Consider the following 70,171-nt stretch of genomic DNA (forward strand, 5'->3'; position numbering starts at 1 on the left):
GAGGATGAGATGGCTGGATGGCATCACCAACTCGATGGACGTGAGTCTGAGTGAACTCCGAGAATTGGTGATGGACAGGGAGGCCTGGCGCGCTGCGATTCATGGGGTCGCAAAGAGTCAGACACAACTGAGCAACTGAACTGAACTGATTCTTTTTCAGATTCTTTTACCATATAGATTATTATACAATATTGAGTAGAAAGTTCCTGTGCTATACAGTAGGTCCTTACTGATTATCTGTTTTATACATAGTAGTGTGTATATATTAATCCCAAACTCCTAATTCAGTCCTCCTGCCCCAACCACATTTCCATTTGGTAATCATAAGTTTGTTTTTGAACTTTGTGGCTTTGTTTGTGTTTTGTGAAGTTTCACTTAGCTTCACTTGAAATGCGTGAGTGCTCAGTTACTTCAGTCGTGTCCAACTCTTTGTGACCCCATGGACTGTAGACCTCCAGGCACCTTTGTCCATGGAATTCCCCTGGCAAGAATACTGGAGTAGGTTGCCATGCCCTCCTCCAGGGGATCTTCCTGACCCAGGGATCAAACCCACATCTCTTACATCTCCTGCACTGGCAGGTGGGTTCTTTACCACTAGTATCACCATAGTTTTACTTACATTAGTTTCACTTATAATACTTTCACTTCACTTGTATCATTTTTTAGGTTCCACATATAAGTGATATCATATATTTTTCTTTCTCTGATTACTTCACTTAGTATGATAATCTCTAGTTCCATCCATATTACAGTAAATTGGAATTATTTCATTCTTTTTTATGGCTAATTTACCATATGATTACAGTCTTACTCATGGACATACGTCCAGAGAAAAACCATAATTCTAAAAGATATATGCACCCCAATGTTCATTACAGCAGTACTTACAATAGCCAAGACATGAAATCAACTTAAATGTCCATTAACAGAGGAATGGATAAAGAAAATGTGGTGCATGAATAATTTCTTAACCAAGAGTTAGTATTTACACATTTTAAAAGTTAACATTTTTAAGACATTAAAAAGCCAGTTGGGGAGAAGGTAAAAATAGAAGGATCCAGAAGATAAAAAGGCCCCCAAGGGAAACAGAAATGGGAGGCATGACATAGAAACCCAAACCCCAAAGAATAAAGTCCACTAACAGTTTTGATTCAAAAGTTGAAGAGAAATCCCTTAATCCCCATTCAAAAATAAGCTTGGTCCCCTCTGGAAAGAAAAGGAAATATATACCCATCTGAATGCAGAGTTTCAAAGAATAGTAAGAAGAGATAAGAAAGCCTTCCTAAGTGATCAATGCAAAGAAATAAAGGAAAACAATAGAATGGGAAAGACTAGAGATCTCTTCAAGAAAATTATAGAGATACCAAGGGAACATTTCATGCAAAGATGGGCACAATAAAGGACAGAAATGGTATGGACCTAACAGAAGCAGAAGATAATAAGAAGAGGTGGCAAGAATACACAGAAGAACTGTACAAAAACAATCTTCATAACCCTGATAACCATGATGGTGTGATCTCTCACCTAGAGCTAGACATCCTGGAATGTGAAGTCAAGTGGGCCTTAGGAAGCATCACAACGAACAAAGCTGGTGGAGGTGATGGAATTCCAGCTGAGCTGTTTCAAATCCTAAAAGATGATGCTGTTAAAGAGATACACTCAATAGGCCAGCAAATTTGGAAAACTCAACAGTGGCCACAGGACTGGAAAAGGTCAGTTTTCATCCCAATCCCAAAGAAAGGCAATGCCAAAAAATGTTCAAACTACCACACAATTGCACTCATCTCACACGCTAACAAAATAATGCTCAAAATTCTCCAACCTAGGCTTCAACAGTACATGACCCAGGAACTTCCAGATGTTCAAGCTGGATTTAGAAAAGGCAGAGGAACCAGAGATCTAATTGCCAACATCTGTTGGATTATAGAAAAAGCAAGAGAATTCCTGAAAAACATCATTTTTCTGCTTCATTGACTACAGTAAAACCTTTGACTGTGTGGATCACAACAAACTGTGGAAAAATTCTTAAAGAGGTGGGAATTCCAGACCACCTTACCTGCCTCCTGAGAAGCCTGCCTGCAGGTCAAGAAGAAAGAGAACTGGACATGGAACAATGGACTGGTTCAAAATTAGGAAAGGAGTATGTCAAGGCTGTATATTGTCACCTTGCTTATTTATATGCAGAGTACATCATGCAAAATGCTGGACTGGATGAAACACAAGCCAGAGTCAAGATTGCAGGGAGAAATATCAATAACCTCAGATAGGCAGATGACACCACCCTTATGGCAGAAAGCAAAGAGCAACTAAAGAACCTCTTGATGAAAGTGAAAGAGGAGAGTGGAAAAGCTGGCTTAAAATTCAACATTCAAGAAATGAAGATCATGGAATCTGATCCCATCACTTCACAGTAAATAGACAGGGAAACAATGGAAACAGTGAGAGACTTTATTTTCTTGGGCTCCAATATCACTGTAGATGGTGACTGCAGCCATGAAATTAAAAGATGCTTGCTCCTTGGAAGAAAAGGTATGACAAACCTAGACAGCATATTAAAAATCAGAGATATTACTTTGCCAACAAAGGTCCTTCTAGTCAAAGCTATGGTTTTTCCACTAGTCATGTATGGACATAAGAGTTGGACCATAAAGAAAGCTGAGAGCCAAAGAACTGATGCTTTTGAAATGTGGTGTTGGAGAAGACTCTTGAAAGTTCCTTGGACTGCAAGATCAAACCAGTCAATCCTAGAGGAAATCAGTCCTATATATTCATTGGAAGGACTGATGCTAAGGCTGAAGCTCCAATACTTTGGCCACCTGAGGCAAAGAACTGACTCACTGGAAAAGAGCCTGATGCTGGGAAAGATTGAAGGCAGGAGATGAGGACAACAGAGGATGAGATGGTTGGATGGCATCACCAACTCGATAAACATAAGTTTGAGCAAGTTCTGGGAGTTGGTGATGGACAGGGAAGCCTGGTGTTCTGCAGTCCTTGGGGTCACAAAGAGTTGGATATGACTGAGCAACTGAACTGATACTGATTTATGCAGCATAAATTTATTGATTACTTTCCAGGAGCTTTCACTGGTGAACCTAACTATATAAGTTCCCTATCCTCCTGGAGTTTCCTTCATGATGGAAGGAGTGAAAGGACATAGATTCAGGCACCTGAGCAGCCTAGGGAGGGGCTTGAACCTCCAGACCACCCTGCATGGGAACTTCCATGAGGTTCAGTTTGGGCTGGGAAGGGACACTAGGGCATTTCCTAGTGAGAATGTATCCTTAGTGGAGTGTGCCTCCACTTTGTCACCCACTCCATTATCCCAAAGTGCCCATACTCCAGACAACAGGTCACAAGTGGCAAGAATACAAATAAGACAATTAGCATCTTCCTCCTTAACAAGGAGCCATGGGATTAAAATGCCCAAGAGCCCTCAAACTCTAAATACCCTGCTGTGACCCTGTTCACATACCCCAGCTGGGGTGGGAATACACGATTCCCTCCTGTACAACACAGACATCAGACTCCCCTCAGAAGTCACAGATGGCGGGTCTCCTCACGTCTCTCCTGGTGTCTTAGCATTGACCTCAGAATCCTGTGGGATCCAGTGGAGACGGAGTCCGCCAAGACCATTCTCTTGGTAATACCCTCTTGGTAAGTCAGCCAAGGATGGAGAACAGGAGTGAACTTGAGGGGTTGGGGAAGAGGAATTGCATCTCTTCCTGAAAGGAGAGAGACTGTGAAGGGAGAGGGAGAATGAGAAAAAGAAGAGGAACTGAGAGCAATTCTATAGTCCGTGAGAAGGCAAAAGGTACAGAGGACAAACTCACTATAGCTAGTCATATGGAGAAAAAGCATTTTTGGTCTGTGGATGGAAGTCACCATAAAACAGTTTTCTCCAAAGCTGAGGTTCTTCAAGTACAGTCCTGGACCAGTAACAGCTGTGTCCCCTGAGAACTTCCTAGAACTATTGTTTCTCAAGCCCCATCCCAGACACTCCAAGGCATGAGGTTTTAACCAGCTCCCTCGGTGGCACTGATGTACACTCAAGGCTGAGAACCACTGTCCTAGTGCAAGCAAGGACTTCCTGTCAACAACCAAAGACGGTTGGAAATGTGTAGCCAGGAAGGGACTCACAGGAGTACAGGAAGCCCAGAGAAACCTGAGCATCACCCTATAAAAACCTCAAACCCAAGTCTAAAAACCCTTGAAAATTAATTAAATCTCTGCTGGAGATCTCTCAAGGTTATCCAGGAAGAGCTTGTGTCACTCACTTTTCTAAAGCTCCCTTTCACCACCTGTTCACCTTCCATGGTCCTGCTCCTCATAGTAGGGATTAGCATCTCTTCCTTGTTCTTAAAATACCATGGGGTCACCTATCACCTTTCTTATCCTGATTGAACTATGTACTGTGTAGTCCGATTTACTTCAGCAAACCTTAAATCTTTCTATAAACCAATGTTCTTGGAAGGCAGGTAAATAAGAATCTAAAACACTTTAATAGCAGAGGATGACTTAGAACATGTTGGCAGAGTTTAACTGTGAAACACCACTGCTCATAGGGTGTGAGTGGCCATACTCAGAAGCAATGGAGTTGGAGAGAGTGAAAATAAATCTCAGTTCAACTAGGAGCCCAACCACATGCAGGCTGAGTGCCCAGAACATCTCTCTCAGCCCCTGTCTTTTTTTTTTTTTAATGCACCACCTGGCACGTGGGTTCAGACCAGGACCTGAACCCATGACCTCTGCAGTGGAAACATGGAAGTGTAGATTCTTAACCACTACTCTGCCAGGGAAGGGCCAGCCCCAGTCTTTCTATTACCAGTTGTGGTCAACACCATATACCTCTCAGAGTCATTGTGAAATCTACACATGAAGAAACTCTGGGGACTTCCCTGGTGGTCCAGTGGTTAAGACTCTGCATCCCCAATGCAGGGGATGCAGGTTCGATCCCTTGTCAGGGACCTAAGAATTCACATGCCATGCAGCTCAGCCAAAAAATAAAAGAAAATTTTTTAAAAAATTAAGTGTTGCTCCTTAGACATCTCAACACTTTTGTTGTCATTAAATGCCTCATATGTGCTTGTCAGAAATTTGGTTTTAAGACCAGAGGACTTAACCAGGTAAAAAATGAGGGCAGCATCCCACTGCTGGGCATACACACTGAGGAAACCAGAATTGAAAGAGACACGTGTACCCCAGTGTTCATCACAGCACTGTTTACAATAGCCAGGACATGGAAGCAACCTAGATGTCCATCGGCAGATGAATGGACAAGAAAGCTGTGGTACATACACACAATGAAATATTACTCAGCTATTAAAAAGGATGCATTTGAATCAGTTCTAATGAGGTGGATGAAACTGGAGCCTATTATACAGAGTGAAGTAAGTCAGAAAGAAAAACACCAATACAGTATACTAACGCATATATATGGAATTTAGAAAGATGGTAACGATGACCCTATATATGAGACAGCAAAACAAACACAGTTGTAAAGAACAGAATTTTGGACTCTGTGGAGATGGCGAGGGTGGGATGATTTGAAAGAATAGCATTGAAACATGTATATTACCATATGTGAAATAGATCGCCAGTCCAGGTTCAACGCATGAGACAGGGTGCTCAGGGATGGTGCACTGGGATGACCCTGAGGGATGGGATGGGGAGGGAGGTGGGAGGGGGGTTCAGGTTGGGGAACACATGTACACAGCTGATTCATGTGAATGTATGGCAAAAACCACTACAATATTGTAAAGTAATTAGCCTCCAATTAAAATAAATAATTTTTTTAAAAAGAAATGAGGGCAGCAAAGGAAAATCCTCTCATTGCTGGAAAGAGATGATATTAACATTTTACAAGGACCTGGTGAATCATGACACATTGGTTTTTTTTTCTATGTTGTCTATGTATCATAAGAGACACATATAGTGCCTAGCACCTAATATGTTCTCTATAAGTCTTCATTAATTTAAAGGAAGGATAAACACATTCACTGGAAAATGGAGACTTAAAGAGGCAAATGCAACCAAGCTTTGGTGGTCTTGTATGAATCTGCTTTCTCTGAACTTTCTATATGAACCTGATTGTCGTTGTTTTTCAATCGCCCAGCCACATCCGACTCTTTGCGACCCCATGGACTGCAGCACGCCAGGCCTCTCTGTCCCTCACCATCTCCTGAAGTTTGCCCAAGTTCATGTTCATGAACCTGTTAATTCCCAATAAATAATGGGAACTTTCTAAATAGATGGGGAAACAAAACTAGGATCAAACTCATTGTCAGCTTAAAATGTGTGAATGAGAATACTATCAGGCATGACTACGTGTTGGCGTTTCTTTAAAACTTGCTCTCTCCCATTCATTCCTTTGGTCCATATTTTCATATCAGTTCATGTCAGAATGTTATTTTACAAACTTGCTTTCCTGTCATCATATTAACTCCAGGAATACGTATGTAGGACATTCTGCTTTTTGTCAACTGACACTTGATCACACCTTTCTTATTGTCATGGAAACGGCTTATCTTTGAATAGTCCAGGCTGTGTCTGGGAGTTTTTACTTTGAATAAACTTTCTGAATATCTGTTTGACATGATACAACATTGTATATTTTACTGAGGGTGCAAAACTGTTACAAGAAGCAGTGATGGTTTGTCTAGATCATACGAAAATACAGAATTTCTTGTCCTGTGAAGGTACTGTTAAGACCAAATGTACTTCCAAAATGCCAGTAGCTTTCTGTTTTTAAATATGTATTTTGTTTATTTGGCTGTGCCGGGTCTTAGTTGCCGCACACAGGCACGTGAACTCAACCCTTAAGTTGAGGCCTGCAGACTCCTAAGTTACAGCATTTGGGATCTAGTTCCCTGGTCAGTGATCTAATTGGGGCCTCCTGCACTGAGAGCATGACGTCTTAGCCACTGGACTACCAGGGAAGTCCCCAAAATGTCATTAGCTTTAAAGCTCCAGATATTCTTTTGTTAGTGTGAAAGTTCTCTATAAAACTTCTACTTTACCAGCATTCTGGGTTCATTCAAAGTCACTGTTTCCCCTGAAAATACATGACTACTGTCCCAGTGCACTGAATGCTTGAGGCCAGGGGCCTACTCACTAGCTTGTTGAAACATTTCTGCTCAGTTGAGTCATTTTAAATAATGCCAAACCTGATCATGCTGATTGCAGTTGCTGCTACAAATGTATTGTTTAAATAATACTGTAAAAATTAACAAACTATAACAGAAAGGAGGAAGGAAGGACGGAATGGAGGGAGAGAGGGAAGGAAAGGGAAGGGAGGGAAGGAATGGGAAATATGGTTTCATGAAATCCAAATTGTATGCTTTGTAAAGACTTAATAACAAAAAGGAATCATTTTTAAAAACTGCTGTCAAAATAGATGTGAGCAAGGTAATGGAAGACAATTTGGATGTAGACGTGTAAAATTCTGAAAGGATTCTGTACCCAGATTGTTTTGCAAGGATCCTTAACTCCTTGTTCCACATTCATGGAAAAAAACAGAACACAGATTTCAGCCTATGTATATGGCTAAGGCAAGGCAGCTGATACAGATCTACCACCAATTTCCTCATACTAGAAAAGAACTTGGTCTTCATCAAAAAGTCCAATGAATAAATTTACATACTGGACTCAAGTTAAAATGTGAAAGGTATGTTTGTCCACTTTATGTTTCCATTCTTTTGCTGGAGTTTCCAACACTCGTCCTCATCATGACAAATGAGAAGGGGTCTACCTAGTCATCAACTGGGAGCAGATCATAAAGTGCCCCTAATGAACTTAGGGTTCATTGGATGCTTCAGAAAAGTGCTATTCATCCTTATATCTCTAGTCATGAACCCAAAAGAGATGCTAAAATTATGTCTTATTGATGGAAGAGGAAAGGGAGGAAAGGAGGAAAGGAAAGAGAAAAAGATGAGGGGAAAAGAAGAGAAAGAAGATGATCAGGTTTGGACTTTATTTCTCTCAATTTGATTTTCTATGAAGCTTGGCTCTATGAAGAGAAATGAGTGTGTTTATGAACAATACCTAAGTTGTCCCAAAGCAACTCAGTCAGACATTTGAGACTATCCATTCTCAGACATGGATAGTTTTCCTTGGGGAAACAGAAATCCACAGAAGGGAGCTGTAAGAATCCCCCGGGTTTTCACAAAACACACAGGTTTGCAGGGAGCTGAGACAGAACTCTATCTCTGACTCCAAGTTTTATGTCTCTCACCTTCCTCCTTTTCTCCTTCATGGTAGACAAAAGCTGTCCATGGAACCAGAAAACCGAACAGCAGTCTCAAAATTCCTCCTCCTGGGACTCTCAGAAAAGCCAGAGCATCAGAGCTTCCTCTTTGGGCTCTTCCTGCCCATGTACCTGGTCACTGTCTTTGGAAACCTGCTCATCATCCTGGCCATCATCACAGACTCACACCTCCACATGCCCATGTACTTCTTCCTCTGTAACCTGTCCCTGGTGGACATCTTCTTCTCTTCCACCACCGTCCCCAAGATGCTGGTGAACCTCTGGACTCAGAGCAAAGCCATCCCCTTTGCAGGCTGCCTTGCCCAGATGTATGCCTTCCACCTGTTTGGGACCATGGACAGCTTCCTCCTGGCTGTGATGGCCATTGACCGATTCATGGCCATTGTCCACCCTCTGCGCTACTTGGCCATCATGAGTCCCCGTGTGTGTGGGCTGCTGGTGGTGGGGTCATGGCTGATCACCAACCTCCAGTCCATTGTCCACACCAGCCTCATGGCTCAGTTGACCTTCTGCGCTGGCTCTGAAATCCCCCACTTCTTCTGTGACTTCATGCCCCTGCTGAAGCTCTCCTGCTCAGACACACACACCAATGAGCTGGTGATCCTTGCTTTCGGCATCATCATGGGCATCAGCCCTCTCACATGCATCCTCCTCTCTTATATCTGCATTTTCTGGGCAGTCTTCAAGATCCCTTCTGCTCAGGGCAAATGGAAAGCCTTCTCCACTTGCGGCTCACACCTCACCGTGGTGACTCTATTCTATGGCACCATCTTCGCCGTGTACCTGCAGCCAGTATCTCCCACCTCCTCGCAGAAGGACAAGGCGGCTGCCTTGATGTGTGGGGTGGTCATCCCCACACTGAACCCCTTTATCTACAGCCTAAGGAACAAGAACATGAAGGCAGCCCTGAGGAAACTATTCAGAAAAGCAGCTACCTCTCAGTCCTAGGACAGAAAAGTTGTTCAGCGCCTACCATGTTCCAGGACCACAGCTCAGTGCCTAGGACACGAGGATATGCTCTGTTTCTGCCCTCAAAACATTCAGCCTGGTGGCTTATACAGACATGTCAATAAATCATCACAGAGCAACATGGTGATTGTGTCAACAGAGATGAATGAAGTGCTACAGGAAGGGAAAGATGTGTATTTTCCCCATGATCTCTTTCCCCTTAAGATCAGAGCAGAGGAGACTTTGAAGTAGCCTTAAACTCTCTGAGGTACTGAGCTTATAGGATTTCTCCTTTTTGAAGGAAAGATTAGCTGTGCTCAATTTTAATACTGATAAAGACAATACGTATTAGCCATCACCATGCTTTCTAATGACTTGGGGAAGGACTTTGAGATGAGCTGATTCACTATTGGATTCAGCAGCCACAATTCTCAGTCTTACATAGAGTCTAGTGGTTTGACTTTGCAGGAGGACCACTGTCATCAACAGGCCTCCCATGTCCCCCAGATTGGGACGTAGGAGATGATGCATTTGGATCACGGTGATTGTGATTCAGCAGGCTGACCGGCCCCTGGTGCTACAGGTGCTATCAACAACAAGCAGATGGGCAGCCTGGGTTACACAGAGAGTTAGAATTAGGGGGTGAATTGTGTACAACAAAAAACATATGTCAAAATCATATGGGTACTTCATACCCAGTACTTCTTTCTCATTGGTGGTGTTCAGTCACTAAATCATATCTGACTCTTTGTGACCCCAGGGACTGCAGCACACCAGGCTTGCCTGTCCTTCTCTATCTCCCAGAGTTTGCTCAAATTCATGTCCATTGTGTTGGTCATGCCATCCATCCAACCATCTCATCCTCTGTTGTTCCCTTCTCCTCCTGCCTTCAGTCTTTCCCAGCATCAGGTTCTGTTCCAGTGAGTTGGGTCTTCACATCAGTTGGCCAAAGTATTGGAGTTTCAGCTTGAGCATCAGCCCTTCCAATGAATATTCCTTCCAACGGCTTGATTTCCTTTAGGACTGATGGGTTTGATCTCCTTGCTGTCCAAGGGACTCTCAAGAGTCTTCTCCTGCACCACAATTTGACAGCATCAATTCTTTAGCACTCAGCCTTCTTTACAGTCCAACTGTCACATCCGTACATCACTCCTGGGAAAACCATAGCTTTGACTATACAGACCTTTGTTGGCAAAGTGATGTCTGCTTTTTAATATGCTGTCTAGGTTTGTCACAACTTTTCTTCCAAGGAACAACTGTCTTTTAATTTTGTGGCTGCAGTCACCGTCTACAGTTATTATGGAGCCCAAGAAAATAAAATCTGCCACTGGGTGTTTACTAAGGTCATCAAGTTAAAATGAGGTCATTGGGGGAGGGGGTCCTAATGGCCTCGTGACTGACTATCTTATAAAAAGGTAGAATATGGACACAGACATTCCCCCAAGGGAGAAGGCCACATGAAGATGAAGGCGGAGATCAGGGTGATGCTTCCACAAGCCAAGGAATGCCAGAGATTGTTAGCAAACAAACAGAAGCTAAGAGAGAGGCATGGACAGATTCTCCCTCATACTCCCAGAAGGAAGTGTGTGTGTGTGTGTGTGTGTGTGGAGATGGAGATCCTGGGAAGTTACACAGAAGTCATTTAGAGGGGTTATCCATTAAGGGGACATGTTAAGAACTGGATAAATGGGGACCTGAATTAATGGACTTCATTTCATTTTGTCCTTGCATGGCTACTTTCTTAAACAAGAGTTAGTATTAACATATTTTAAAAGTTAACATTTTTAAGAAATCAAAAAGCCAGTCAAGGGAAAGGTAAAACTAAAGGGATTCCAGGAAATAGAGAGGCTACCTAGTGGAACAGAAATGGGAGTTGTGACCTGGACGCTGCAACACCAAAGATTCAAATCCACCAACAATTTTTTTGATGCAGACAATTTTTAAAGTCTTGACTGAATTGGCTACAATATTGCTTCTGTTTCATGTTTTGGTTTTGGGGGCAAAGCCATGTGGGATCGTAGCTCCCTGAACAAGGATTGAACCCTCACCCTCTTCATTACAAGGCAAAATCTTAACCAGTGGACCACCGTGGCAGTCCCCGGACAACATTTTGATTCAAGAGTAGAAGGGAAGACTTCCCTGGTGGTCCAGAGGTTGAGATTTCCATCTCCCAGTGCACAGGGCATGGGTCCATCTTGGTCGGAGAACCAAGATCCTGCATGCTGCATGGTATGGCAAAAAAAAAGAGTAGAAGAGAGATTCCCTAATCCTACTCAAGATGTGCTATGTAGGGAGTGGGTGTGCTGTGTTTAGTGGCTCAGTTGTATCCGACTCTTTGCAACCCCCTGGACTGACCCGCACCAGGCTCTTCTGTCCTTGGGGATTCTCCAGGTAAGAATAATGGAGTGGGTTGCCATGCCTTCCTCCAGGCAATCTTCCCAACCTAGGTATCAAACCCAGGTCTCCCACACTGCAGGCGGATTCTTTACCATCTGAGCCACCAGTGAAGGCCAAGAATAATGGAGTGGGTAGCCTATCCCGTCTCCAGGGGATCTTCCCAACCCAGGAATCGAACTGGGGTCTCCTGCACTGCGGACAGATTCTTTACCAGCTGAGCTACCAGGGAAGCCCTTGGTAGAGACTACACCAGGTTAAAGAAGACTGATCACTTCCCATGACCGACAAGAAGACATGGTAATAAGGACTGAAGCCCCTGTGCCAAGCATAGCACCTGACTTACAGTCAAGACGTGTTTGATACCTTTATTTATCCGACATATGTTAACTGATTATTTATTAATTTCTAAGAGCTTTCATTGGTGAACTTAACAATATAAATTCCCTGTCTTTGTGGACTTTCCATCAAGGTCAGATGAGTGAAAAGACATGGACTCAGGCATCTGAGCACCCTGAGGAGGGGTATGAACCTCCAGACCACCCTGCACGGGAACTATCATAGGGCCACAACGACTGAGCCTACACACTCGCATCCACGTGCTCTGGAGACCACTCATCACAGCCAGAGAAACTCCCATGCTGCAACGAAGACCTAGCACAGCTGAAAAAATATTGTCTTTTCCTAGCAATGAGAGGAGTTTCCTTTCGTTAACTCATTTCTTACCTAGATAGGTCCCCAGTTCTCAAAGCCTGGGAACACATTGCCGACAGAAACACAGGCATTTAATGACAATATCTGTAAAGCATTGAGCCTTTTCAGGTACTACCATTTCTTTATGTGTGGGTTTCGCAACAACTCAGAGAGAGAAAGAGAGATGGAGCTCATGAGGGCCACCAAGCCTGGAAGTGTTTGGTCTCTCATTTGAGCTGAGACTTCTTTTCACTCTCTCACACTCCACTGCTTCTGAGAATGGCCACTCACACACTATGAGCAGTGGTGTTTCAAAGCTAAACTCTGTGCTGTCAACAAGTACTAGGTTAAACTCTTTAATTACGAGTATTTTAAATTCATATCTCTCTGCTTTCCAAGACAATGGGTCTTTGGAAACGTTTTAAGGGTTACTGAAGTGTGTGGGTTGGAGAAGGTAATGGCAACCCACTCCAGTACTCTTGCCTGGAAAATCCCTTGGACGGAGAAGCCTGGTAGACTGCAGTCCATGGGGTCGCAAAGAGTCGGACACGACTGAGCCACTTCACTTTCATTTTTCACTTTCATGCATTGGAGAAGGAAATGGCAACCCACTCCAGTGTTCTTGCCTGGAGAATCCCAGGGACGGGGGAGCCTGGTGGGCTGCTGTCTATGGGGTCATGCAGAGTTGGACACGACTGAAGTGACTTAGCAGCAGCAGCAGAAGAAATGTGTGGGTAATCATAGGGCTTCCCTGGTGGCTCAGTGGTAAAGAATTTGCCTGACAGTGCAGGAGACGTGGGTTTGATCCCTGGGTCAGGAAGATGCCCTGGAGAAGGAAATGACAGCCCACTCCTGTAATTCTTGCCTGGGAAATCCCATGGACAGAGGAGCCTAGTGGGCTACAGTCCATGGGGTCGCAAAAGAGTCGGATACAACTTAGCGACTAAACACCACCACCACAATGGGTAAACCTAGTATATAGGTCAGTCTGTACAAGGAAGGTGATACGTGACCCCAAGGTGTTTCAAGAACAAAGAAAATATGCTAATACCTGCTGTTAGGAATAGGACCACTGGAGGCAAAGAGGCGGTGAAAGAGGGCTTTAGGAAGGCTAGCAGCACAGGGTCTTCCTTGTTAAACTGGACAGGTCTCCAACAGAGACGCAGTTACTTTACAAGGGTTTGAGTTTTTGTAGGGTGATGCTCAGGTCTGTCTAGGGCTTCCCAGGTGGCACTAGTGGTAAAGAACTGGCCTGCCAATGCAGGAGACTAAGAGACACGAGTTTGATCCCTGGATCAGGAAGATCCCCTGGAAGAAGGCATGGCAACCCACTCCAGTATTCTTGCCTGGAGAATCCCATGGACAGAGGAGCCTGGAGGGCTATGGTCCATGGAGTTGCAAAGAGTCGGACACGACTGAAGCAACTTAGTATGCAGGTTTCTCTCGGTTGCATATACTACTGTGAGTCCCTTCCTGGCCACACCTTTGCAACTGTCGACAGGAAGTCTTTGGTTGCTCTAGGGCAGTGGTTCTCAGCCTGGACTATACATCACTGCCACCTAAGGGACTGGCGGCTCAGTCTGGGCTGAGAGGGGACACTCTGGAGAGTGGGGTCTTAGTTCTCTGACCAGCCATGTAACTCATTTCTCCTGCACTGAAAGATGGATTCTTAACCACCAGAGATGTCTCTCAAAAAGATAATATTAGCATTTTACAAGGACCTGGTGAATCATGTCATATTGATTTTTTTTCTATATTGTCTGTGTATCATAAGAAACAAGCTTAGTGCCTAGACCCTAACACATTCTCCATAAATCTTCATTAGCTTAAAGGAAGGATAAACACTACCCACCGGGAAATGGAGACTTGGAGAGGCAAATGCAACCAGCCTTTGGTGGTCTTGTATGAATGCAGTGAAGATCTGCTTTCTCTGGACTTTTGATATGAACCTGCTAGTAATAACAGGGACTTTCTAAATAGATGGGGAAGCAAAACTAGGATCAAACTCATTCTCAACTTAAAATGAGTGAATGGGAATCATATCAAGCTTGCCTACTACATGTCTGCATTTCTTTAAAGCTTGCTCTCTCCTGTTCTCTCCTTTCATCCAAATTTTCCTATCAGTTCACGTCAGAAAGTTATTTTACAAACTCACTTTTCTTGTCATCATATTAAAATCAGGAATAAGCATGTAGCACATTCTGCTTTCTGTCAGTTAGACATCTAATCACACTTTTCTCATTGTCATGGAAACAGCTTACCTTTGAATAGTACAAGTTGGGAGTTTTTATTTTGAATAAACTTTTTGAACATCTGATTGATGAGATACAACAGTGTATATTTTAATGCAAACCTGTTTTTAATGGGCAGTGACAGTTGCTCTAGAATATAAAAAAAATATAAAATTTCTTGTCCTGCAAAGCAACTGCTGAGAGCAAATATACTTCCAAAATACCATTAGTTTTAAGGCTCCAGATAGTGTTTTGTAACTGTGAAAGCTCCCTTTAAAACTTCCACTTTACCAACTTTCTGGGTTCACCCAAAGTCTCTTTTTCTGCTGAAAATCAACTGACTGTTGCCACCATATGCTGAATGCTTGAGGCCTGGAGGCTAAGCACTAGCTTGCTGAAACATTTCTGCTCAGATGAGCTGACTCATTTTAAATAATCCTAAACCTGATTATAGTGGCTGCTGCGAGTGTATTGTGTAACTAATATGATGTGATTCCACAAACTACAAGAGAAAAGAGGAAGGAAGGAAGGGAAGGAGGCAAGGAGGGAGGGAGGAAATGGGAAATGGGGTTTACAAAAATCAAATTGAATGCTTTGTCAAGTCTTAATAATAAAAAAGAATCACTAAAATATATTGCTGTCAAATTAGTTGTGAGCAAGGTAATTGAGAGCAATTTCCATATAACATTGTAAAATATACTGAGATCTGAAAGGATTCTGCACCTAGATGGGTTAGCAAGGATCATTTCTGGTTCAATCCTCATGAAACCAACTGGAGCATAGACTTCAGCCTACATATATGGCTAAGGCAAGACTGCTAACACGTATCTACCATCAATGTAAGCATAATTAGAGAAAAGTTCTCGGTCCTCATCAGGAAGCCCAGTGAATAAATTTATCTGCTGGATTCAAATTAAAATGTGAAAAGTATGTTTATGCACATTTATGTTCCCACCCTTTCATGAGAGTTTTCAACACTGATCGCAAAAAAAAAAAAAAAAGAAAAGAAAGAGGGAGTCTACCTAGTGATCACACGGTTGTTCTGTTTCTCTGCTGCTGCTGGTGCTAAGTCGCTTCAGTCGTGTCCGACTCAGTGCGACCCCATAGACGGCAGCCCACCAGGCTCCCCCGTCCCTGGGATTCTCCAGGCAAGAACACTGGAGTGGGTTGCCATTTCCTTCTCCAGTGCATGGAAGTGAAAAGTGAAAGTGAAGTCGCTCGGTCATGTCTGACTCCTAGCGACCCCATGGATTGCAGCCTACCAGGCTCCTCCATCCATGGGATTTCCCAGGCAAGAGTACTGGAGTGGGGTGCCATTGCCTTCTCCGGTTCTGTCTCTCAGTCGTGTCCAACTCTTTGTGACCCCAAGGACTGCAGCACACCAGGCTTCCCTGTCCTTCACCATTTCCCGGAGCTTGCTCAAACTCATGTCCATCAAGTCAGTGATGCCATCTGACCATCTCATCCTCTGTTATACTCTTCTCCTCCTACCTTCAGTCTTTCTCAGCATCAGGGTCTCTTCCAATGAGTTAGCTCTTTGCATCAGGTGGCCAAAGTATTGGAGCTTCAACTTCAGCATCAGTCCTTCCAATGAATATTCAGGGTTGATTTCCTTTAGGATTTAGTGATCACACAGTAGTATTAATAGATCACAAAATGCCCCTAACAAACTTGAGTTTCACTGGAAGAGCAGAAGAGTATTATTCATCTTATACCAAAAGTCATGAACCCAAAATTGATGCTAAGATTATGTCTTATTGATGGAAAAATGAAAGGGAGGGAGGAAAGGAAAGAAAGATGAGGGGGAAGGAAGAGAAAGGAGAACAGAAGATAATCATATTTGGATTTGATTTCTCCCAATTTTGTTTTCTATGAAACTTTGCTTCACTGAAGAAAAACAATGGTGTTTGTGAACAATATACCCTTGAGAAAATTGTCTCAAAACAATATACCTTGAGGCAGGTTGTCTCAAAACAACTTAGTTAGATCTTTGAGACTGTCTCAAACATGGATGGCTTTGTTTGGGAAAACAAAATTCCATGGAAGGGAGCTATGAGAATTCCATGCATTTTCACAGAATGTACAGGTCTGTAGGGAGCTGAGACTAGAATTCCACCCCTGACTCCCAGCTTTAATTGCTTCCCTCTGCCCTTGTTTCTTTCCTAGCAGACAAAAGCTGTCCATGAAGTGAGAAAACCGAACAGCAGTCTCAGAATTCCTCCTCCTGGGACTCTCAGAAAAGCCAGAGCATCAGATCTTCCTCTTTGGGCTCTTCCTGCCCATGTACCTGGTCACCATCTTTGGAAACCTGCTCATCATCCTGGCCATCTTCACAAACTCACACCTCCACACGCCCATGTACTTCTTCCTCGGTAACCTGTCCTTCATCGACATCTTCTTGTCTTCCACCACCATCCCCAAGATGCTGGTTAACCTCTGGACTCAGAGCAAAGCCATCCCCTTTGCAGGCTGTCTTGCCCAGATGTATGCCTTCCACCTGTTTGGGACCACGGACAGCTTCCTCCGGCCATGACGGCCATTGACTGGTTTGTGGCCATTGTCCACCCTCTGCGCTACTTGGCCATCATGAGTCCCCGTGTGTGTGGGTTGCTAGTGGTGGGGTCATGGCTGATCACTAACCTCCAGTCCATTGTCCACACCAGCCTCATGGCTCAGTTAACCTTCTGTGCTGCCTCTGAAATTCCCCACTTCTTCTGTGACCTCATGCCCCTGCTGAAGCTCTCCTGCTCAGACATACACACCAACGAGCTGGTGATCTTTGCTTTTGGCATCATCATGGGCATCAGCCCTCTCACATGCATCCTCCTCTCTTATATCTGCATTTTCTGGGCAGTCTTCAAGATCCCTTCTGCTCAGGGCAAATGGAAAGCCTTCTCCACTTGCAGCTCACACCTCACCGTGGTGACTCTATTCTATGGCACTATCTTTGCCGTGTACCTGCAGCCAGCATCTCCCACCTCCTCTCAGAAGGACAAGGTGGCTGCCTTGATGTGTGGGGTGGTCATCCCCATGCTGAACCCCTTTATCTACAGCCTAAGGAACAAGAACATGAAGGCAGCCCTGAGGAAACTAGTCAGCAAAGTAGTCCCATCTCAGTCTTAGGGCAGAATAGTTTCTTAGCATCTACCATGTTCCTTGGGCTTCCCTGGTGGCTCAGAAGGTCTGCCTGCAATGCAGGAGACCCAGGTTTGATCTTTGAGTCAAATGATTCCCTAGAGAAGGGAGTGGCTACCCACTCTAGTATTCTTGCCTGGAGAATTCCATGGACAGAGGAGCCTTGTGGGCTACAGTCCATGGGGTTGCAAAGAATCGGACACGACTGAGCCACTAACACTTTCACTTTCACTATATTCCAGGATCACTCTTCAGTGCCTGAGATGCAGGAATACATGCCATCTCTGCTCTCAAGGCATTCAGAATCTGGTAGGGGATGGAGATGCATCAGTAAACCGTCACAGAGCAACACGGTGATTGTGTCATAAGAGATGATAAAGTGAGTGATACAGAAGGGGAAAGATATGGGTTTTTCTCCATGATTTATCTTACCCCTCAAGGTCAGCATAGAGGGGACTTTGAAGTAGCCTTAAACTCTCTGAGGTATTGAGCTTATAGGATTGCTACATAGATAATCCTTATTGAAGGAAAGATTAGCTACATTCAATTTTAATATTGATAAAGACAATGTACATTAGCCAGATATATCGCCATGTTTCCTAATGACTTGGGGGAGGAATCTGAGAGCATGTGTTGGGATTAGCTCACTAGGTGTTCATTCAGAAGTGACAAGTCTCTGTCCCAGAGGGGGCCTAGTGGTCCATAAGGTAGCCCCCTCAGTCCTAGGGCAGAATAGCTGTTCAGCACCTACCAACGTTCGGTGACCACTTTTCAGTGCATGGGACACAGGAATATATCCATTGCTGCTCTCAAAACATTCAGAATCTGGTGGGAATAGAGATATGTCAATAAATCATCACAGATCAACTTGGCAAATGCATCATAAAAGAGAAATAAAGTGCTATGGGAAGGGAAAGTGAAAGAAAGTAAAGTGAAAGTGTTAGTCTCTCAGTCATGTCTGACTCTCTGTGACCCCATGGACTGTAGCCTGTCAGGCTCCTCAGTCCATGGGATTCTCCAGGCAAGAATACTGGAATGGGTTACCATCCCCTTCTCCAGGGGATCTTCCCAATCCAGGGATCGAACCCGGGTCTCATGCAATGCAGCCAGATTCTTCACCATCCTATTTTTGCCATGGTTTATCTTCTTCCATGAAGACCAGAGTAGCATAGAAGACTCTGAAGTAGCCTGAAAGTCTCTGAGGTTTATAGGATTGCTGCGTGGATAATCCTAGTGGGATGAAAGACCAGCTCCTCTCAGTTTAATATTGATAAAACAGTGTGTATTAGCCTCGTGTATTATATCACTGTGCTTCATAAGTGACTTGGGGGAGGACTTTGAGAGCATCTGTTGAGATGAGCTGACTTGCTGTCCAACTCAGCAACCACCATTCTCAGTCTCACAGGGAACCTAGTGGCTTGACTTTGCACGATGATCACAGTCTTAAACAGGCCTCTCGTGTCCCCCAGATTGGGACATAGGAGATGCTGCCCTTTGGATCGTAGGGATTGTGATTCAGCAACCTGATACTGGATCCTGGAATCTGGCTTCTTAGCAGGCTGTCCAGGTGGTCCTCAAGCAGGCAGTGCACAGATCACAGTGGGACGACTCTGGCCCTGGGGGAGCTTCAGAGTCCATATGTTTCCTGCCATTCCATCACCTGACTCCAAACCCTATATGATTCTCTAGGTGCTGTCAGCAACAAGTGGATGCAGTGAGCTGGGATGCAGAGAAAGGTCGAGTTAGGGGTTGAGTTGTGTCCTCCAAAAAGATATGTTGCAGTCTAATATCTCAGTCTAACCCCCAGCACCTCAGAAGGTGACCTGTCCAGAAAATAGGGTCTTTTCCAAGATAACTAGTTCTAATGAGGTCATTAGGGTCCTACTCCACTGCAACTGGCATCCCTATAAAAAGATAGAAATTGGACACAGACATGTGAGAGGGGAGAAGTCCACGTGAAGATGGAGATGATGCTTCTACGAGCCAAGGAATGCCAGAGATTTCAGGAAACCACCGGAAGCTAAGAGAGAGGCATGGAACAGACTTTTCATCACCATCTCCAGAAGAAATAAACCCTGCTGACAACTTTGATGTTGGACTTCTGGCCTTCAGAACTTTTAGAGGATACACTTCAGTTGTTTAAGCCACACAGTATGTGATACTTTGTTATGAAGCCCTAGCAAACTGGTACAGTTAGTTGAGGAAGGGCTGGCATCATGCAAAGACCATGCCCAGATATATCCTCTCAAGTGCTGACTACCCTGTGTTCTGGTTAAAGATCTACCCTGTGTTCTGGTTAAGGGAGTCTGTGCTACAATTGGAGAAAACCTGAAGGATTCAGATTGCATGAATTCAATTTCTTGGTCTCAGTGTGATGACAGTGAGGATACCAATAGCTGAGATTTATTATGTGCCCTGCACGGGGATCATCCCTTTAAATACACTATCTCATTAAATTTCAAACAAAAAGCCTACAAGAGCAGTCCCCAGCATTTTTGGCACCAGGGACTAGTTTCATGGAAGACAATTTTTCCATGGACCAGGGTGTTGGCGGGATGGTTTCAGGATGATTCAAGTCCATTACATCCATTGTGCACTTTACTTCTATTATTATTACATCAGCTCCACCTCACATCATCAGGCATTAGATCCTGGTGGTTGGGGACCCCTACCTTTCCTACAAGGTAGGAAATATAACTCCTTATTTTACAGATGAGGAAACTAGACTTGAAAAGTACAGCTTCTAATAAGCAGTAGTGAAGGTTCAAACAGAGGACCCATTCTACAGCCCCCGGTCTCAACAACACACAATATTGTCTAGAATTCGGTGCCCAAAGCACGGATTTACTAACTGCAGTCGGTGGGCCAAATTCAGCCAACAGCCTGTTTTTGTGTGCCCTGCAAGCTAAGAGTGGTTTTTACATTTTTAAATGGTTGGAAATTTTTTAAAAGAAGACTACCTCATGACACATTAAAATTATGTAAAATTTTAATTTTAGAGCTCATAAATAAAGTTTTATGGGAACAGAATTGGACCATAAAGAAGGCTTAGGGCTGAAGAATTGATGCTTTTGAACTGTGGTGCTAAAGACTCTTGAGAGCCTCTTGGACTGCAAGGTCAAACCAATCAAACGCAAAAGAAATCAACCCTGAATATTCATTGGAAGGACTGATGCTGAAGTTGAAGCTCCAATACTTTGGCCACCTGATGCAAAGAGCCGACTCGTTGGAAGAGACCCTGATGCTGGGAAAGATTGAGGGCAAAAGGAGAAGGGGGCGACAGAGGATGAGATAATTGGATGGCATCACTGACTCAATGGACATGAGTTTGAGAAAACTCCGGGAGATAGTGAAGGACAAGAAAGCCTGGCGTGCTGCAGTCCGTGGGGTGACAAAGAGCTGGACTTTTGTGACTTCTTAGTGACTGAACAAGGAGAAGGCAATGGCACCCCACTCCAGTACTCTTGCCTGGAAAATCCCATGGATGGAGGAGCCTGGAAGGCTGCAGTCCATGGGATCGCTGAGGGTCGGACACGACTGAGCGACTTCACTTTCCCTTTTCACTTTCATGCATTGGAGAAGGAAATAGCAACCCACTCCAGTGTTCTTGCCTGGAGAATCCCAGGGACAAAGGAGCCTGGTGGGCTGCCGTCTATGGGGTTGCACAGAGTCAGACACGACTGAAGTGACTTAGCAGTAGCAGTGACTGAACAAGCGACTTAATAACTGAACAACAACAACAAGCAACACTCATTAATTAATTCATCATCTGTGACTGTTTTTGGGCTTCCCAGGTGTCACAGTGGTAAAGAATCTGCCTGCTAATGTAGGAGATGCAAGAGACACGGATTCAATCCCTGGGTCAGGAAGATCCCCTGGAAAAGGAAATGGCAACCCACTTCAGTATTCTTGCCTGGAAAATTCCATGGGCAGAGGAGGCTCAGTTCAGTTCAGTCGCTCAGTCATGTCTGACTCCTTGCGACCCCATGAACCGCAGCACGCCAGGCCTCCCTGTCCATCACCAACTCCCAGAGTCCACCCAAACCCATGTCCATTGAATCAGTGATGCCATCTCACCATCGCATCCTCTGTCATCCCCTTCTCCTGCCCTCAATCTTTCCCAGCATCAGGATCTTTTCAAATGAGTCAGCTCTTTGCATCAGGTGGCCAAAGTATTGGAGTTTCAGCTTCAACATCAGTCCCTCCAATGAACACCCAGGACTGATCTCCTTTAGGATGGACTGGTTGGATCTCCTTGCAGAGGAGGCTGGTGGGCTACAATTCATGGGGTCACAAAGGGTCTAACATGACTGAGCACACACACATACACAACTCTTTTCAAGCTACAATGTATCCTGTGCAAAATCTAAAACATTTACTATCTGGCCCTTTACAGGGGGATTTTCTGATTTCTTTTTAAATTAATTTTTATCAGAGTAGACTTGCTTTACAATGTTTCTTTAGTTTCTGCTGTACAGTAAAGTGAACCAGCCGTACATACACATTTATCCCCTCTTTTTTAGATTTCCTTCCCATTTAACTGACCTCTTTTCTATAGAAAAAGGAAAGCCTGATACTCAGTGGTCCATGAATCAGAGTCATCATTATTATGATAAGCTTGACAGAAATGAAGACTCAGACACCATATCAGACCACTTAAGTCATCATTTTAACCATCTCAGGGGAGTTATATGAGCCTTAAAATTTGAGGATCACTGGAATAGATGGGGGTAGAGAATGGCTGTGGAGATCTGGGCCCTAAATATGTCTTCAGGGACATGAGAGATCCAAATCTGGGGCATTTTTTCCACAGGCATCTTCCATTTTTCCCTGCCCTGGACAGGGTCAGAAGAGGTTCTACCCAAAAGCTTTAAAAGCATTACAACTACAGTTTGAATAAGTGGCCAGCAGGTGGCAATAGTGGAACGTCACAAAATGGATTAAAAACTGCTTTTATTTTTTTTCTTTTTTTTTTTGTCCTTGTCTTTTTTTTTTTTTAATTTATTTTAATTGGAGGCTAATTACTTTACAATATTGTATTGGTTTTGCCATACATCAACATGAATCCGCCATGGGTGTACACATGTTCCCCATCCTGAAACCCCCTCCCACCTCCCTCCCCATACCATCCCTCTGGATCAACCCAGTGCATCAGCCCCAAGCATCCTGTATCATGCATCAAACCTGGACTGGCGATTCATTTCTTATATGATATTATACATGTTTCAATGCCATTCTCCCAAATCATCCTGCCCTCTCCCTCTCCCACAGAGTCCAAAAAGACTGTTCTATACATCTGTGTCTCTTTTGCTGTCTCACATACAGGGTTATCATTACCATCTTTCTAAATTCCATATATATGCATTAGTATACAATGGCACCCCACTCCAGTACTCTTGCCTGGAGAATCCCATGGACGGAGGAGCCTGGAAGGCTGCAGTCCATGGGGTCGCTGAGGGTCAGACTCGACTGAGCGACTTCACTTTCACTTTTCACTTTCATGCATTGGAGAAGGAAATGGCAACCCACTCCAGTGTTCTTGCCTGGAGAATCCCAGGGACAGGGGAGCCTGGTGGGCTGCCGTCTATGGGGTCACACAGAGTTGGACACGACTGAAGTGACTTAGCATGTAGCATACTGTAAAAACTGCTTTTAGCAAACACAGATCCTGGCTCCTCTGGGAGGGAACAGCATGTGCAGCCTCCCTGTGGTGGGACAGAGCCTGGGTTGCTCAGGGAAATCATGGAGACCGGTGTGTCCTTAGCCCACAGTGAGGACAGATGAAACGTGCAGGGGGCTGTGGTCAGACCTCACCAGGGGGGATTGTACTCAGGATGAGGGGACCATCGGGGGATAAGCAAGAATACAGGAGGGCAGGTGCTTCAGAACAGACCGGTTGCCAAGTCCTACCATGCATTAGTGATGAGTAAGCTTTTTCTGTAAAGGGCCAAAGGGTAAATGAATATCAGCTTTATGGACCATAAGGCCTCTGTCACAATGACTCAGCTCTGATGCTACAATGAGGAAGGCAATACCTCCAGAAAAGGTATTTCTATCATTTTACATGTCACAAAACATAGTACTTTTTAAAGGTGTGGTACGTATATGAACCCTTGGGCTGCAAGGAGATCCAACCAGTCCATCCTAAAGGAAATCAGTCCTGGGTGTTCATTGGAAGGACGGATGTTGAAGCTGAAACTCCAATACTTTGGCCACCTGATGCGAAGAGCTGACTCATTTGAAAAGACCCTGGTGTTGGGAAAGATTGAAGGCAGGAGGAGGAGGGGACGACAGAGGATGCAATGGTGAGATGGCATCACTGACTCAATGGACCTGAGTTTGAGCAAGCTCTGGGAGTTAGTGATGGACAGGGAGGCCTGTCCTGGCATGCTGCAGTTCTTGGGGTTGCAAAGAGTCAGACACGACTGAGCAACTGAACTGAACTGAACATATATGAAAGTATGAAAGTGAAAGTTGCTCAGTCGTGTCTGACTGCAACCCCATGGACAGCAGCCTTCCAGGCTCTTCTGTCCATGGAATTCTCCAGGCAAGAATGCTGGAGTGATTTGCCATGCCCTTCTCCAGGGGATGATCCTCCTGATCCAGGGATTGAACCCATGTCTGTCACATTGCAGGCAGATTCTTTACCATCTGAGCCACCAGGGAAGCCCAAGAACCACATAATATGACTGAACCATTAAAAAGGGTGAAATCATATGGCAGAAACCAACACAATATTTTAAAGCAATTTTTCCTCCAATTTAAAAATAAATTTGAAATAAAGAATGCAATAATGGCACTTGTAGCAACATGGATGGACCTAGAGGTTGAGTGAATAAGTCAGACAAAGGAGAAATATTGTATGACATCCCTTATATGTAGAATCTAAAACGAAATGATACAAATGAACTTACAAAACAGAAAGAGACTCAGACTTAGAGAACGAACTTAACGTTTGCCAGGGGGGATGGGTGGGGGTAAGGAATAGTTAGGGAGTTTGGTATGGACACACTTGCTCTATTTAAGGACACGCTGTTATATTTAAAATGGATAAGCAATAAGGACCTACTAGATAGCACATGGAACTCTGCTCAGCATTATGTAGCAGCCTGGATGGGAGGGGAGTTTGGAAGAGAATGGATACATGCATATGTATGGTTGAGCCCCTTCCCCGTTCACCTGAAACCATTACAACACTGTTTGTTCATCAGCTATCCCCCAATACAAAATAAAACATTTTAAAAATAAGTAAATAAACATACCTCAACATAATAAAAGCTATATATGACAAACCCACAGCAAACATTATCCTCAATGGTGAAAAATTGAAAGCATTTCCTCTAAAGTCAGGAACAAGACAAGGGTGCCCACTTTCACCATTACTATTCAACATAGTTTTGGAAGTTTTGGCCACAGCAATCAGAGCAGAAAAAGAAATAAAACGAATCCAAATTGGAAAAGAAGAAGTAAAACTCTCACTATTTGCAGATGACATGATCCTCTACATAGAAAACCCTAAAGACTCCACCAGAAAATTACTAGAACTAATCAATGACTATAGTAAAGTTGCAGGATATAAAATCAACACACAGAAATCCCTTGCATTCCTATACACTAATAATGAGAAAACAGAAAGAGAAATTAAGGAAACAATTCCATTCACCATTGCAACGGAAAGAATAAAATACTTAGGAATATATCTACCTAAAGAAACTAAAGACCTATATATAGAAAACTATAAAACACTGGTGAAAGAAATCAAAGAGGACACTAACAGATGGAGAAATATACCATGTTCATGGATTGGAAGAATCAATATAGTGAAAATGAGTATACTACCCAAAGCAATTTATAGATTCAATGCAATCCCTATCAAGCTACCAACAGTATTCTTCACAGAGCTAGAACAAATAATTTCACAATTTGTATGGAAATACAAAAAACCTCGAATAGCCAAAGTGATCTTGAGAAAGAAGAATGGAACTGGAGGAATCAACCTACCTGACTTCAGGCTCTACTACAAAGCCACAGTTATCAAGACAGTATGGTACTGGCACAAAGACAGAAATATAGATCAATGGAACAAAATAGAAAGCCCAGAGATAAATCCACACACATATGGACACCTTATCTTTGACAAAGGAGACAAGAATATACAATGGATTAAAGACAATCTCTTTAACAAATGGTGCTGGGAAATCTGGTCAACCACTTGTAAAAGAATGAAACTAGAACACTTTCTAGCACCATACACAAAAATAAACTCAAAATGGATTAAAGATCTAAACGTAAGACCAGAAACTATAAAACTCCTAGAGGAGAACATAGGCAAAACACTCTCTGACATACATCACAGCAGGATCCTCTATGACCCACCTCCCAGAATATTGGAAATAAAAGCAAAAATAAACAAATGGGACCTAATTAACCTTAAAAGCTTCTGCACATCAAAGGAAATATTAGCAAGGTGAAAAGACAGCCTTTAGAATGGGAGAGAATAATAGCAAATGAAGCAACGGACAAACAACTAATCTCAAAAATATACAAGGAACTCCTTCAGCTCAATTCCAGAAAAATAAATGACCCAATCAAAGAATGGGCCAAAGAACTAAATAGACATTTCTCCAAAGAAGACATACAGATGGCTAACAAACACATGAAAAGATGCTCAACATCACTCATTATCAGAGAAATGTAAATCAAAACCACTATGAGGTACCATTTCACACCAGTCAGAATGGCTGCGATCCAAAAGTCTACAAGCAATAAATGCTGGAGAGGGTGTGGAGAAAAGGGAACCCTCTTACACTGTTGGTGGGAATGCAAACTAGTACAGCCACTATGGAGAACAGTGTGGAGATTCCTTAAAAAACTGGAAATAGAACTGCCTTATGATCCAGCAATCCCACTGCTGGGCATACACACTGAGGAAACCAGAAGGGAAAGAGACACGTGTACCCCAATGTTCATCGCAGCACTGTTTATAATAGCCAGGACATGGAAGCAACCTAGATGTCCATCAGCAGATGAATGGATAAGAAAGCTGTGGTACATATACACAATGAAATATTACTCAGCCATTAAAAAGAATACATTTGAATCAGTTCTAATGAGGTGGGTGAAACTGGAGCCTATTATACAGAGTGAAGTAAGCCAGAAAGAAAAACACCGATACAGTATACTAACGCATATATATGGAATTTAGAAAGATGGTAACAATAACCCTGTGTACGAGACAGCAAAAGAGACACTGATGTATAGAACAGTCTTATGGACTCTGTGGGAGAGGGAAAGGGTGGGAAGATTTGGGAGAATGGCATTGAAACATGTAAAATATCATGTATGAAACGAGTTGCCAGTCCAGGTTCGATGCATGATACTGGATGCTTGGGGCTGGTGCACTGGGACGACCCAGAGGGAGGGTATGGGGAGGGAGGAGGGTTCAGGGTGGGGCACACATGTATACCTGTGGCGGATTCATTTTGATGTTTGGCAAAACTAATACAATTATGTAAAGTTTAAAAATAAAATAAAATTTTTTAAAAAAGAAAAAAAATAAGTAAATAAAATGGATAACTAACAAGGACCTACTCTATAGCACAGGGAATTCTGCTCAGTGTTATGTGGCAGCCTGGATGAGAGGGGAACTTGGGGGAGAATGGATACAAGTATATGTATAGCTGAGTCATTTTGCTGTCCACCTGTATCACAACATTGTTAATCAGCTACACTCCAATCCAAAATAGAGAAAAAGTTTTATTAAAAATAGTACTTTTTTCCCATTGCCTTGAAAAATGTATTGAACTCATCAAATTAATGCAGAAAGAATCTCAACTAATATTAACCTTCTGTGTATTCTGCTCCCCCAAATTATAGTGATAAAATGTAGCATGGAGTGGAGCTTTCGTTTGCTTGTTTTAAAGAAAGTAAAATAATATTGCAGAAATGCATCTGCTGTTTGGGTTTTAGTGGCTGGCACTCCTCCTCAACCCTGCCCCTTCAACATAGTTGCCTCTCTTAGTACGGCTGGCTACCTTGCAACCGTGCTGCCCGGTGCTTAACCAGTAGGGCCACCTGGGAAGCTCTACCTGCAACAGATGTTCCCAAATATAGTAACTACCAAAATATCTCAAAATACCAAAATATCTCAACTACATCTCAGGGAGGAGAGGAGGAGGGGATGAGAAGGGGATGATAGAGGATTAGATGGTTGGATGGCATCACCAACTCAATGGACATGAGTTGAGTACGCTCCAGGAGTTGGTGATGGACACGGAAGCCTGGCATGCTGCAGTCCATGGGGTCGCAAAGAGTCGGACACGACTGAGAGACTGAACTGACATCTCAAAAAGAGGAAATCAGGAAGAAGTTTCCACCTTCTGTATCAACTGTCTAATCCCTAATTTGCAACCCAGAAAATCCTGTCTAAAATCTAGTGTGGGCTTCCTAAAATTACAAATCACTGGACATATTAATCTTATGGTCACATCACTAACTCTTCCCTCACAAACACTAGGTTTGAAGGTCTTAATTACCAAACAAAATTATCAACAGTAGCATGAAATTTGGTCCATGAACTGCAGCCTTTTATTTTCGATCATGGGGCTCAGCAGCTGCTCAAAATTCACTTGTTGAGTACATTAAGGAATGAATGAACTGATGGATGGATGGATGAGAGGATCGATGGATGAATAACGTGGGCCAGTTGATGTTGTTCATTTGCTTAGTCATGTCCAACTCTTTGCGACCCAGTGGATATAGCAGGGGGTGCCTCTATCCTCCACTATCTCCCAGAGTTTGCTCAGACTTCTGTCCATTGAGTTGGTCATGCCATCTAACCATCTCATCCTTTGCTGTCCCCTTCTTTTGCCTTCAGTCTTTCCCTGCTGCTGCTACTGCTAAGTCGCTTCAGTCGTGTCTGACTCTGTGCGACCCCATAGACGGCAGCCCACTAGGCTCCTCTGTCCCTGGGATTCTCCAGGCAAGAATACTGGAGTGGGTTGCCATTTCCTTCTCCAGTGCATGAAAGTGAAAAGGGAAAGTGAAGTCGCTCAGTCGTGTCCGACTCTTAGCGACCCCATGGACTGCAGCCTACCAGGCTCCTCTGTCCATGGGATTTGCCAGGCAAGAGTACTGGAGTGGGGTGCCATTGCCTTCTCCTAGAAACACAGCAGTGTTAAGCAATCACACTCCAATTAAGGAAAAAAAAAGTCATTAAGGCCCAGAGGATAAGCCAACCTTGAGGAACTGGTTTCTACGTTTCACCTGGGACCTCCTAGCACGTTCCCCAGGGTTATTAACAAAACCAGATGTCACCACAAGCTGAGCTGCCTTTAGCTCCTTTTGTTGTTTCATCACGTGAAGACCCCAGAAACAGCACCACACCTTGGCTGGTACTGAAAACCATCTGCTGCGCTGTGGACTTTCCCAGCACCAGGGAAAGATTCCCTGGCCAGTATGAGAGTACAATAACATTTCTTTCTCTCCATATGGGATTTTACTGGGTATTCAGATCAGTTTGAGAGATTCAGACATGGAGGATCATACAGGGGAACTGACTGTCCCAAGGTCACATGCTGAATCGGATGGGGTGGGAAGGAATTCCAATCCAACCTGTGTGACCCTAAAACCTGATCCCTCTCGCATCATGATGTTGGATGGCCTCCCAGGTGGGTGACTTTCCCACCCACCTCCCAGGTGGATGACTTGGAACAGCTCAAGTCTTGCCCCATGTGTGGTTCTCAAGGGGCAAAAGTCCTCACCAGATCTGCTGCTGGGAGTGGCTAGAAGGCCACTCCAGCAAGACATAATAAAGGACTCAGTAAGACTTGAGCCCAAGATCCTGGGAGCCCAAGGTCCTGGAAGCCCAAGGAAGTTCCTACTTCCAAATGTATATTTATCAGGGGTCTGGGAATCGTTTCCCTCTTTATGAATCTGTGTAGTGGGAGGTCCCCCCAAGACCACCCTCAGGTTCAGTGATTCACTAGAAGGACTCACAGAACTCAGCAAAGTTGCTATATTCATGGTTTATTGCAGAGAAAGGATACAAATTAAAATCATCAGGTGGGATGAACTGGAAGATTGGGATTGACATATATACGTTGTTGATACTATATATAAAACATATAACTAACGAGAACCTACTATATAGCCCAGGGAACCCCACTCAGTCCTCTGTGGTGACCTAAATGGGAAGGAAATCCAAAAGAGGGTGGGGGTGTGTATGTGTATATAAATATATATATATAAATATATATATATATGAGATTCACTTTGCTATTCAGTAGAAATTAACACAACATTGCAAAGCAACCATACTCCAATAAAAATTAATTTTAAAAAATTAAATAAAAATAATATCAGCAAAGGTAAAAGGCACATGGGGCAGGGTCCAAAAGAGACCAGGCTCTAGCTTCTAGTTGTCCACTCCCTGTGGTGTCATGTAGACAGTGCTTAATTCTCCTAGGAATCATGGGTAAACAACACACGTGGTGTACTGCCAACCAGGGTAGCTCCTTTTGAGTGGTCGTGCCCAGGTCTTCATAGGGGGTTGACCAGTGTACTCCTCTGTTCAGGTTGCCTCCTCCACCTCTGGGACAACTAGCACCTATGAAGCCCTGGTGGCCACACTAGCACCCCCAGGCCTTAAAAGTTGGGCACTAGGGCAGCTCTTGGTTTGACTGCAGGTGGCCAATTGTCAAATATGTCCTGGGGCCTGTGCAGACACCGCATCATCAAGAGAGCCCAGCAGACCTGCAACTAATAATAAAAGGAAGGTAGGCTGAGTGCCAAAGGATTGATGCTTTGAACTGTGGTGTTGGAGAAGACTCTTGAGAGTCTTTTGGATTGCAAGATCAAACCAGTCAATCCTAAAGGAAATCAATCCTGAATATTCAATCCAATCAATCCAATATTCATTGGAAGGACTGATGCTGAAGCTGAAGCTCCAATACTTTGGCCACCTGATGCAAAGAGCTGACTCATTAGAAAAGACCTTTATGCTGGGAAAGATTGAAGGCAGAAGGAGAAGGGGACGACAGAGGACAAGATGGTTGAATGGCATCACTGACTCAATGGACATGAGTTTGAGCAAGCTCCAGGAGATGGTGAAGGACTGGGAAGCCTGGCATGCTACAATCCATGGGGGTGGGGCAGAAGGGCAGGGGGGCAGCAGGTCACAAAGAGTCAGACATGACTGAGTGACTGAACAACAACCACATGGGCAGGGCTTCCTTGGTGACTCAGTGGTAAAGATTCCACCTGCCAATGCAGGAGACATGGGTTCAGTCCTTGAGTTAGGAAGATTCTCTGAGAAGGAAATAGCAACCCATTCCTATAATATTCTTGCCTGGAAAACCCCATGGACAGAGGAGCCTGGCAGGCTACAGTCTATGGGGTTGCAAAGAGTCAGACACAAGAGTCAGACACAGCTTAGTAACTAAACAAAAACAACTTCATGGGCAACAGGGGGCCCCTCTGCACCTCAGCTTCAGCTCTACAGCTGTCCAGCAGGGCTTTTTCATGGGTCATTGGGAGGCTCTGGCCAACATATGCTGCCCTCTCTGATTGCCTTCCAGGCAATACCACATCCTGCCTCAGGAAGCGGCCTCGTGGGAACTCAACCACCCTCTGTCCCCTCTAGTTCCTCAGTGCTGCCCCAGGGGACATCTCTGGGCAGCCACTTCTTCCTTGGTACCTCTGAGGACTGGCTCCCAGCCAGAGAGACCTGTTCAGGCTGTAGAACTTGCCTTGTCATCCTGGAAGATGTGAGATGCCAGTGAGTCTCCAGTGTGAGAACAACTGCAATGACAACAGGAGGTGGCAGAAACTCCCTGTAATCAGCTTCATCATTCATTTCCCAGGAAGTGAGGACCCCCAGAGAGGTAGCAGACAGGGGACTTAACCCACAGACGCATGCCTCATCCCCAACACCTCCTACTCCCATAACAGGGGGAGTTATTCTTCCCTTTGAACGGATGAGGAAATTGAGGCCTAGAGAGAATATCTTCATTTGGCATCTCCCAGAAGCTGATCCTGTTATAAGGATTCCCGGACAAGTATTTTATTTGGAAAGAGATCTAGGAGGACTTCCCTGATGGTACGGTGGTTAAGAATCTGCCTGCCAGTGCAGGGGACACAGGTTCAACCCCTGGTCCAGGGAGATTTCACAAGAAGCAGGGCAAGTAAGTCCACCAGCCACAACTACTGAAGCCCACATGCCCTAGAGTCTGTGCTCCACAACTAGAGAAGCCATGCAATGAGAAGCCCACGCACCACAACTAGAGAGTAACCCCTGCTCAGTGCAACTAGAGAAAGCCTGCGCACAGCAATGAAGACCTAGCACCACCATAAATAAATAAACAGTTTTTCTAAGTGACCTAGAAAATGCTCAAGGGTTTCCAAGGCAGTGCTAGTGGTAAAGAACCCACCTGCCAATACTGGAGACACAAGAGATACAGGTTCTATCCCTGAGTCAGGAAGATCCCCTGGAGGAGGAAATGGCAACCCACTCCAGTATTCTTGCCTGGAGAATCCCATAGACTGAGGAGACTGGTGGGCTACAGTCCACAGGCTCACAAAGAGCTGGACACAGCTGAAGTGACTTGACACACACACACACAGAAAATGCTGAAAGTGAGGTGGAGAAGTGAGACAGGGAAGGGAAGAGAATCAGTAAAGAGTGCATTGATCTGCAAGTTTCCACTGTGGGTTGTTGGGACTCAATCCCACGAGGACCTCTGAGAGTCAGTGCAGAACACACACTTCAGTCAATCCACCTGAAGGGTGAGGAAGGTAGAATATATATTCATCAACTTCCATTGTCTGCCACAGAGGTGTAGAGCTCCACTCAAACCTGACCTGCCCCCTCTGCCTGCATTTCAACAAATCCCTGTATCTGCTGAGGGCTGATTTATCCATCAGGCATCATAAACATAGTACATCAGCCAATGATGTGAATATCTGGAGGAAATAAAATACACAAACGTGCACACACACCAAAATCTGAGCAGCAACTAGCAAAATTCAGATGAATTATTGTACAAAATTCACACAGTATGAAGCTTATCACTCATAATCATTTCATAATATACAGTTTGTAGATCATTTGTTTTCACTTATCAACAATTTCCGAGCACTGAGAAAGAATCATAGCCAACTGTGAATTAAATGAGTGGCTGCTGCTGCTAAGTCACTTCATTCGTGTTCGACTCTGTGCAGCCCCATAGACAGCAGCCCACCAAGCTCCCCTGTCCCTGGGATTCTCCAGGCAAGAACACTGGAGTGGGTATTAAATGTAACCAAATAATGTAACCAAATAAATGCAACAGGAAACATATAGAAGCTCTGTCAAAAGGGTTTACCAAAAATAATAATAACAAATATTGATGTGACCTGTGAGTGTCCTTTGATCATTTGATGTGATATAGGTGGTAAGAGACACAGGTTTGATCCCTGAGTCAGGAAGATCCCCTGGAAGAGGGCCTGGAAACCCACTCCAGAATTCTTGCCCACGGACAGAGAAGCTGGGTGGGCTAAACTCCATAGGGTCACACAGAGTCGGACATGACTGAAGCAACCTATTATACACACACAGTGGAACCAAGGGCTGCTCTTACCCCTACATCAGCCTCCAGCTCTTCTGAGTTACAGTACCCCAAGGGACCGTAGTCCTGCAATCCCTCCCCTCAGCTTGTGAAGAGGTATTGCCTTGACCCCCAACCCCTGTCTCCACTGTCAGCAGTTGCCTCAAATCTGATGGTGTGGACCCCACCCCTCTCAACCTCACTTCTCCCAAATACATAGAACCAAGAAACTAACAGAGCCTAAGAGACCTGTGGGACACCATCAAGTATATCAATATATGCCTAACAGGAATCCCAGAAGGAGAGAGGCGACAGGGGCAGAAAGAATAGTTGAAGAAATAATGTCCCCAAAGCTTTCCAACACTGATGAAAGACATGAATATACACATCCAAGAATCTCAATGAACTCCAAGTAGGATAAACACAGAGATCTATACCAAAATATATTATCACCAAACACACACAACGTCCTCTGTCCAAGTCTCTACCACCTGCCACCTGATCTCCCACCTGCACATTCAGCAGTAAATAAGACAGACAAGTGTTACCTCATGCAGCCCCAGTCTGAACAAGGAGACAGATAAACCAGAACTAGTCACTAGAACTATAGAGTTTAAGCCATTGCAAGTGTTACAAGAAACAAAGGGACTTCCTTGGTGGTCCAGTGGTTAAGACTCTGTGTTTACAATGCAGGGGGCGTGGGTTTGATTCCTGGTTGGGGAACTAAGATCCCACATGCCATGTGGTGCAGTCAAAAAAACCTTTTTAATTTAAAAAAGAAGAAGGAATGAATCACAGTGATATAATAATGACTGGACAATGGTAGATGGTCAGGGGGATGAGGGCCTCCTAAGGAAATGCCATTGGACCTAAAGGATGAGAAAGAGGCAGCTTCAGAAGAATCAGGGCTTCCTAGCCAGAGGGAACTGCATGTGCAAAGGGCTTGGGGCAGGAACAGTTTGATGTGAAGAAGAGCCAGACAGAAGGTCATGGTGGGTGATGAAGACAACCAAGGCTATGAAGCCAGAAGTCTTGCTGGACCGGATTTTATTTGTGGAAATCTGGATTTTATTTTAGGTGGAGTGAGCAGTTATGGGAAGACTGTTCAGCAGGGGCATGCCATGATCTGATTTTGGGTTTTTAAGTCCACTCTAGGCACTGCATGGAGAATGGAATATAGGAGTAAGATGGTTAAATTTTCCAAAACAGCCACAAAAACACCTCCCATCCTACATTCTCTTGCACAAAGAATGTTACAAGGTCACCATGACACACCACCCATTGAGAGAGGTGGAGTCTGTGTCCCTTCCTCTTGAATCTGGTGCCAGAAGTAAAACAGTGTGACACTCCAAACTGGATCAGAAAAGGAAATCTAGCTTTTGCTTTGTTTTTTTGAAGCCCTGGGTGGCTCTGTAAGAAACCCAACTACAATGACTGCTGATCTGCTAGGAGGAATCCAGTTCACACCAAGAGGATGGTTGTTCAGTCACTAAGTCGTGTCCGACTCTTTCTCACCCATGAACTGCAGCACACCAGGTTCCCCTGTTCTTCACTATCTCCAGGAGCTTGCTCAAATTCATGTCCATAGAGTCAGTGATGTTATCTAACCATCTCATCCTCTGCCACCCTCTTCTCCTTTTGCTTCAGTCTATCTCAGCATCAGGGTCTTTTCCAATGAGTCAGCTCTTTACATCATGTGGCCAAAGTACTGGAACTTCAATAACAGTCCTTCCAATGAATATTCAGGCTTGATTTCCTGTAGGATTGACTGGTTTGATCTCCTTGCTGTCCAAAGGACTCTCAAGAGTCTTCTCTAGCACAATTTGAAAGCCTCATTTCTTCTGCACTCAGCCTTCTTTACAGTCCAACTCTCACATCCATATATGACTACTATAAAAACCACATGTTTGACTGTACAGACCTTTGTTGGCAAGAGGCTTGTGGAGGTGCCCTTGCTCCACAGCTCCTGCGGCAGTCCCAGCACACACCTGGCATCAACTGCAAGACCTGTAAGTGAACACGCCTCCAGATGATCCTGGCCCTTCGTTTGTTGAGTCACCCCAAACCTTGAAATCTTTCCAACAAAAGAGTAGAGAAACCAATGTCAGCTCTGTCCTGCCCCAATCCTTAGCCCACAGCATCTGTGAGCATCATAGCACGGCTGATTTACAACCACTAAGCTTTGGGGTGGTTTGTTAAAGAGCAGTAGTAATTGGACTTGGGGAGAGAGAGGAGTGGAGAACTGGATGGAGGAGGAAGGCAAGAGAGTGGCATCTGGGGAAACGAAGGGAAGAGGGGATGTCGTCAAAATAAGCGATGCCAGGGCTTGCACCAGGCTGGAGCAGTGGATGGGAGGAAAGAGAAGAGATCTGTGGATTTGTGCAGGACGCGTTTTGGAAGTAAACTCAAGAGAACCTGCTGTATGCGGTCACTAATGGAGGGTGGGTAAGAGGAAAGACAACAGCCGGTGACAGGTCCCCCGCCCGGCCCTGGCGATTGACTACAACTCCCAGCATCGCTCACTCAGGCCGCGGGAAGGGCAAAAAAAAAAGTTTGGGCCAAGCATTCCCGGAATGCGCTTCCTGCTGGCGCGGGGCGGGGGGCGGGCGGGGAGACCGGGCGGGGCGGGGGGCGGCGCGGCCGGAGCCCGGGGCGCGCACTGAGGCCGGCCCGGGCCCCAGCATGGCCGAGCCGCTGCTCAGAAAGACCTTCTCCCGCCTTCGGGGCCGGGAGAAACTTCCCCGGAAAAAGTCGGACGCGAAGGAGCGCGGTGAGAGAGAGGGAGGTGGGGAAGAAGGGGCCCCGAACCCCGCCCGGCTTGGAAGAGGGTCCCAGGGCCCCAAAGAGGGACCGCTGAGGGGACAGGAGAAGCCCCGCGGAGCCCCCTGCGGGTTGGGGTGGGGGTGGGGGCAGGCAGGGGTCGTGGAAGTAACGGGCCGGGGGGAGGGGGGGAGAGGGGGCGCGGACCGTTATGTGCGCTTGACCAGGGATGCCAGCGCTGCGGGCTCCTCGGGAGGCCCGGGAGGGGGCCTCACCCCTGACAGGAAATGGGGCCGAGGCTGAGCGCCTGGAGAGTGGTGGGGAGGAGGAGCTGGGAGGCTGAGAAACTGGGGCTTAGTCAGGCCAGGCTGGCGACACCCTGTGCCCTAGAGACCAGGGATGGGAGACGGGGGCGTACACCCTGCAGAGGAGGGAGAGGCGGTGCGTCGATCGTGGGGGCCACTTCCCAGTCCCCTCTTACCTACTAGCCCGTAACTGCAGCTACACCCACCTTAGGCAGCCGCAGGAAACTGCCCCCTATACAGATGGGGAAACTGAGGCACGGAGCAGTTTGGGTGATTTACCCAGTGCCAGTGAAGCGACATAACAGCTCTGTGGACTACGCTACTAAATGAGAGCCCAGAGAGACTCGGGGAGTGGAAGTATGAGATGACCAGAGGAGGGAGTCGACATGGAAGACCTTAAAGACATGGGAGCTGCGTGGGACAGGAAGTCCCGGAAAGGAAGGGGTTAAAGGAGGGAAGGCAGAGGACTTCAAGGATCTGACTTCCCCCCAGCCGTCTTCCCAGAGATTCCCAGGGTTCCCAGAGCAGAGAGAAGGGACGGGGTGCCCACACACAAACACACACAGGAAACAGCCCAGGATGTCAAAGGGGAGGATGGAGCAGCGGCGGGGCAGGGGAGTTGTGGGGGTGGGGGGGGGGGAGGCGGGTGGTAGGGGGGGTTCCAAAAGCAAAACTGTTGGGGTCTGTCTGGGCTAAAACACAGGGTCAGCTCCAGGATGGGGGCAAGGTTTGGAAAGAAAGGCAGCAGGGTGGGGAGTGACATGCTGCGGGTAAAGAACCTGGCAGCCACACACTCACTGTCACGCCTGCTCTGGGTCTTCTAAACAAGCTAGCCAGCATCCACCATGGGCTCTGTGTGTGCCCAAGATATGAGTGCCTAGGAAGCACTCTCATGCTGAGATCACAGTGAGGCTCAGATGGCAAGTGGTTTCCCCGAAGCCACCCACTGAGAAGGCACAAGCACGGGGCTCCACGCCAGCATTAAAGAGAGGCATGGGGACATAGAGTGGGGAATGCAGGGCCCAGGCCGGGAGAAACTCCTCTGGACCTCTGAGGCTGGAGGGCAGATGGACCGAGTCCTGTTTGGGACACTAGGGCGGGGAGTTGTGGGCAGGGAGCTGGTAGCGGATGAGATTGCCAGCCTGCAGCCATCCATTCCAAATGAATGTGGGGAGTGTCCAGGCTGAGTGCACCCCATGTCCCATAGGGGAAGAGCCCTGGGCTGGGGCTGCTCTGGGGGCAGTGGGAGGCTGCATCTCACTCCCCTTGCTCTCTGCCAGGCCGACCAGCCCAGCGCCCGGAGCCCAGTCCCCCAGAGCCCCAGGCCCCAGAAGGACCCCAGGCTGGAGCGGAGGGGCCCCCCAGCCCTGAGGCATCTCGGAGCCCAGCTCATGGTGCCTACCTGCAGAGCCTGGAGCCCAGCAGCCGCCGCTGGGTGCTGGGCGGGGCCAAGCCACCAGAGGAGACCACTCTGGGGCCGGGGGCACCTGGCAGTGGGGAGCCTGCCGGTGAGATCTGGTACAACCCCATCCCAGAGGAGGACCCCAGACTCCCAGCACCGGAGCTCTCAGGCCCACAGCCAGGCTCAGCTGAGGCAGACAGCCCGGCCTCTCCAGGTGAGCACAAGCCTCCCACCCTGGGGCCTGCAAGGTGACTACAAGCATAATCACCCCCATCCCAAGCCCAGAATTCTGGACCCTGAGGTCTGCTGTCTTCACAGGCACAGCCCCTGCCAGCCCCCCGACCAAAGCCTCCCGCACCAAGTCCCCCGGCCCAGCCAGGCGCCTCTCAATGAAGATGAAGAAGCTGCCTGAGCTGCGGCGCCGACTGAGTCTGCGGAGCACCCGGACGAGCCGAGAGCGCGAGCGGGCCGCCCCCGAGGGCTCGGTCATTAGTCGTTATCACCTGGACAGCAGCGTGGGGACCCCAGGGCGGACAGCAGTAGCTGAGGGCGCACGTGGCCCGAGGGCGGGTTACCTCAGTGATGGCGACTCTCCTGAGCGCCCCGCGGGGCCTCCGTCACCCACTGCCTTCCGCCCCTATGAGGTGGGCCCCTCCTCCCGGCCGCCCCCGGCTGCGCTCTGGGGCCGCCTCAGCCTGCACCTGTACGGGCTGGGAGGGCTGCGGCCGGCGCCTGGGGCCACTCCGCGAGACCTCTGCTGCCTGCTGCAGGTGGATGGGGTGGCCCGGGCCCGAACCGGGCCGCTGCGTGGGGGGCCAGACTTCCTGCGGCTGGACCACACCTTTCACCTGGAACTCGAGGCAGCCCGGCTGCTGCGGGCCCTGGTGCTGGCCTGGGACCCCGGTGTCCGGCGGCACCGGCCCTGCGCCCAGGGCACTGTGCTGCTGCCCACGGTTTTCCGAGGTAGGGTGCATGGTCTCGGAGGGGGCGGGGAGGGCACAGGACTCGGCTCCCAGCTCCCTCCTTCCTCTAGAGTGCCCAGGGTGGGGACGTAGCTTGGCCTAGGGGACAGGGCACAGGCGGTGATGGGGGAAGACCCCACTCAGGAAGTCCCCCTTGTGTCTTTAGGTTGCCAGGCCCAGCAGCTGGCCGTGCGCCTCGAGCCCCAAGGGCTGCTGTATGCCAAGCTGACCCTGTCGGAGCAACAAGAATCACCCAGCACAGCTGAGCCCCGAGTCTTCGGGCTGCCCTTGCCCCTGCTGGTGGAGCGTGAGCAGTCCCCTGGCCAGGTGCCTCTCATTATTCAGAAGTGTGTTGGGCAGATCGAGCGTCGAGGGCTGCGGGTAAGTCCCTCACCCCACCCTAGCTAGCCCCCAGACCTCAGAACCACTCCCCAGAATACCCAGGGTATGGAGGCCAGGCTTCCCCCTATCCCACCTGGGGAACTCTTAGCTCCAATCCCAGCCTAGACAAGGGCAGGAGCTCCCTACACACCCCCAGATCCTAGCATCTAGCCCAGAACTCATGGGTCCTCTGTTCATTAGATAACATAGGATCCCAGCCCTTTTGGAGCTCCGAGTCTGATGGGGGAAAAGACATGACTGCTACTGCAACTGCTAAGTCACTTCAGTCGTGTCCGACTCTGTGCGACCCCATAGATGGGAGCCCACCAGGCTCCCCCATCCCTGGGATTCTCCAGGCAAGAACACTGGAGTGGGTTGCCATTTCCTTCTCCAATGCATGAAAGTGAAAAGTGAAAGTGAAGTCGCTCAGTCATGTCCGACCCTCAGCGACCCCATGGACTGCAGCCTACTAGGCTCCTCCATCCATGGGATTTTCCAGGCAAGAGTACTGGAGTGGGGTGCCATTGCCTTCTCCAAAAGACATGACTAATAAATCATATATATGAAACAAGCTGGGATAAGAGTGAAGAAGCTGGGACAACTTAAAGCAGGACCTTACCTGCTGGTTAGGACAGTCAGGGAAGGCTTTCCAGAGGAGGTGACAAGTAAGCTGAAAAGGAATCAAGGTTTCCTGAGTCAAAGGAGGTGGGTGCCAGGACAAGTAATTCGGAGGGTTTACAGGGCTGGGTTGTCCAAGCAGCCAGATGGGGTCCCCCATGACAGGTGTCAGAAGAACAGAAAGGCAGCCAGTGACGTTTCAGCCAGCCCCCAACCTCTCAGCCCATTGCCACCTGGATCCAGGCCTCTGGCCCTCACCCCATAGGGCTCACATCAGTCTGCACTCTGACAAAAAAGACACCTCTCTGCTCCTACCCCCAGGTAGTGGGGCTATACCGTCTGTGCGGCTCGGCAGCCGTGAAGAAAGAGCTTCGCGATGCCTTTGAGCGAGACAGTGCAGCTGTCTGCCTCTCTGAGGACCTGTACCCTGATATCAATGTCATCACCGGTCAGCTTGCCCCTTTGCTCTCCTCCCTGCTCCCCAGTCAACCCTCAACTCAAGGCAGTCCCTGTGGTCCCTTTGGGACTTCACCCCTTCTGTTGGCCTTGTTTTTACCTTCCTGCACCTGTCCTCCTCCTCTTGCCCCCCCTCCCAGCCCCTGCTGAAGTTCCAGCCTCAGAACCCAGGGGTGCCCTAACCAGTGTGGGCCCTGTATCCACAGGCATCCTCAAGGATTATCTTCGGGAGCTGCCTACCCCACTCATCACCCAGCCCCTCTATCAGGTGGTGCTGGAGGCAATGGCCCGAGGGCCCCCAAGCAGGGCTCCATCCAGCACTGAGGGCACCCGTGAGCTCCTCAGCTGCCTGCCAGATGTGGAGAGGGTGAGTTGGGCCTGGGGGGTGGGGAGAGTGGGCAGGACAGGGAGTGAACTGACATCAGCAGAATGTTTCTCCCATGCCTGGGCTGGTGATGGCCATGAATGTGTGGCACCATCACACTCCTAGTGCTGTTAGTGTCCCCACTTTATAGATAATGGAAGCCAAGGCCCAGGGCAGTTGAGTGAGTTGCCTCAGGTTTCACAGGCAGGATGTATCGAAATTAACAGACTCAACAGAGGTCTGTCAACCTACCGTAAGGGAGGTTCCTGGCTGTGGGATCCTGCCTCTGTACCTCAATATCCTCATCTGTAAAATGGGATTACTACCAGCCCTGCCTAACACACAGAGGAGGGGGTTCAAGCCCAAGTTCTGCCATTTCAAAGTTGTTACCTTTGGCCTCAGTCTTCCCTCCAGCAAAACAGGAGCATAATACTAATAGCTAAGTTCTAGCAGGATCACCTCCCAACTATGAGACTCTGAATCTCAGTTTCCCCATTCTGAACCGCCTTAGTCTGCCTTGAGTGTGACAGGGAACCGACTTTGCCCATCGCGTACTCTCCCAACCCTCTTCTCTCAGGCTACATTGACGCTTCTCCTGGACCACCTGCGCCTTGTCTCCTCCTTCCACGCCCACAACCGCATGACTCCGCAGAACCTGGCCGTTTGCTTCGGTCCCGTGCTGCTGCCAGCGCGCCAGGCACCCGCCAGGCCCCGCATCCGCAGCTCTGGCCCGGGTCTCTCGAATGCGGTGGACTTCAAGCGCCATATCGAGGTGCTGCACTACCTGCTGCAAGCCTGGCCAGGTGAGCTGGCCCCCGCCCCCGCGCCGCGGAAACGAGCCTGGTATCCCAGACGATGCTTTCTCTGGCGGCCAGTTAAGAGTCTCGGGCTTCAGGCGAGGCACGCCCCCTCGTCAGAGTGAAAACCAGTACCTAGTTGCCTGAGCAACCAGTACTAGCTCAGCCAGTGAAATCCCGATCCGGTCGAAGGCCTTGCCTTTCGACAGGCCAGTCAGGGGCGTGATTACCTAAACAGCCAATCAGAGGCCTAGGTGTCGCCTGTGGGCGTGACGTCACCCAATCCCTCCCTCTCCCACTGCAGATCCCCGCAGGCCCCCAGAGCCTCCGGAGCTCGTCCCGTACCTGCGGCCCAAACGACAGCCGTCGCTGCACTTGCCGCTAGCGAGCCCCGAAGTGGTGACTCGGCCCCGCGGCCGGGGCGGTCCCGAAAGCCCCCCGAGCAACCGCTACGCGGGTGACTGGAGTGTTTGCGGGCGGGACTTCCTGCCCTGTGGGCGGGACTTCCTCTCCGGGCCAGACTACGACCACGTGACGGGCAGCGACAGTGAAGATGAGGACGACGAGGTTGGCGAGCCGACTGGCGCCACCGATTTTGAAGACGACTTCGAGGCGCCCTTCAACCCGCACCTGAACCTCAAAGACTTTGATGCCCTCATCCTGGACCTGGAGAGAGAGCTTTCCAAGCAGATCAACGTGTGTCTCTGAGCCGGGCGGGGCTGGACCCCAATTACTAAGGCCAGGCTCCTGGTTGCTAAGGCGGTGCCCTAACGACCTAGGGAGGACCAGACCTGTAGCTCAGGCCTAACTCCTGGTTACTGGGCAATTGCCTAGCGACCAGCCGATCCTTTGCTGAGAATCATTCCCCATTTCCAGTACTCAGTATTTGGACACTGGTTGCGACGGCCGGGGATGGGGGACTTTAGGGACCAGCTATTGTGGCCATCTTTTCTTGAGTACCAAGGGCTTCTCTCCTGGCTGCCAAAAGGCAGTTCTGCTTGCAGGGCCGGCATCTTTTGCTTCCCCTTAGCCAGGGAAACACCAGTTACTGTGAGCCTCACCCTGAGATGGTGAGACACCCTCCCAGTCAGTCCTTGCTGCTGCCAACCAAATCAGTATTAGCTTTGAGCACTGCACTCTGCTTCTCCCTCAGTGGGCCCAAGGACTATGAAGAAGTGCTGTTTGAGGCAGGGTGTCAGGGGAGCCCCTTTCCTGGGCTCTGGATAGATAGGAGCAGCCTGGGGCTTATAGGAAAACACCTGGTTTTGCCACCCTCTTTTCCAGGGAAAACCTCATAATTGCCTCAAACCAGCAAAAGTAGATAGCAAGAGTCTGTCCCTTCCCCTCCCCAGTTCTTCCTCCCCATTCCTGAAGAAATTAAGCACTTATAAGACCTCCCTTTTGGAGGGGCCCCACCTGAAGTGTCAGGCTGGGGGCACTTTGGTACGGAACATATTTATTGCCTCCCTGCGTGTGTGCCTGTGTGTGAGGAGTAATGTGTATGGACGTGTCTAGAGTGGGTATGTGGGGCTCTTTCAGGGACCACAGAGGGGGTGGGGGGAAGAGTTTGCAGTGCCCAGGCACCCTGAAATCCCCAGTAATGGTGCCTTAGTGAGCCCCCGAGTTCCAGTGGGAGAGTAGGGTCCCCTCCTGTCTCCCCCCTCTTTCCCTCACTTCCATCTTTGTGGACAATAAATCAATATGCACAGGTTCTGGGATGAGTACTTGGGCCCCCACGGAGCAGACGTGGTTTATTCAGTGTGTGAGACAGGAAGCTGCAATACTTTGGCCACCTAATGCAAAAGAGCCAATTCATTGGAAAAGGCCCTGATACTGGGAAAGACCGAAGGCAAAAGGAGAAGGAGGCAGCAGAGGATGAGTTGGTTAAGATAGCATCACCGACTTAATGGACATGAATTTGAGCAAACTCTGGGAGATAGTGGAGGGACGGAGGAGCCTGGCGTGCTGCAGTCCATGGAGTCGCGAAGAGATGGACACGACTTAGTGACTGAACAACAAGTGAGGAGGGGAGAAGGGACACAGTTGAGCCCACAAATAGGCCCAAGGACTCCCCAGGGCTGTCAGAGCCTCTCTCAGCTCTGACTCCGTCCAGCCCCTCCCTGTCCTCAGGGAAGATTGCAGGGTCACTGGGCCTCATGGCTTAGGCCCAGGGCAGGCAAGGATAAAACGCCAAGCCAGCTAGGCACAGTCCAGGGGTGGGAAGAGAGCCAAGAGGACTGACCCGTGAGGCCCTACATGGCGATGGAGCCATCCCGGAAGTCCGTCCTCCCGATGAGAATGTTGACCACAACCGGGTGGCCATCCTGGCACCGCTGCTGGGCATCATGCAGCACCTTGACCACCTGATCCTCATTCTCGCGTGAGAGCAGCAAGCCCTGGGCCCCCAGTCCCTGGGCTGCCTTGTGATAATCTGAAACGGAAGGGCAAGTCAGAATGGTGGCAGAAACCCAGCCCCCCATGCAGGTAGCCCAGGAGAGGAATACACATTCAGCTGACCCTGAAATGGCATTCCCCCTCCCTGCCCATCCAGGCCCTTCTCACCAGTGTAAGCCAGGCCACAGGCCACGTTGCTGCCCAGAGAGGGCACCTGCTCCCTGGAAATCTGGGTCCAGCCAGCATCATTTCCTATCAAGGCCATCACTGGGATCTGCAGGCAGGGAGAGGAGGCCAGGCCAAGGCCTTTAGTCCCAAGGCTTGGCCAGCGGCAGGTGAGAGGCAGGGACAGGACCTCTGCCAGATAAGGAGCTCCCTCCCCAGCCCACCCCTGAGGATATCTCCCAGAATCCCAGGCTCTGAGCTTCCCTTGGGTCAGCCCACCCAGTCACCTTGTGTCTGACGAAGGTGTCAAATTCGATGAGGCTATAGCCAAATGCTCCATCCCCAAACAGGCACCAGACCTGAGGTGGGTACCAAGGATGGTTGGGCTGGCTTATGGCCCAGAAAGCAGCAAGCCTCCCGCACCCAGCACACTCTGACTCACCTCAGCATCCGGCCGACACAGTTTGGCCCCAAGTGCAAATCCGGCACCAACCCCCAGAGTCCCAAAGGCCCCTAGGAGAACCAAGAGCAGGTGTAAAGAGGCCCAGAGGAGTGCAAGCTGCCCCAGGTGTAGGTCTGCCCTTACCAGGATCAAGCCAACGCAAGGGCCCACGGGGCTGCACCAGGTAGGCAGCTGTGCCCACAAAGTCCCCGCCATCGACCACCAGGATGGAGTTGTCAGGCAGAGTGTCCTCCACCAGCTGCAGGACCCGCACCGGGTTAAGATGCTGGGCTACAGGCATCAGTGCCTTCTCCCTGTGACGGAGCAAGGCAGGTCAGCAGAGCCAGCAGCCTAGCCCGCCAGGAACCCATGACCCACCAAGTCCACTCTACCCAGCCCCCACCGAAAGGTCTGCTCCTTCTGTTGGTCGGCTTGCCGAAGCTCCTCTGCCCAGTCTGAGGCCCACATCTGACCCTGGAGGCCCTCCACCAGCTTCACCACGAAGGAGCCCACATCTCCTGGGGAAGGAAGAAGGCACAGCTGTGGGGAGAAGGCCACCTCCTACCCTTTAAGCACCAGAGGCCCAAAGGCAGCAGGAAGCCAACAGGCATCTGAAGCAAGGAAGCAGGCAGCGGGGAAGGTGGGGGTGGAGATGGCCTAAGGCAAAATGGGTGAAATACCCCAGAGCCTGCCAGAACCAGGGTTAGGGCAACAGGGGTGAGAGGGAGAGCAAGGCCAAAGTGAGTTAGCGGGGCTTCCCTGGGGCCTCAGTGGTAAAGAATCCGTCTACCAATGCAGGAGACACAGGTTTGATCCCTGGTCCGGGAAGATCTCATGTGCCACTGAGCAACCAAGCTTATGCACCACAACTACTGAGCCTGTGCTCTAGAACCCAGGAGCGGAACCCTAGAGCCTGTACTCCATATCAAGAGAAGCCACCACAATGAGAAGCCTGCACACTGAAACTAAAGAATAGCCCCCACTGGCCACAACTAAAGAAAAGCCGGTGCAGCCAAAAATAAAAAAATTACAAAGTGAGTTAGAAACTCATATCTGCCTCTGTCTCCTGCCTCCGCCTTCACACCCTAGGTCACACAGACCTGTCAATTCTGCCTCTGAAACATGTCACTAAAAACACCTCTGTCGTCCAAGCACATCTCGACAACCCAGGCACACAGAGTATTGGAGAGCAACCAAATTAGCCAATGACGATGTACCTTTCATCAGCTCTACCTCAGAAAGGATCACACAGAGGCTCAGCAAAGCTGAGTTTCTCCTCCCTGCCCATCCCAACTCCAGGCCTCATGGTTGCTGTCCTGGCCTTAACAGCCCCCTAGCCTCTACGTGGTCCTCTCCAACTTGCTGCCCATCAGCTGCTCCAGTGGGTCTTCCCAAACATGAATGCACATGGTGCCATTTCTTTGCCTGACACAAGTTCCCTCTCACCTACACTGCAGGGTAGAGTCAACGTCCTTGGAACGATGGGCAAAGCAGGACACGGAAAAGCTGTGAAAGAGGACTGAACAGGGGTAGAAGAGCCATGACAGAAAAACTGAGAGACCCCAGGGCAGGCCCTAAGGGCAGCGGGCAACATGGGAGAGTACAGTCAGGACACGTGATCACACTCACATTCCCGAACCTTCCCCCTGGTACACATGTTGTGTGTGCACGTGCATGTGTGCATGTGTGCGCAGTCAGGTCTGAGTCTTTGTGACCTCATGGACTGTAGCCTGTATGTCCATGGGATCACCCAGGCACAAATACTGGAGTGGGGTGCCATTTCTTCCTCCAGGGGATCTTCCCAACCCAAGGATCAAACCCGCATCTCTTGCATCTCCTGCATTGGCAAGAGGATTGTTTATCACTAGGGCCATCTGGGAAGCTCTGGTTTACAGTAAACAATTTTAGAGGTAGTAACAACTGACCTATGAAGGGGAATGACCATTTTATGCACAATAAAGATTTCTAAAAAAAACCCTACCCTTAGTTCATCCAGAAGCACCTACCAGTCTAAGGGACAAATATGCATCTCCAGCCAACTGGGTGCCCCCTGGGGCAGGATCCAGGCCTTGGTCACCAGCACCCAGCTCAAGCCAGCTGTCAGCAGAGGCCAGAAGAAAAGCGACACATACAAAAGGAGGGGCTCACCCTGCACAGCCTCTTGGGGCTTCCAGAAAATGTCTGAGTTGATCAGCATCTCCTTCCGGTCACGGTTGACAACAATGATTTTGCTGCTGCGGCTGAGGACACGCCCATAGGACAGGCGGAAGTCACACACTGCTCCTGGGGAAAGGGGACGGGGTCTCAGCAGACCCAGGACCAGCTTCCTGGGGGTGCCTGCCACCTTACTCAATCCACTGTGGTAGCCTGAATGCAGAAAGGTCCTCATTCCTCACCTCTCCCTGTGCCAGTGCCACCTGCAATAAGACTGCAGGTCCCCACTCCTGGAACCTAGACTGGCCCCCAGACCTATGGTGCTCTGGCCTGTAAGAATGTGCGAGAAGTCATGGCGTGTGTTCCTGAAGCCAGACCTCCAACAGCCTTGCAGCTTCCTCCCTTCTCTCTGATATAACCTTGTTCCCCAAGCCCTGCATGTTTCTCATCACCCACCAAGTGAAGAAGGCCAGGCTGCTTGGCTGGATGATGAGAAACATGGAGGAGGAGGTGGGGGAAAGAGAAAACTCAGTTACCCCAACCGAGGCCATGCTAGCCCAGTCCTGCAGCCAGTCAACCCCCAAGTACATGAGCCAGCCCAACCACTGCCTTCCCACATCCCTGACTGTAGACTCAGGGATGAGCCCTGCCAAAATGAGAAAAAAACTGTCAACTAATTCATAGGTGGGTCTTGAGAAATAATAAGTGCGTTGTAAGCCATGGCGTTTAGGGTGGTTATCATACAACAGTAGCTAACTGATAAAACTATTATTTGCCTAGCAGGATTCAGAGCACTTTATGTAAGAAGATATGTGTACGGGCTGTGTCAATGTTATATAATGCATATATATGCAAGTGCTGTATACACAGCCCCACAGGTGCCCACTCTCTGTGCATGCCCTTCTGTGTAAAGCTGGGTCCCAGACACGACTGCCACCTGGTGAGCAATTAGAGGTGAGTGGTAAGGAGGGTGGGTGATTATGAGACTAGGTGCCAGCCAGTACCCAACTAGGGGGGCAAGGTCACATGGGCAGGGAGGTACCTAGAGGGAGAGAAAAGGGAGGGAGGGTAGGAGGACCAGGCCCACCTGCCAGGACGACCACATCTGCCTTCTTCAGGGCAGCCCTGCGGTTCTGCCGGAAATGGAGGGGGTGGTTGCGGCCCAGCAGTCCCCGTGCCATCCCTGCCAGGAAGCAAGGGATGCCCAGGGTCTCCACGGCAACCCTAGGGATCCAGGCAGAACAGAAGTGAGTGTGGTCCAGGGCCTGCCCCTCCTCCCAGGGCACCAGGGGACCAGGCATGTGACCGTAACAATAAGGGCAGGCCGGAGGCTTCTCACCGAAGCTTGTCTGCGGATGTCGGAGGCAGCAGGGCCTGGCTCCCAATTAGCATGAGGGGCTTTTTGGCCCGACTCAAGATCTCCACACATCTCTGAACCTGGGGCAAGAGGTGGGGGCTCAAAGAGCTGACCTTGGGTCACCAGGAAGCCCCCAAGTTGACAGCCCCGATACTGATTCAGAGAGAAGCCACTCAGCATGTGGCAGAGGTTGGGGGGGGGGGGGTCCCTGGCCAGGGAACAGAGGTAAGTCACCTGCTGTGGGGAGGCCTGGGGAATGTCCAGGGGCAGAGGCCCCTCAGGCTGAGGCTCCCAAGCTCCTGCAAAGAGGTTGGCCAGGGAATTCGCCAAGTACCTGCAAAGAGAAGAGGAAGAGGCCATTACCAGGAGTAATTACCAGGGTTTCAGAAGCTGAAAGAGAAGGGCCCAGAAAGGGACTGGAAAGGCAGGGCAGGAACAGAGGTGGATGAGCAATGGCCTGGGGACACAGACCCCAGCAGCCAAGTGCCCAGTGGCCTGTTTCCCCTTGGAAGCTTCCAGTGACCACCCCAAGCTGACACAGACCTTGAGAAATAAGGGCCACAGGCTGGAGCACCAGAATCAGGGGCCAGACCCACTGGGTCAGACAGATGTGGGCTTGGGTTCTGGCTCTGCTGCTTCCTGTGTGACTCTGGTTGAGAGACTTAACTTTTCTGAGCTTCCTCCTCTGTAAGATGTAAAAGGGACCATCTCTCCCAAGGTCCAGTGATATATCCACTCAGGATATAAAGCATGTTGCAAAACACTGTGCTGTTGTCTAGGCACTAAGTCATGTGTGTCCAATTCCTTTGCAAACCCATGGACTGTAGCCTGCCAGGCTCCTCTGTCCATGTTATTCTCCAAACAAGAATACTGGAGTGGGTTGCCATGCCCTTCTCCGGGGATCTTCCTGACCTGGGGATCTAACCCGACTCTCTTACATCTCCTGCACTGGCAGGCAGGTTCTTTACCACTAGCACTACCTGAGAAGCCGGGTGTGTACATATCTTTCCCAAACTCCCTAACTATCCCTTCCCCCCATCCTTCCCCACTGGCAACCATAAGTTTGTTCTCTAGATCTGTGAGTCCCTTTCTATTTCATAAATAAGTTCATTTGTATCATTTCTTTTTAGATTCCCCATATAAGGGATGTCATATGATATTTCTCCATCTCTGTCTCATTTACTTCACTCAGCATAACAATCTCTAGATCCATCCATGTTGCTGCAAATGGCATTATTTCATTCTTTTTTATGGACTCAGCCCTATTCTTATTTAAGGTAATAATGATTAATTCTTTTCTACTTCAGCATATGCTTTGCATTATCAAAATAATCTCACTTTATTTTTCACAAAATCTTAGTCTAGAGAGAAAAAGCCATGTTTGTCCACCTTACAGATGAGGAAGCTGACATCAAGCAAGATTTAATCACAATATACACAAGTCAAATCATTATGCTGTACACCTTAAACCTACACTGTGCTGTTTATGTCAATTAGATCTCAATAAAACTGGAAGAAAAAAAAAAGAGAGAGAGAGGTTTAATCATTTGTTCACAGCTAGCTAGTGGCAGTTCTGGGATTTGAACCCATCTCTCTGGACTTTCATTTCACTCCAGCTACGTTACAGATGGAACACAGCTGTGTGAATTAAGCACTGAAGGTTCCTTCAGGCTGAACCCTAGTGCACCATTAACAAACTGGACAACTGCATGCAAGTCATTCAGCTGCCTTGGGTCTCAGTTACCTAATCTGTGAAATGGGCTGAATAATACCTGAGTCTTAATTCTAAGGGTTATTATAAAAGACCTGTGAGTTAACCTGCTACACCATGAGCTGGCCTTCCAGGTGCTCCTCATATGCCCAGGGAGCAGGGACCTGTCTGTCCTATTCATGCCCATCCTGGCACCCAGCAGATAGTGGCACTCACTAAATATTTGGATGGGGAGTAGAAGGCAGAGGGGCAAGGACAGGCAAATGGAAGGGACAGAGGTGGAAGAGGAGGAGAATTGATTCTCCTTTCTGTGTCCTGTTTCAGCAAGGTCCACCTCAGTAGTGACCAGAAGTGATCCCTGTCACATACCTCTGCTCAGTCTATGCCCCTACTTACAACCTTTTTTAGCCTCTCAATGGAAAGATGTTCCTTCATGAAACTTGCAGCTCTTCCAGGAAAACCTTAAAGCTCATCCCACGCCAGGCCTGATGCCCTGCTCTCTCCAACACCCAGGCTACTCACCACTCAAAAGTCCCATAGGAGGCCCCAGAGTGAACTGTGCCCATGCCGTGGGCCTATAGGGACTCACCGTCCCCTTATCCTGTCCTGCTGCAGGTCCAGACACTCATATGAGATCCATCCACATCTCTGCATTCCACAGCTACCAGCTAGATTCCAGGCCATCATTTCTCATCCCAGGGACTGCCACACCATCTCCCTGGCTTCCCAGCTTCCACCTGACCCCAAAGTCCACTCTCTGGCAAGAGCCACAGGGATCGTTAACAAAAACCCAAACCAGGGCTTCCGTGATGGCTCAGTGGTAAAGGATCCACCTGCCAATGCAGAAGACACGGCCTCAATCCCTGGCCTGGGAGGACCCCACATGCTTTAGGACAACTAAGCTCAGGTGCCACAACTACTGAGCCTGTACTCTACAGCCCGGGAGCTGAAACTACTGAGCCCCACATGCTCTAGAGCCGGTGCTCCAAACCAGAGAAGCTGCTGCAATGAGAAGCCCACAAACCGCAACTAGAGAGAATAGCCCTGACTCACCACAACTGGAGAAAAGCCTGCATATCAATGAAGACCCAGCACAGCCAAATTAATAATAAAAATAAAAACCAAACCAGGGTATCCCATGCCAGTGCTTAAGGTCCTAAAATGCTTCTCAATGGCTCTCAAATTAAAAACAAAGCCCCAGGGACTTTCCTGGCAGTCCAATGGTTAAGACTTTGCAGGGGTACAGGTTCAATCCCTGGTCTGGGGGTTCAGATCCCACATGCCTCGAGACCAAAAAAACACAAAGCAGAAGCAACACTGTAACATGTTCAAGACCTTTTATTTAAAAAATCACAGCCATTTATTTAACAAAACAAAGCCCCAGGTCTGCCCAGGCACTCCTGCTGACTGCTCTCAGCTCAGCCTCTACCCTTCTCCCCTTTGCTCACCTGCTGCCACCACACGGGCCACTTTGCTTTCCCAACCCACAAACTTCATTCCTGCCTCAGGACCTTTGCATATGCTGTCTCCTCTACCTAGGAGAAACTCTAGGTAGAGGAGAAACTCTCCCCGTGGCTGGCTCCTCTCAAACTAATGTGCAAATCAGTGAATGAGTCAAAGAAAGGATGGGTGCTGGCAGGGATCTGTGAGAGAAGCCAGGGAATATGGGAGGGAGTGGGCTACTTACCAGTGGACCGCTCGACTCATGAGGCCCTTGGGCGGCTTAGCTGGCACCATCTCCTTCTGAACCATGAAGTAGGGGTACAGCACGTCCAGAGGCAGTTCCACAAACACCGGGCCTGCATGGAGACAAGGAGAACGCTCAGTCTGCTGTGCCCCCCAGGTCCCAGGGCGGGACCTCTGCCCAGCCCCCGCCCCACTACCTACCGGGGGTGCCCGACTGTGCAGCGGCCATCGCGGCCCTCAGGGTGGGGATGATATCCCGCACTCTCCGCACAGAAGCACAAAACTTGCAGAGCGGCCGGAACAGGGCTATCTGATCAATTGCCTGGAGTGCACCCCGATTCTAGTAGAGACAGAAAAAAATCCAGGAAGTCAACACATGAGCACTTCTGGGCTCCCTGGGGTCCCTGCCACCTGCCCCCCACCCTCACCAGGACAGGGCACCTGCAGCAGGGTGCTGGCAGCCCCACCCAGGAGCAGGACTGGGGACTGGGCTATCTGGGCATTCTTCACCGCAGTCACTGTGTTGGTGAGGCCGGGGCCGGCCGTCACTGCTGCCACGCCCACTGTCCCTGGAACACAAAGCCTGTCTCAGCTGGGTCCACCCTCCAGGCCACGTTCCTCCCCCCACCAAAATAAAAACCCTGCCCGCTCAAAGACATCTCAGTCTCACCAGCCCCCAGCCCTCCCCATTCTGCCCTCACCGGTCAGGCGGGCTACAGCATCAGCGGCAAAGACAGCTGTGACTTCGTGGCGGGTGTCCACCACGCGGATGCCCAACTTCTCACAGGCCACCAGCAGTGGCGAAATGTGCCCGCCGACCAGTGTGAAAAGGAAGCGCACACCGTGGGCCTTCAGCACGGCTGCCACATTCTCCCCACCATGCCGGGTGCTTGCTGTGTCCACCTGGGCCAGGAGAGGGGAGGAGTGAGATTGTCAAGGACCAAGGTGCGGGCACCAGGGCAGGTGGGCAGAGGAATTACCCCCCTCCCCCAGGAAGGAGGGGAGGGGCAAGGTGGGAGGCAGGGGAAGCTTGGTGTTGCTTTGCTGTTTAGTCGCTAGATCGTGTCTGACTCTTTTGCGACCCGCATGGATTGTAGCCCGCCAGGTTCCTCTTTCCATGGAATTTCCCAGGCAGTAAACACTGGAAAGGGTTAACTCCTTCTCCAGGGGATCTTCCCAACCCAGGGATTGAACCCACATCTCCTGCATTGACAGACGGATTCTTTACCACTGAGCCACACCAGGCATTTTATCAGAGCCTCCTGACAATATATCCTTTTACAACTACAAAGACCAAGACTCAGATTCAAAGTCCCATAGAATCAGTGCTCTCAAAGCACCTGTGGCGCAAGCAGGAGGAGAGGTTAGGGAAGGTGGATCCACGGAACCCAAGTGACCTTGGCCAGAAGCCACCAGCTGGGACTCCAGAACAGCCCACCCTCCAGTATCAGGCCCACAACAGGAGACTGCTGACTCGTCTCCCAGGCCCCTCCCACCCACTGGAACAGGCCCCCCTCATAGGCTGCCAACCACCAAGTGCCTAGCACGGGAGCAGCCTGTGGCAAAGACGATGCTGGGGCTTCCCAGCCCCAGCTTCCACACAGCCCTGTACACCAGAGACCAGAGGCCTTTGTCACTGTTGTTGTGGTTGTTCAGTCACTCAGTCATGTCCGACTCTTTTGCAACCCCAAGGACTGCAGACTGCCAGGCTCCTCTGTCCACAGGACCCCCCCCGCCCCCGGGCAAGAATACTGGAGTGGGTGGCCATTTCCTTCTCCAGGGGATCTTCCCAACCTAAGGATCAAATCCACATCTCCTGCATTGGCAGGCAGGTTCCTTACCACTGCACCACCTGGGAAGCCCAGCCTTTGTCTTAAATCTTTAGAAGTCCACAAGGCTAGTGGTGCTGCTCCAGGTTAGGAGGGAGACTTCCCTGGTGGTCTGGTGGTTAAGACTTCGCCTTCCAATGCAGAGGGTGTGGGTTCAATCCCTGAGCAGGGAGCTAAGATCCCACATGCCTGGTAGCCAAAAATTCAAAACATAAAACAGGAGCAACACTGTAACAAATTCAGTAAAGACTTAAAAAAAAAAAAAAAGACAGGGAAAGGGTCTGGGAAAGTGTGAATTTCTGCGAGGAGCCAAGTAGTTCAGAGCCAGGTCTGTGGGGTCACTTCTTCCCCAAACAGGTCACCTAAGGCAAGTCATCACACACCCTCTCTGAGCCTCAGTTTCCGCTTGTGGAAAATGAAGACAAAGTGCTGGGTACTTGGGAAAATCGCTCTAAAGCTTTGAGCAGGACAGCTACCCTCACAAAACTGTTACGGCCAGCCACAACCTCTGGGGCCTGCCCTCAGTACTCTGACTCCACTGTGTTAGGGAGCATCGCTCTGTGAAAAGGACTGGGGACCTTTAAGGAAGGGGGTAGATGGGGTGTGGAGTGCCGGGCGGGGTGTGGAGTGCCGGGCAGCTGTAGTTTCCCTGTGGCCTCTTCCTAGAGGCAAAGTCCAGGGTCCCAGAAGCAATTCCGCAATAGCAACCGGATCCTAGAATTTCCCGACCAGTCAGTCGCTCTGCATTAATCGGAACCTCACTCTCCCCGCCTGTGAAATGGGTTAGCTAGAAACGGTGCTAACGGAAGTCCACTCCTTTGACTGCCCCCGGACCGCCACCCCTGTATGCCCCCGAACCTTGTGCATCAACTGATAGAAGAGCCCCAGGCGGTGAGCGGCGCCCAGCAAGGCGGCCACTAGCGTCCCGAAGGCCAGGAGCAGGAAAGAGGAGAAGAAGCCCCAAGCTGGGGCGGCAGCCACCGCGGTCTCCATGAGCTGACACCTAAGGAAGAAAGGGCAGTGCTAGGACTTGGACGCGACAATTAAATTATCCAGAAGGCACACCCCCTCTCCCAGCCCAGATCCCGGCCATGCCCATTGTCTCGCACACCTAAACGATCACGCCCCTTACATCTCCAGGCTCCTAACCAGGCCACGCCCCTTGCAACGCTAGCCCAACCCCCGCCCCTTACATAACCACGACCAACTAAATTAGGCCACCACAAGTCAACGCGGCGACAACGCCTCCAATTATTTCCCACTTACCTGCTTTTCAATGGGTCGGCGGGAAGCCCCGCCTCTCTTTGATATCAAGGACCCGAATCTTCGTCCTAGTGGTGAGCCCACCCCAAGACTACACCCTCAAGTCAGCGTGCATGACCCTCTCCTGAAGCCGGACCCCTCCCCTCCAGCGAGGGCCTGGACTCCAATCTGACTCCCGACTCCAGGCCGTGAGTCAAGGTCAGATCGTATTAGGATGCTCCTCCTACCCTCGTGGCACTTTAACCTTCATTCATAGGAAATGGCGCTGGCTCCAGAGGAATTCGGCGCCCTGCGTGTCACGTGACCAGGCGCACAACTTGAAAGGGTTGGGCGAATTACCTGTGTCCTTGCCCCTTTTGGCTACTTGGATCCAGGGCTCCCCTCCGCGCATGCGCGGAGCCCTAGCCACTCTCCGGGACACAGGCCCCTCCTCTAAGAGCTCTGTCTCTACTGGCTGCCTCTTGCACAGGCTCCGCCCTCCCTCGCTTTTCATTGGCTTGTGCTGCAAGCCTCACACACGCACACCCCTTTTTTTTTTTTTTTTTTTTTTTTTTTAAACAAGAAGCCACGCCCTTCTACGACTTTCAGCAGCCTGGAGTCTAGCGGATCAGCCCTCCTCCGGTCTCCCCTTGGTCCCAAGTTGCTGGCCTGCAGATTCCCGGCATTCCGAGCCCAAACTGCTTTCCACATCAGGCATGCTGTACGCCCCTTCACGTTGGCCCAGTACGGACGATCACAGACCCCTCGCCCAGTGTCACCATCCGTGATCTCAGCCCAATCAAACCCTGACCCTCTCTCTGGCTCCAGACTCGGACTCCCACCCCACCGCAATTCTGCAAAGGCAGAGGCCTGCCCTCTCTCCACTAGGCCTGCTTCCACTGTTTCCCTTACCCTCGTAGGCTCTGCCCTCTTCCTGCAGTCTTGGGGTTTTTCTGCTTCCAGTGAAGGAGAGGGAACACTACGAGTGGTCCCCGTTCCAGCCCACGATTCGCCACATTGCAGCCTTCTGGAAAACGATCTCCCCATCAGTAAAGGGGGAATAATTATGGTCCCCAACGCTCTGCTTCTCTCCAAGACAAACCCTGCCGTTTTATACTGGCTCCCATCCCAAGTCAACTTCTGGGATTGCCCTCTGAGAATTCTACCCCACTGTTCATATTCTGTAGAATCATTCTGTTGCAGAACCCAGTACTCAAGAAACCAAGCACTACACTCAGAGAGTTGGAGAACTCAGGTTTATTTCGCCAGCGGGCCCAGAGGAGTTAACACTCCAAACTCTGAGCCCTGAACAAAGGGGTTATGGAGTTTTTATACACAAACAGGCATGATTAAGCACGTTTGCTGGGGTTGGGCGATTGCAAAGAGCAGAACAAGGGTGAGATAAGCTCCAGACCCTAGTATTGTGAGTGCCCACTTTCTGAGACCCACGTGATTCAGACTTTGCAAGAAGCAAGCTGAGTTACAGAGGCAGAAGGAGCAGGAGGGTATGTAAATTTTTAACTCTTCAATTCCACCCATTAAAACAAAACTTCCATCAGCCCCACATTCTCCATGTGTTACTGTCCATTTGCTTCTCTTTTTAGAAAAATCCACCTATGCTTGCTGCCTCCGTGAGTTCTTCTATTCCCTTTGATTTATAAAAACATACATTGAATAATCCCCTGGAGAAGGGAATGGCAACCCACTCCATTGCCTGGTGAATCCCATGAACAGAGAAGCTTTGATTTTTAGTAATTATTGATAGGTATATTCTTTTTAAATTGGTATTTATTTATTTATTTATTCTTGGCTGCACTGGGTCTTCCTTGCTGCACAGGGGTTTTCTCTAGCTGTAGGTGAAAGGTTGTTGCTGAAGAATGAAAGACACAGGGATTCTTGGCCTCCAGAGGAGAAAAACTCAACCTGGGGCCAGAGACGAGGCTTGATCGCTCAGAGCTTTTGTGTGATAAAGTTTTATTAAAGTATAAAAGACATAGAGAAAGCTTCCGACAGAGACATAAGAAGGGGGCAGAAAGAGTGCCCCCTGCTAGTCTTTGCTGCTGCTGCTGCTGCTGCTGCTGCTAAGTTGCTTTAGTCGTGTCCGACTCTGTGCGACCCCATGGACTGCAGCCTACCAGGCTCCTCCATCCATGGGATTTTCCAGGCAACAGTACTGGAGTAGGGTGCCATTGCCTTCTCCCCTGCTATTCTTTAGCTGGATGTTATACAGCTACTAGCAGTCTGCTAATTAAATAAAGAAAAATGTCTCAAAACTCAGAGAATGGCACCAGGTGAGTCATCCCAGGCCATAAACCGCAGGACCTGAATCTTGAAGAAAGGCAGATTACCATACAATGTTTCATTAACATGGATTAGGAGAACAGAGTATAACATACTGTTTGTCAGGTTGGTTCTGAGCTTAAATCTAAGCCTTTAGGCCGAACCGACTTGAAGATAGTACATTAACATAGCTTAAGACAAACATTTCCATAAGAAAAATGCACTGGTTAGCTCAAGGTTTGAGAACAGTTAAGTTCAGGTGGAGCCAGGTGTCACGATGGCAACACAGAAATTTAAGAGAAACCGCTTTTTAAATTTGTATAGAGAAGAGGGGAAAATGGCACTAGTTTGTTTCCTCCTGCTGCTTAAGAGAGAGATAAAAAATGTCCGACACTTGCAGCCTATTTCCTCCGTTTGGAGACCCCTGGCCTTCCTGCTTGTTACCCTCTCATAGGGAGCAGGGACTTCTCTCTAGTTGTGGTGCGTGGACTTCTCATTGCAGTGGCTTCTCTTTTTGCAGAGCACAGGCTCAGTAGTGGCACACAGGCTTAGTTGCCCCGAGGCATGTGGAATCTTCCTGGACCCAGGGATTGAACCTGTGTCCCCTGCATTGGCAGGTGGATTCTTAACCACTGGATTAGCAGGAAGTCCCTTCTATTCCCTCTGGAACCTACTCTAAACAGGCTCTTACCTGCCACTCTATGAGAGCTGTTCAGTGTTATTCCAAGTCTCTAAACCAGTGCCTCCCCACTGTCTCTCACCTACCAGGTCAGCCTGACTCTTCTTGAGGATGAAAGTGAAAGTCGCTCAGTCGTGTCTGACTCTTTTTGACACCATGGACTATACAGTCCATGGAATTCTCCTGGCCAGAATACTGGAGGGGACAGCCATTCCCTTCTCCAGGGGATCTTCCCAACCCAGGGATTGAACCGGGGTCTCCTGCATTGCAGGTGGATTCTTTAGCAGCTGAGCTACCAGGGAATTAACAGGACAAAATGCAAACTTCCTAGAAGGGCCTTCTAAGCCCAATTAAACTTCCAGAGCCAATAATGAAATAGTGATTACCTTATGTCAAGCACTTACCACATGCAAGGGACTGTTCCATGTCCTTTTTTAACTGTATGATTCCGTGTATTTTATTTTTTTAATGTGTTTCTTTTACTATTATTAATATTTGACTTTGTCAGGTTGTTTCCTGCCCTTTTAACATATTAATTCATTTATTCCTCACAACAGCCCTGGAAGGGAAATGTGTTAGCAATATCTCCACTTTATAGATGCTGCAACTGAAGCACAGAAAGGTTAAGGTGAAGGAGGAAACAGACAGAACAGGCTCCATCTTGAAAGAAGGACTCCATCTTGGGCTGGACGGTGGACTTTGAGCTATATGCCCAGTATATATGGAAACGACATACCAACTGGAAAGCCAGACCCCCCAGATGGAAGAGCCCCAGCTCATACCTAGACTCTCCTTCACCTAAAAGAATACCCTAATTGTCAGGAGAATGTAATCTCCTCGGTTCTGTGTGGTCTTAAAAATTTGAAGCGACGAACGTTAAATCTCTCCGCATGTCACAGCTCTCAGACAGACCGTGTTATAGCTCTTGGACAGATCAGTGTTACAGCTCTGTGTTACAGCTCAGTTTTATTTAGAAAATAACTGGAAAATACATCCTCAAGACATGAGGGCATGCTGACTCAAAGAGAGAGAGAACGAGTGTGTGCGGTGGGGAGAGAGAGACCCCCGGCCCTTTGGCTCCTCTTTTTATATGTTTTTTCCTCCCCCATGGGCCTGCCCTATGTAAATTGGGCTAGCCAGGAGTGTTGTTTGTTCCACCTGAAGTCCTCACTCCGGTCTTCCGACGCCATTCTGGACTCCTTTTCCCTATTCTAACTACCTAACATTCTCCTCCTCAAGAGATGGGATGTTGGGAATTCTTTAGGAATAGGGGTGTCGAGGCCCTTCTGGCTACTTCCGGCTGAACTGGGATGGCAAGGGGTATTGGGCCTCCCCCTCTTGCTAGTCTCAGGCCTCAGAGTCCTTATAGCGGCGTCCATCTAAGGGTGACTAGTATTTTCCATGGTCGGCTGTAACTTTATATATCCTTGTGAACTGGCACTGCATGTTATAGCTTGTTGACCTGGGCAGAGACAAAACAGGTTAGACAATTGATAATACACGGAACAATCATAAGCAGCATCAATATGGCATAACAAGGACTAGTAGGGGCATTAACCAACTCCAAATTTCCATTGCCAGGATGGCTCAAGTCCTTCCTTGTTCAGGGATCAGAAGATCTATCGCCTGTCTGTTTTGGAGTACAACCCCTGCCAAGCTGTGTTGGCTCTTTAGAGCTATCCTGAGAAATCTTACCCCCAGAAACTAGATTTTGAGGGTGTTCATTAGAATGACACTCATTTGTAGTTCTGAATAGGTATCTGAGATCTCCCAGAGGCTCGCAGGTATATTGAATGTCCTCTTCTGTTTTCTTCCACGGCTTGACTCATAAGTAGTGAATCTAGGAGTCATGTCCTGGTACCTTGACCGCTGTGGGGATAGAAAATATTACAGGGTAGAGGCCCTTCCATGTGGGCTGGAGTTGAGCCTTTGCGGACCCATCCTTTCAGACTTTAATTAGGACTTGAGTCCCTGGAGCATATAGTGGTGACTCCTTAGAATCTTTTGGGTCCTGGTTCACACCCCACATGCATATATCCTGTTGGAATTGCCCAATGGCCATGGTATAAGACTGGAGGGTCTGAACCTCTGGATCTAGGAAGAGGTCATTGACATAAACAAAAGATCTCCCATATAGCATCTCATAATGACTAAGACCAACCTGTTCCTAATGGGCGATACCAGTGTGGGGGAGAGCTATTGGTAAAGCCTCCTTCCATTTCATGGATGTCTCCTGGGTTATCTTTTTTAATCGCTGATTTTAAGAACTGGTTGGCTGTTTCTACTTTTCCTGAAGACTGAGGCCTCCAAGCACAATGGAAATAATAAGTTAATGCCCAATGCTTTAGAGACCCCTTAGGTGACCTTAGAAATGAATGTTGTCCTGTTGTCACTTTGTAATGACCTGGGCAGACCAAATCTCGGAGTGATTTCATGGAGCAGCTTTTTTACCACCTGCTCAGCCCTCTCAGTCCGGGTGGGAAAGCCTTCAGTCCATCCTGTGAATGTATCTATCATGACTAATAGGTATTTATACCCTGGAGAAACTGGCATCTGGGTGAAGTCCATCTGCCAGTCCTCTCCTGGGTAGGCCCCATGTCTTTGAACAGGCTGGGCCAGCTGGGGTCTTCGAGCTCCTTGGGGGTTGTTTAATTGGCAATTGGGACAAGAGAAGACCACTTGCCTTATAGTCGTTTGGAGGCCTGTTCCTCTGAAGGACCTTTCTAATAATCTTTGGAGGGCCTTTTCCCCTAAATGAGTGGTGGCAAGTAAGGAGTTAACCAACTTCCAGTGGAGGTTCCCAGACAGAAAAAGGAGTCCCCCTTTTTGGAACCACCGTATGATCTTGAAAGCCCTCACTTTTAGCTTTAAGAGTCTCACCTTCAGTATATGAAAGAGTTTCTGGCAAATTAGTCTGTGGAACTAAGGTGGCCACCCCTATTAGGTCATTGTTCTGTAATGCTGCTCTCTTAGCTGCCTGATTGGCTGCTTGGTTCCCTCATGCCACTTCCGTGCTCCCTTTTTGGTGTCCTTTACAATGGGAGACTGAAACCTCAGTGGGCAGATGGACTGCCTCCAAGAGTCTAAGAATTTGATCATCATCTTTGATTGGGGACCCTCGGGTAGTACTTGACAGTGGCCCCTTTCTTTCCAAACAGCCTCATGTGCAGGTAGCACCAGAAAGGCAGACTTGGAGTCAGTGTAAATGGCTCCTCTTTTTCCTTTTCCCAGCTCTAAAGCTCAAGTCAGGGCTATGAGCTCATCTAATTGGGCTGAAGTACCTGGTGGCAGAGGTTTAGCCTCTGTGGTCTCAAAACTGGAGACTACTGCATACCCAGCTCTTCTTTTTCCATCCAAGACAAAGCTGCTTCCATCCGTGTACCCGATTTCCTCAGGATTGGTCAAAGGATCTTCTGACAATCCCCCTCGGGGTTTTGTCCAGTGGGCCAAGGTTTCTAGGCAAGAGTGAAAGGGGAGAGAGCCCTCGGGGGGAGGGGGGAGGGTGGCTGGGTTAAGAACCTCACAAGGGGATATACTGAGGCCTGGATTTTCCATCAGCACTGCTTGATATCTGAGGATTCTTTGATCAGACATCCATAATGACCCTTCCCATTTAGGAGTTGTTTCACTTCAGTTGTTTCACTTGGTGGCTGGTAAAAAATAGTTTGCCCCCAAACAAGAGTTTTAAAGCATCTTCTATCAGGATTGCAATAGCTGCAAGATTTCGAAGGCAGGGGGGCCAGCCTCGGGGGGTTGCGTAGAGCCTCTTGGATAAGTAAGCTACAGGCTGGGTCTCAAATCCCAACCTTTGAGTTAACACTCCTAAGGCTATTCCCTCTCTTTCGTGAACATAAAGTTGGGATGCTTTTTCTGGGTCTGGCAACCTCAAGGCAGGTGCCTGAGTTAAGCTTTGTTTTAGTGTAGCCTCTGCCTTCTTTTGAGGAATTCCCCACATCAGTGGGATTGAATCATCCTGTCCCTTTAAGCTGGGCATTTAGACCATAGTTGGGTATCCAGATTCTACAATACCCAGTTAGCCTCAGGAAAGCTCGCAATTGTTTTCGAGTCCTGGGGGAGGGCAACTGGAGGATTCCTTGTACCTGATCAGAGGACAGCCTCCTGGACCCGTGTGTAATCTGAACTCTCAGGTAAGTGACCTTTGTCTTAACCATCTGTACCTTAGCAAGGGAGACTTTATATCTCCTCTCTGCCAAAAAGTTTAGAACCTGAATTGCATGTTGTTGGGCATTTTTCTCATCTGGAGAGCAGATTAGTTGGTCATCTACATATTGTAATATTTTCCTATTAGATCCCAGGTCCAGATCTAGGAGATCCCAGCTAAAAGCCTGTCCAAGCAGGTTGGGGCTATCTCTGAACCCCTGAGGTAATACTGTCCAAGTCATCTGCTGGTGTTTTTCTCCTGGGGCCTCCCACTCGAAGGCAAAAAGATATTGGGATTCTTTAGCCAGTGGTATGCAAAAAAATGCATCTTTGAGATCCAAGACTGTAAACTGCTAGGCACTGGGTGGGATTTCTCCCAAGATTACATAGGGAGGGTACTGTGGGATGGAGGGGGACTACAGCTTCATTTATGATCCAGAGATCTTGAACCATGCGCCAGGTTCCATCCTTCTTCTCTACTGAGAGGTAAAGAAGGGTGTTACAGGGCGAAGTGGTGGGTACCAATAGCCCACAAGCAAGGAATTTATTTATTAAAGGCTGTAGTCCCTCCCAAGCCTCTCTTCTGAGGGGGTATTGTTCCCGGTTGGGAAACAATAGGATCTCAGAGGACAATGATGACCAGTTCAGCTTGGTGGGCTCATCCAGGAATCCCCTGGTCCCACACCTGGGGGTTAATTTTGTCCTCCCATAGTTTTTGGTCCCTCTCTATTGGAGAAGGTGTAATGGGTTCTTCAGTAGTAACCAGGAGCTGTAGGGCTCTAGGGGCTGAAAAGCTTCCCATCACAAGGGTGGTCCCCAGTTTAGTGTGTATATCTCTTCCCAGTAAGGGAGTAGGGCACTCAGGGACCACCAGAAACTGATGGGAAAATATTTGTCCATCCCAGCAACAAAGAAGTGCTCGGGTGAATCTTTTAGTAGTTGTTTTTCCTGTAGCACCCAAAATGGTACAGGTTTGGGAGGAGAAGCCTCCGGAATAGGAAGTCAGGACAAAGTAGGTAACCCTGTGTCAACCAAGAAATCTCAGGCCTACCTGCCACATCCAGTTGCACCCTTGGCTCCAGCCCCGTGACGGTTATCTGTGACAGGCGGGCTGGCTGGAGCGGGCCGCTTCAGTCCTCTTGAACCATCCTGAGGGAAGGCTTGGCGCTTGACCTTGAGGCTCTTGGGTCCCAAGAACAGAGTGCTGCCCAGTCTCCCAGTTGATGGCATTTGTAGCAAGCCATTATAGGAGACTTGTCCAGGTTTAGACACTCTTTGGCCCAATGTCCTGCCTGTCTACAGATTAAGCATTTGTCTCATGCCTTGTCCTTGAAGGACTCAGGGTTTGCCATAGGGTTTCTCTGGAGGGCGGCCAACATCTGGGCATGCCTTGTCTCTTTCCTTTCGTCCCTCTCCTGGGCCTTGGCCTCCTTCTCCTGTTCTCTGTTATAAAAGGTATTGGTGGCTGTCTTGACTATCTCATCTAAAGAGGAAGCAGGGTCCTGTTGCTGTAGCTGTTGTAGCTTTATTCTGATATCTGATGCACACTGGGACAGGAATTTGTCCTTTAAAATCACTTGTCCCTTATAAGAGTCTAAGTCCAGATTGGTAAACTTTTGGAAGGTCTCTTTTAGTCTTTCCAGAAAGGCAATGGGGTTTCATTGGGCTCCTGAGTTATTGCTGAGACTGGGCACAGTCCCATAAGTAATAGGCTTCCTTCTAGTTCCATGGGTGAACTCCCTTAGGGAAGTCTTTCTGAAGCTTATCTTACCCAATACTGTTGTAACCTGAGAGCCAGGTGTCCCCGGGTCAGGGTACAGATCCCCAGGCAGGCTGAGGCGTGACAGCCTCCTGGAGATTGAATCCCTGGGCAGGTCAAGGCAGGTCGGCCTCCCGAGAATTGGGTCCCTGGGCAGATCAAGGCATGATGACATCCTGGGACCCCTGGACTGGCGGATCCCCAAGCAGGTTGAGGCGTGACAACCTTTCAAGAACAAGATCCCTAGGCAGGTCAAGGCTGGTTGAGCTCCTGGAACCCCCAGACTGGAGTCAGGTGTCCCCAAGGTCTCCAGCATGACCAGTGCTGTGTAGGATTAAGGGGTTGTAATTTTAACTCATTACCAATTCGTTCACCACAGATGCGAATAGATATCATGATGTAAAGCAATCCAAGCCTGTGCCCTGAGACTGGGAAACAGTGAAACAGTCATAAACCATATCCTCTTACTGCTCTGAGGGATTTAAGTCATTGACTTCTTCCCCTAGTCCTCCATTAGAACAGGTTAGGGCGTCTCCCCTGGTAAGCATCGTTGTCATAGACCCACTTTAGGTAATAACAGAAGTAATGACAAAAGAGTGGGTTATCTGGCCCTATTATGTGGAGAAGGCAATGGCAACCCACTCCAGTACTCTTGCCTGGAAAATCCCATGGACAGAGGAGCCTGGTAGGCTGCAGTCCATGGGGTCGCTAAGAGTCGGACACGACTGAGCGGCTTCACTTTCACTTTTCACTTCCATGCATTGGAGAAGGAAATGGCAACCCACTCCAGTGTTCTTGCCTAGAGAATCCCACGGATGAGAGAGCCTGGTGGGCTGCCATCTATGGGGTTGCACAGAGTCAGACACGACTAAAGCGACTTGGCAGCAGAAGCAGCAGCAGGGGCATTAAGGCGTTTTAATAATAGACTGGGTGGAGCAAGAGGGCAGGGTCCTGATTGTAGGAGTTAGTAATTGGCTTAAGAACAAATTTGTTAAGAGGCAACAGACCAGATGTTCCATAAAAGTGGAGTGGAGATTTGATCCGGGGGTATGTTTGTAACCTTAGGAGAAGGGTGGTAAGGGTCTGGGTCCAAACAGCCTGCAGGGCTAACTCCCAAAGTGGCAAACATTATCCCTGGAAGCCCAATTGCTTCTGAAGGGATGCCAACGGATGGACTTCTAGTAGGCATTGTGTGCCTGTCGCCTGCCCTAGCAGGTTCACTGAGAGATGCTGTTGTTGCACATGTTGTAGGAAACATGGAAGATGAAGGCCTGAATATCTAGAAGGGTTGGATATTATACAGTATTTCCCTCCCAAGGGCCAGCTATTTTCTGATTGTCCCTCCAGAAGATTGTAGAGGCAACATCATGGGCCAGGACAGGGCTCAGGAAAAGAGCATGAAACAGGAGGGAATGGGGCGGAGCACAACCTTTGGAAGAATGACATAGCACAAGGGCATAACATAAACCGATTAAAATCAACTGAGTCCAAGATGACAAGTCAAATTCAAGTAAACCTTAGTCCCCAATATGTAAGCTAAATGACACACCCAGAGGTGGCAGGGCAGCTCCACGTCACTGCCAAAAGACAGAGGAGTTGGTGGTTCCCCAATGGTTGGGATGATCCTCCCACTCATTAGCATATGAATTCACCCCGCTTGCAAAACCTACGCAGGCCCCATTCCATGGCCGGACCCCTTTGCAATAGCCCACACCCTGCAGCATATGCTTCTCTCCGAATCCTAACAAATCCACCTCTTACCTATCGCTTTGTCTCTCACTGAATTTTTGCAATGAGACATCAGAGCCTGAGCTTCATTGGGTCCTGAAGCCAGGCATCCTGGGTTTTGGCCATGCTCGAGTCCCAAAAGAGAGAGCTGAAGGACAGGAGGAAAAAGCAGTGGGGAAAACGTGCCATGGAATCCCCTTCATAGCCTGCCAAAAAATCTGCTGAATACCTTACCTATGCTCACAATTTTCATTGGTCTGATCCTTGGCACAAAGAAGATTAAGGACAGAAGAAACCCCACCGGCTTGGGTAACAGCTACTGGGGCTCAGCAGATAGTGCCTTTGGGACATACTGAGGAGTAACCTCTCCTGCTGCTGCTGCTAAGTCGCTTCAGTCGTGTCCGACTCTGTGCAACCCCAGAGACGGCAGCCCACCAGGCTCCCCTGTCACTGGGATTCTCCAGGCAAGAACATTGGAATGGGTTACCATTTCCTTCTCCAATGCATGAAAGTGAAAGTGAAGTCGCTCAGTCGTGTCTGACTCTTAGCGACCCCATGGACTACAGCCTACCAGGGTCCTCTGTCCATGGGATTTTCCAGGCAAGAGTACTGGAGTGGGGTGCCACTGAGTCCCACAATTGCGCCCACTGCCACCTGCCTGTACACGGGGGGTTCGAGGAAACAAGAAATGACAAAGTGTAAAGGAATTATGATTTTGTTAGGCATATGTCCCTCCAGCCATAGGAGCGAGGACCTCCTACCTTAACTGGAAGTCTTCTGGAATCTGAAACTGAGTCACGTGAGCTTTCTGCTGAGTTCGTTTTTCACTGTCCCGGTTTCCAGCATGACGGGCCTCTTGTCACTTTGCGCTGGGTTTTCTTCACATTCCGATTCTACCGTTGGAGCTTTCACCAAGTTGGGCTCCTGCTGTGCTTGGCCTCCTGTTTGCAGGGGCCGCGCCAAGGTTGTTTCAGCCAGGTTAAATCCAAGTCACAGCACCATAGATGTCAGGGGAGTGTGATCTCCTCGGTTCTGTCTCCTCTCCACAAAAATTTGAAGTGACGGACATTAAAGCCCTTGGCGTGCCACAGCTCTCAGACAGACCATGTTATAGATCTGAGGTCTCGAATAACTGTGTTATAGCTCTTGGACAGATCAGTATTACAGGTCTGTATTACAGCTGAGTTTCGTTTAGAAAATAACAGGAAAATACGTCCTCGAGGCGTGAGGGCATGCCTACCCAAAGACACAAAGAGAAAAGAGAGAGAAAGAGTGCACGTGTTGCAGGGGAGAGAGAGACTCCTGGCCCTTTGGCTCCTCTTTTTATATGTTTTTTCCTCCCCCTGGGCCCGCCCTATGTAAATTGGGCTAGCCAGGAGTGTTGTTTGTTCTACCTGAGGTCCTCACTCCGGGTCTTCGGACCTTCCTTTGTTCTATTTTCACAGGCTTTTCCCTTCTTTGTCTTTTAGCCACTGCCATTCTGGACTCCTTTTCCGTATTCTAACTACCTAACACTAATTATCTGTGTAATCGAATAGAACCATAAATTCTATTATGCTTATTGGGGTACGAACACAGGCCTATTGATAATTGTCCACTGTTATCTACCTGGGCGGAGAAGGCAATGGCACCCCACTCCAGTACTCTTGCCTGGAAAATCCCATGGATGGAGGAGCCTGGTAGGCTGCAGTCCATGGGGTCGCTAAGAGTCGGACACGACTGAACGACTTCACTTTCACTTTTTCACTTTCATGCATTAGAGAAGGAAATGGCAACCCACTCCAGTGTTCTTGCCTGGAGAATCCCAGCGGCAGGAGAGCCTGGTGGGATGACATCTATGGGGTCACACAGAGTCGGACACGTCTGAAGTGACTTAGCAGCAGCAGCATCTACCTAGGCTTAAGGTATACAAATCACGGGATTAAGGCATACGAATCACGGGTTAACATTGGTTGTATCTTTCTTTTCTTTTGTTCAGACTAGTTTCAGAAAATTTAGGAAGGTGGGTTTGAGCATGTACACTTAAGGGTATATATGCTATGCTATGCTATGCTAAGTCACTTCAGTCATGTCCGACTCTGTGTGACCCCATAGACAGCAGCCCACCAGGTTCCCCCGTCCCTGGGATTCTCCAGGCAAGAACACTGGAGTGGGTTGCCATTTCCTTCTCCAATACATGGAAGTGAAAAGTGAAAGTGAAGTCACTCAGTCATGTCCGACTCTCAGCGACCCCATGGACTGCAGCCTACCAGGCTCCTCCATCCATGGGATTTTCCAGGCAAGAGTACTGGAGTGGGGTGCCATTGCCCTCTCCGAAGGGTATATAAGGTTTTCTCAAAAACTGGTGGGGTGCTTGGCTAAGACGAGACTCTGCCTTGGGCCTGCTGGTGTAATAAACTGTACTCCACTATCTGCATTGTCCTTCTGAGTGAGTTTGTTTACCAGAACGCGTGGCTACAACATTTGGTGCATTGTCCAGGAAACTCCTCACTTTGAGGAGACAAGTGCCATTTGGGACTACTCTGAGACCTTGAGGCTTGAATCTTCTAGAGGGGGGAAGGTGCCTCTCCCTTCTGGAAGGATTCTGCTTCTCAACACCCGGACCTTTCACATTAGCAGGTAGTGAACGGCAGCAGGGGAACTGAGCGCTCAGGTGAGGAGGAACCCACCAGGCAGGGTGGAAGAGGGGGCCTGATCACCCCCCTGGGAGGGACTAGAAGGGGCACAGACCCACAGGAGCCTGGAATAGGCAGGCGGCAGCGATTGCTTGGTACACAGGTTGACGAGCATATTAGGGCTTAGGAAGGAAATTTGTGAATGTCATTTAGGAGGTGGTGTCCACACCGTCTTGGGGAAAATTATTATCAAGAAATTGCCAGGGGATTGTTAGGAGAAGAAACTTGGTCTTTGTGTGCTCATATTCTGCCCTCGCTAAGGTGTCCCATTTGTTGTGAAATTCTTGACCCCCTCGGAATTGTCAAGCTAGAAGGAGGGGGATACATAAATGAGTATGAATTGGCTTTTCTCAGGAAAAGCCAAAACAGCCTGGGACATGGGCTATTTAACCCATCTGTGTTTTCATCTGCACCCGATCAAGCCCACCAAGCCAGAACAGACTTTAAAAGCTAAGGGAGAAACAGTCTTGGACTACGTGGTGTTCTGGTTTGGACATGTTGACCAGCAGGTGAAGACACACTGATCCCCCTTCTCCCTCTGGCGTCTAGCAGGTAAGGCTCTTCTCACCCCAATTAGGAAGGAGGCAGAATGGCAAATTTAAGTGTTTCAATGAGTGGAAATATCAGAAGTACATAGGGTACCAAGAACTTCAGAACGAAAAGGAAAAGTAGAAGAAGGTCCAAGAAGGTAAGCAAGATGGGGGGAAGTGAATCTAAGGCAACTGTGCTGGAGTGCATGATTAAAAATTTAAAGAAGGGATTTGGAGGAGACTATGGGGTGAAGATGACGCCTAACCGCCTCCATGTACTCTGTGAGGTCGAATGGCCCCCTATTGGAGTAGGATGGCCACCAGAGGACATCATGAACTTAAAAATAGTGGAAGCAGTCTATACAGTAGTCACAGGAAAGCCAGGACACCCGGATCAATACCCATATATTGCCTCATGGCTAGGGTTAGCTCAAGACCCTTCTACTTGGACAAGGTTCTGTATCTAGAAGGGAAAGGGGAAAATATTAATGGCACAAAAATTGACTGATGATAAAAAAAAAAAAAGAAGAAGAAATTCTACAGGATTTGGATGGGGATGACCTGCCCCCTCCTCCGTACTGGATGATGACATGCCCACCCCCCAGTGCTCCACCAGGAACAGAGGCCACCTTAATGCCCGAACCAGGGCCAGGTGAAGTTCCTGCACCAGCCGCTGCTCCTCTGTCAACTCTCCTGGAGATAGTAGAGCCGCCATTTTAGCAGGCTCCGGTCCCAGCGATGGTGACCTCCGGCCAACGCCCCCAGGATTCCACCTCAGCCAGACCTCCTAGACTGTATCCACCTCTCCCGGTGAGTACTAATGGGAAGGGGGAAGAAAACAAAAGAATTAGACAGAGGTTGCACTCCGCCAGGGAACAGAGGGAAAGAACCCCACTACAGATGCGCCTCAGAGAGCTACAACAGCCTCCGGTTCAGGACGCATGTGGGCACTACCATCTGCCCCCATAGCCTATTATTACCGGCCATTTTCCTCTATGGATATATTAAACTGACAGAGACACACTCCATCGTACTCGGAGGAGCCACAAGCCATGATTAGGCTAATGGAGACTATTTTTCGAACCCACCTGTCATCCTACATGGGATGACATAATCCAACTACTAGTCTCCCTTTTCAGTACTGAGGAAAGACACAGGATCCTAACTGAGGCCAGAAAATGGTTAAGAGAAATGGCACCGTAAGCATCCCAGAGGGTACTGCAAACCTGCAGTGGTGGGCAGAACTAGCCACCCCCGATAAGAGGGAGGCCCAACTGGGACTGTAACACAGAAGAAGGGAGGGGCCACCCGGAGAGATATTGGGTGGCTATTTTCCAAGGTCTCATGAGGGGGGCCCGAAAACCTATGAGTATGGCAAAACCCTCCAAAGTGATTCAAAGGGAAAGTCAATCACCCTCTGAGTTCTACGAAAGACTGTGCAAAGCCTATATACTTTATAAGCCAATAGATCCAGAGGCTGCTGGGTCTCAGATGGTGATAAATGCAGCCTTTGTGTCTCAAGCCTACCCCGAAAATGTCAGATGGGGGGATACCAAGTGACTCATGAATTTTTATACATCCCTGAATGCCCAGTACCTTTGTTGGGAAGAGACTTGCTGTCTAAATTGGGGGCACAAGTGACCTTTCCCCTCACGAAAGACCCACTCTTCAAGTGGGCTCAACCACCTATTTACTCTTCCTCTCAGTAACCCCTCAAGATAAATGGAGGTTGCACAATATCCCGGAAGGGAAACCGAATGGGCTAAACAGTAGAGAGGGAGAGTTAACTCAACAATTCCCTGAGTCTGAGTGGAAGATAACACCCCCAGACTTGCAAAACAAGTCCCACTGGTAATAGAACTCAAACCCAGTACAATTATGTCAGCACCCGTCTTGGGCCTGCCAGACCTTGCGAAGCTGTTTACTCTTCACGTGACTGAAAAGGACAAGGTGGCTATGAGAGTGTTGTCCCAGACTATGGGGACATGGGACAGACCCGTGGCTTATCTCCTGAAACGGCTGGACAGCGTTGCCACTGGGTGGCTGGGATGCTTACGGGCAGTTGCTGCAGTTGCCTTACTGGTCC

General features: G+C 48.6%; 3 protein-coding genes, 1 long non-coding RNA gene and 1 pseudogene across 10 annotated transcripts; 3 read left to right on the forward strand and 2 right to left on the reverse strand.

Moving 5' to 3' along the window:
• The first annotated feature begins 8,269 nt into the window (after positions 1-8,269).
• Positions 8,270-9,211, forward strand: LOC102409555 (olfactory receptor 1I1-like). The gene has a single exon (XM_006044849.3). The coding sequence runs from the start codon at positions 8,270-8,272 to the stop codon at positions 9,209-9,211; it is 942 nt and encodes a 313-aa protein (XP_006044911.2).
• Positions 9,212-16,711: 7,500 nt separating this feature from the next.
• Positions 16,712-17,674, forward strand: LOC102411203 (annotated as a pseudogene).
• A 12,257-nt stretch (positions 17,675-29,931) lies between these two features.
• Positions 29,932-40,339, reverse strand: LOC123335178. Its single transcript, XR_006553557.2, has 3 exons — positions 39,678-40,339; positions 35,170-35,322; positions 29,932-30,423 (listed from the first exon to the last, which is right to left on the reverse strand). It is a non-coding gene; the product is annotated as an uncharacterized LOC123335178 (long non-coding RNA).
• On the forward strand, positions 35,854-43,004 carry SYDE1 (synapse defective Rho GTPase homolog 1). Of its 4 annotated transcripts, none has more exons than XM_044948258.2 (9): positions 35,855-36,018; positions 37,594-37,929; positions 38,034-38,359; positions 38,486-38,678; positions 38,844-39,058; positions 39,998-40,124; positions 40,339-40,499; positions 41,074-41,299; positions 41,598-43,004. In XM_044948258.2, the coding sequence occupies exons 1-9, from the start codon at positions 35,931-35,933 to the stop codon at positions 41,999-42,001; spliced, it is 2,076 nt and encodes a 691-aa protein (XP_044804193.1). In that variant the 5' UTR covers positions 35,855-35,930; the 3' UTR covers positions 42,002-43,004. The 4 variants fall into 4 exon arrangements, with proteins under 4 accessions (XP_025149487.1, XP_044804193.1, XP_044804191.2 ...); XM_044948256.2 differs by adding an exon at positions 36,525-36,670 and having other exon boundaries at positions 35,881-36,018; positions 38,034-38,678; XM_044948257.2 differs by adding an exon at positions 36,510-36,670 and having other exon boundaries at positions 35,908-36,018; positions 38,034-38,678.
• Positions 43,005-43,204: 200 nt separating this feature from the next.
• ILVBL (ilvB acetolactate synthase like) lies at positions 43,205-54,733 on the reverse strand. 4 transcript variants are annotated; one of them, XM_045166748.1, is made up of 16 exons: positions 54,634-54,733; positions 53,890-54,034; positions 51,904-52,105; positions 51,644-51,771; positions 51,404-51,542; positions 51,204-51,315; positions 48,040-48,139; positions 47,788-47,885; positions 47,536-47,672; positions 46,443-46,577; positions 44,698-44,812; positions 44,439-44,608; positions 44,295-44,365; positions 44,140-44,211; positions 43,856-43,961; positions 43,205-43,724 (listed from the first exon to the last, which is right to left on the reverse strand). In XM_045166748.1, the coding sequence occupies exons 2-16, from the start codon at positions 54,022-54,024 to the stop codon at positions 43,546-43,548; spliced, it is 1,899 nt and encodes a 632-aa protein (XP_045022683.1). In that variant the 5' UTR covers positions 54,025-54,034; positions 54,634-54,733; the 3' UTR covers positions 43,205-43,545. The 4 variants fall into 4 exon arrangements, with proteins under 4 accessions (XP_045022683.1, XP_045022682.1, XP_044804199.1 ...); XM_045166747.1 differs by lacking the exon at positions 54,634-54,733 and adding an exon at positions 54,298-54,610; XM_044948264.2 differs by lacking the exon at positions 54,634-54,733 and adding an exon at positions 54,522-54,546.
• Positions 54,734-70,171: the final 15,438 nt, after the last annotated feature.

The sequence above is a fragment of the Bubalus bubalis genome, chromosome 9 (assembly GCF_019923935.1).
Source record: "Bubalus bubalis isolate 160015118507 breed Murrah chromosome 9, NDDB_SH_1, whole genome shotgun sequence".
Taxonomy (NCBI): Eukaryota; Metazoa; Chordata; class Mammalia; order Artiodactyla; family Bovidae; genus Bubalus; species Bubalus bubalis.

Bases quoted from the DNA above. Each gene is read 5' to 3' on its own strand.
- LOC102409555 (XM_006044849.3), top strand. From the start codon at position 8,270: ATGGAACCAGAAAACCGAACAGCAGTCTCAAAATTCCTCCTCCTGGGA.
- SYDE1 (XM_025293702.3), top strand. From the start codon at position 35,931: ATGGCCGAGCCGCTGCTCAGAAAGACCTTCTCCCGCCTTCGGGGCCGG. The intron at 38,679-38,843 runs GTAGGGTGCATG...TTGTGTCTTTAG, and splicing joins GCTGCCCACGGTTTTCCGAG to GTTGCCAGGCCCAGCAGCTG. The intron at 40,500-41,073 runs GTGAGTTGGGCC...CTCTTCTCTCAG, and splicing joins GCCTGCCAGATGTGGAGAGG to GCTACATTGACGCTTCTCCT.
- ILVBL (XM_044948264.2), bottom strand. From the start codon at position 54,544: ATGAAGGTTAAAGTGCCACGAGG. The intron at 47,886-48,039 runs GTGACTTACCTC...CTCTTGCCCCAG, and splicing joins CCCAGGCCTCCCCACAGCAG to GTTCAGAGATGTGTGGAGAT. The intron at 47,673-47,787 runs GTGAGAAGCCTC...CTGGATCCCTAG, and splicing joins ACATCCGCAGACAAGCTTCG to GGTTGCCGTGGAGACCCTGG.